This window comes from Stegastes partitus, unplaced genomic scaffold (genome assembly GCF_000690725.1).
Source record: "Stegastes partitus isolate 25-593 unplaced genomic scaffold, Stegastes_partitus-1.0.2 Scaffold1, whole genome shotgun sequence".
Classification (NCBI taxonomy): Eukaryota; Metazoa; Chordata; class Actinopteri; family Pomacentridae; genus Stegastes; species Stegastes partitus.
In genome coordinates, this window is record NW_007577732.1 from 1071246 (window position 1) to 1142061 (window position 70816).

At 42.3% G+C, this 70816-nt stretch overlaps 4 protein-coding genes across 10 annotated transcripts in view; 2 read left to right on the forward strand and 2 right to left on the reverse strand.

The window, feature by feature from the left end:
- Positions 1 to 1346: 1346 nt before the first annotated feature.
- mymx (myomixer) lies at positions 1347 to 34388 on the forward strand. 6 transcript variants are annotated; one of them, XM_008300916.1, is made up of 34 exons: positions 1348 to 2679; positions 3372 to 3461; positions 4708 to 4851; positions 8614 to 8760; positions 9268 to 9459; positions 10391 to 10477; positions 10725 to 10843; positions 10945 to 11059; positions 11155 to 11232; positions 11324 to 11439; positions 12781 to 12943; positions 16536 to 16681; positions 16793 to 16889; positions 17813 to 17962; positions 18205 to 18354; positions 18790 to 19046; positions 20099 to 20234; positions 21552 to 21758; positions 22184 to 22336; positions 23339 to 23556; positions 23860 to 24043; positions 24141 to 24290; positions 25210 to 25545; positions 25815 to 25934; positions 28607 to 30550; positions 31177 to 31311; positions 31412 to 31486; positions 31568 to 31654; positions 31764 to 31855; positions 32000 to 32085; positions 32172 to 32229; positions 32313 to 32527; positions 33257 to 33394; positions 33504 to 34388. In XM_008300916.1, exons 1-34 carry the CDS (start codon positions 2170 to 2172, stop codon positions 33767 to 33769), a joined length of 7161 nt encoding a protein of 2386 aa, XP_008299138.1. In that variant the 5' UTR covers positions 1348 to 2169; the 3' UTR covers positions 33770 to 34388. The 6 variants fall into 6 exon arrangements, with proteins under 6 accessions (XP_008299516.1, XP_008299138.1, XP_008299212.1 ...); XM_008300990.1 differs by having other exon boundaries at positions 16796 to 16889; positions 32313 to 32529; positions 33256 to 33394; XM_008301065.1 differs by having other exon boundaries at positions 10394 to 10477; positions 32313 to 32529; positions 33256 to 33394.
- A 7853-nt stretch (positions 34389 to 42241) lies between these two features.
- On the reverse strand, positions 42242 to 45920 carry ntpcr (nucleoside-triphosphatase, cancer-related). Its single transcript, XM_008301415.1, has 5 exons — positions 45836 to 45920; positions 44675 to 44837; positions 44482 to 44584; positions 43393 to 43602; positions 42242 to 42801 (listed from the first exon to the last, which is right to left on the reverse strand). The coding sequence occupies exons 1-5, from the start codon at positions 45867 to 45869 to the stop codon at positions 42724 to 42726; spliced, it is 588 nt and encodes a 195-aa protein (XP_008299637.1). The 5' UTR covers positions 45870 to 45920; the 3' UTR covers positions 42242 to 42723.
- A 1697-nt stretch (positions 45921 to 47617) lies between these two features.
- map10 (microtubule associated protein 10) lies at positions 47618 to 50219 on the reverse strand. The gene is made up of 2 exons (XM_008306796.1): positions 48983 to 50219; positions 47618 to 48169 (listed from the first exon to the last, which is right to left on the reverse strand). Exons 1-2 carry the CDS (start codon positions 50217 to 50219, stop codon positions 47733 to 47735), a joined length of 1674 nt encoding a protein of 557 aa, XP_008305018.1. The 3' UTR covers positions 47618 to 47732.
- Positions 50220 to 50937: 718 nt separating this feature from the next.
- LOC103371986 (signal-induced proliferation-associated 1-like protein 2) overlaps positions 50938 to 70816 on the forward strand; it is a 91235-nt gene continuing 71356 nt past the window's right edge. For both annotated transcript variants that reach the window (XM_008301531.1, XM_008301612.1), the window contains exon 1: positions 50938 to 51080. The gene's annotated coding sequence lies outside the window, so the exon portion shown is untranslated. The remainder of the gene's footprint in view (positions 51081 to 70816) is intronic.

The following is a 70816-nucleotide window of genomic DNA, read 5'->3' on the forward strand; positions in this document are numbered from 1 at the left end:
AATTGATAGCAGTGCGGTCCTGTAGTCTCATCTGTTTCATGTTTTTGCAAGTGCATACCTTGTGTACCTTCATGTTTTGGTGTAAATGTTACACAGCCATGGTTGTAAAAGTTGGTTTAATGGAGCGAATCTGTTGTGGATTTTTAATTGCTTGCTTTAAGTTGTATTATGAGCTAAGCTGTGAATTGCAAATTCTCAGTAACAACTCTCATATCATAAAAACAACAAGAAAAAAATACAGAATTAAAAAAAAAATAATGAAAAATCACTAATGTTTCCAAATGAGCGCCAGTTTCGGCTGCACACACAATCGACATTTGAGCATATGGCGGCGTTACGGTCACACAGTGTACCCACTGCACACATAAATCGCACACTTTAAGAGCCACTCACCCAGCAATATGAGGAAATGTCATTTTAAAGTTAGCCAAACCCCTTGAACTCCACCCATCCAGCCTTCTACCAAACACCACCCAGCCTGTGCAGAATTTATCTCTGATTTCAAGCTGCAACGCATTAAAACTCTTCCTCAGATGACTTCATCATGAAACCAGAGCTCTTTTAAAAGCATCATTAACCATGACGACTGCAGGGCTGCGTCTGTCATGTGGAGCCCCGCTGAGCGACTGTTGTCCCGCTATTGGCTGTTTTTTCGCCCTCCTCAAACTATACTGGAGACGCTGGAGCGTGTGAACAAATGTTTTTCTTTTAATGTTTCTATTTCTAAACGTTATATAATTTCACTGCACGGGCCAATATTTTGTGAACTCTAAAAGCACTGTGTTGAAAATGAGGCATGTAATAACCTCTGTTTTTTTGCTCTCGGTGCTCATGAGAGCTGCTGGACCAGGTGCTGAGGTCAAGTCAGAGGGCAGCTGAGTGAGGAGTGAGAGTTCCTTTTTTGGGGAAAAGCTTTCACCAGTGGAAGCAGATTCTCTCTTCTCCTCCCTGCAAATATTTTCTCTGCTGTCTGCCCTCTTCAGCAATCCCCTCACCACCACCACCACCACCACCACACTCCTGCCGGGACAGAAGCACACCACTCCTGCCATTCCAATCAGTCAGGCCAACATTTGCTTTGCTGAGCCTTCAAGGAGTGGTAGGGGTCATCATCTGCTTGACTGCTATTTGCACCCCTCTCCCCCCCTCCTCTACACACTTGTCATGCCAGCAGCTCTGAGGTTTAAGGAGCAGATCCACAGAGCTGCTCTGTTCCATTCAGCTGCAACCTGTGTGACAACTGCTCCTCACCGAAGAAGAGGCTCAGAGCCGGAGAGAGCATTCTCACTCTGGGACAGACGGCGAGAACATCTGAAGCTGATCCTCTCCTTTAAGACTTTTCTGTCTTGCAAGTTCTGGACTCCTTGCGGCTGAACCTGCACTGTGCAAAGTGGAGGTAGGAGATGCAGTGTGGGTGTGTGTTTGTGACTCAGCCGAGGATATTACCTCATAGAGGGATAAGCTGTGATTGAAGAGGTCTGACAGAGGTCTCTCCCTGTGACTCCATTACCGCCGGGCCTCTTATCTGGCCAGATTTTCTGTTCGGGTTCAGAGGGGAAGTTTTGACAGCCAGGCTTTACAGCCCCCTCTCCGCTCTGTCGCTCCTGACAGAGAGAAAGAGTGAGTGAGAGAGAGAGAGAGAGAGAGAGAGAGAGAGAGAGAAGTGGTGACTTCATCCCTTCTCATAACCAACCCTCCTCTCTCCCCCCTCCTTTTTTCTGAGCTTTCCTTTTTTTTTTTTTTTTTCAAGACTTCAGCGCAGCTCAGTCAGGCAGCATGCCAGCAGTTTTCATCTTGCTGCGGTCCCTGGTTATCAGGCTCCTCAGTAGCAGACTGGCAGGCTCAGTGGCACAGTTCCTCCGGAGAAGCCTCTCGACAGGCGCTGCCCACCTTGGCACGGCCCTGCGCCACATCTGGGACCGCGTCCGATCCCAGGAGTCCAAGGAAGCTGTCCTGGGCTGCGTGCTGTGCATTCTCAACATGCACAAGAAGGTGGAGAACTGAGCTTTTTTTCTCTCTCCACGAACTGTTCAACCCTCCACTTGCCTGCTGAAACACAGACTGGACAGCTGTTTAGAGAGGAGAGTGTACAAAGGGATGTGACAGACTTTTTTTTTTTTTCCCACTTTGGACTTCAGTAATTGTGTTTTCTGTTTGGGGACACTGGTCATGTCTGAAAGCATTGTGAGGAAGGTGCAGCCCTTCACCATTGGGACAAGGCTGTCAGTTCCCACTGTGCCAAAATGCCAGGAGTTTACACAGACTTATCTGCCCAGCGAGGCTCTGGATAACTGCGTGTTACAGCACAACCTGAACTCGCTCTACCTCAGTCGGTCACAGGTCTGTGCACATGGCCCCTGTCTGGTCCCGCCGATTGTCAAGCAGGTCGCTCCAGTGAAACGTGACCAGGAGCACATGGCAGCAGAGGACCAGCTGAACCAGAATGTCGCCTCGGCTTCTGCTGTGTCCAGATCCATTAAGAAGATCACGATCTCTGGGAGTAAAGACAAATCGGAGGATAAGACGACAGTGGGACCAGCTCAACTTTCAATCACAGGATCTACATCTGAGAACAACAATAACAACAACAACATCACCAGCAGCAGCAGCACGTCGGACCCACTTCTGCCCAGGATTGTGGGAGTGAGCTGTGAGAATAAGCCTAATTCTCAGTTTAAGGTACAAGACATTTACTAATGCAAATAAGCAAACCTAACAAGAAAATCAGAAACATCACACATGATGAAGGTGTGCTTTTTTAAAATTTAGCAGCATACTAAAAACACTTTTTGAAATTAAAAAAATACACAAACTAAATACATTTTTTTACAGATATTTTCAAAGTGATGTGTCACATTACATTTATGTGGTAGCATATTTAATTTTAACTGATTTAACTGTTTAATGCTGGTGTTATATGTACAAGCAAAGAAATTAACCTCAAATTTAGAATAAAAAGTCAACATTTTAACCCTCAACAAACAGAGCAAATGTAGCAACTAGAAGAGACCAGATGTTTTTTCAATCGCTGCCACTTTAATTAAATGGGGTTTTGAGGAATTGCTTCTCATGGAATAATCTTTATGACACATAGTTTGACAAAATCTATCCCAGCAGAATACAGAATCTCAAAGCTGTTAATGAAATTGGTGGTTAACGGTCGAGATATTTGTTTTAATATGTCTAAATGTAAGACTTATTGATATTAGTCATCGGCACGTGGACTTCCAGACCCTGTAAAAATGTTAATTGTGATTTGCAACTTTCCTGCCTTGGTTTTTTTTCTCTCTCTCTCTCTCTAACTTGTTCCACTCATTTATGGCTCATTTTCTTCACTACCGGCTTCTAATTTCATCTTTTATTTTTTTTAGGTTTTACTCAGAAAAGACAGCAGTGATGAATTTCATGCCAGGCTGGAACAAACCAAGATGAAAATGAACGGAGAAGAATCCGTCCAACAGGTAAGATGTTAGAAACTGCTCAATTAAAAATAGCAAGTAGTCAGCTTTAAGGGGAAAAACTGCTTTATTTCAGCAAAACATGAAAGTTTAGTAAAAGGTCTATTATAAGCAGCCTAAAATGTATTTTTTGTTATCGAGAATATTGATAATGATGTAATTTTTTCCAAACTTTACGCAGACTGTAGGAAAACAGTTGTTTTGCTGTGTTTTTATAGCCAGCTGTGTGTTGATTAATCTCTTGGAGTTTAGGAAGTGAAGTCATGGGTCTGTGTTCGCCAAACTTACTATATTATATATTTGGAGCAAAGTTACACAGAGGTGGAAAATGAGTTATAGGAGCAACGTGTCTTTGTTTAAATGCCTCGCAGATGCCCAAAATAGCAAAGTATACAGAACATGTAGAGCAAAAGTATATTATAGGATATTTTTTACCGTCTGTGGGCTGTTGGAGTTGGTCTATTTCTCGTTGAAGTCATCAGTGTGTGTTGTGGATGAAGTTGCTGTGTTAACAGCAGACCTTGCGAAGGCAGGGCTCACTGGAAAACATGAAGTCAGGGAAGATGTTAACAAAAGAAAAGGCTCGCTGCAGTCCTCATGGAGGCCGCTGGTTAGAATAACACACTGACACAGCAATGGCCTCATTTCCCCTCCTAGAACCAAAAAAACCACAGTAATCTTTCACATCATTTCTTATTCTGTAACCACAACAATACTTTGCTTTTACTCCACTCATTTATTATTCATGCAAACAGCCAAGAAATGTATCTAATTACACTTGAGCATGTGGCGTTGCCTTCACCTGCGCAGGTAGGAGAGCGTGTACACCTACCAAAGAGGTGATGTGTTTACATGTGAGGCTGGAAGAATGACAGAGATCCAAGGATCTGTCCGTCCCTGCTTCCTTTTTGTGCCCAGATGTTTCCTGATTGGAGAGCAGCAGGAATGCTCGTCCATTAGTGAAGTTGTGCCAGTCGCGTTTAGTTCGTCTCACGTAGTGCTGACAGTGGGTTTTTGTTAACAGGGACCTTGGGGCCAGTCTGACACGTGTTTGTAATGTCTCTGGATGGTAAACAAAATGCTATAATCAACACAGAGTGGACACTTAAGCATCCCCCTAACTGCTGGGTGATTAGAGCTGGAGAGCTGCACCTCTTTCTCATAGGTTTTTACCAAGCTTCATCTGGTGTTCAGTTTTAGCTAATTAAAAAGGGCCAATGTTGCTGTCAACGCTTGTGCGTTCACACAGGTTTCAGTGCCTGGACTGAAGAAGAAAGAGCCTCAGAGGAAGGAAAGTCATCCACACACCCAGAACGAAGTACTGGCAGCTGTTACATCCCAGAGTGACTGCTTCACTCAGCGCAACTCGCTCTTCAACAAGGAAGTAGTGCAGGTAAAGAGAAGCATGCACACACGACATCACCATCAACGGTATTTCAGGAGGTTTATCACATGATCTGTCTTTCACTCCTTCTCATGAAAGGCTGGTTTGTTACCTCACATCTAATAAAATGTCCAAAGAGATGCTTTTTTCCTCATCCGCTTCTTCAGAATGTGCATATTTTTCAGATGAAATTGTTTTAGAATTAAACCTCAGTAAGCAGCTTATCAGAATCTCTCATCTCCTCTGATGTGAATGAAAAGAAGCTGTGGAGTGGGCTCATCGCAAAAGCAGCAAGCTGTGAGATGAAATCAGAAAGGAAGCTGCCTGTCGCATGACCCTCGAGAAGAGAACAAAATATGTACTGGTTCTTATTTTGTCCCAGGAACTGTATGAGCTGTGTTCGGCTGAGGGAAGAGAGGGAGGGGAAACCGCCACAAGCAATTATTTAGGGATGAGATCATTGTTTGGCTCCATCTCTTCACGCCTATGGCCCAGAGAGAGTCAGCCAAGCAGCACAACTGGTTGTGTTATCTCATCGCTGCGTCCACCCCGGCGCACAAGGACATTTTTCAGCAAGTTCGGCTGAGGGACATTTTGTCCAGCAGTTTTCCAGCTTTTTTCCTCAGACCTCTGTTGAGCAATCGTCCAAGTGATAGGCGTTTACTTCCAGAAATAAGAATTTAATTTTGGACGTGTCGGCTGAAGGAAACATATGATGTATGCATGTGTTGAAAACAGCTCTGTAGCACGTTGTTAACAAGCTTAGCAGCCCCTTTTGCTCTGAAGTGGAGTTTCTGTCACTCTGAAAGGAAACAACCTTTTGTATTTTAACTTTTTGAGCTTTAAATAGTCAGAGGTTCTGGTACCAGGGGACTTGCTCGTTTTACAGCGATTCGGTTGACTGCTATCACTGAAGAAAAAGCATTATTACAGTATTACATTGCTGTGAAAGTGGAAGCGAGCTTTCCAAGGGGAGACTTTTAAAGGCCCCTAATGGTTAAAGCTGGGAGAGCAAAGCAGGTCACCACATGGAGACGCATGACTTTGTCGAGAGCCATCTGTCTCCAAGGCTGCTCTGCGAAATGTCTCGCCTTTCACCGTTTCATTTTCATGATAGAGAAAGTAGAGAAACTTCTAACTCCCACTGCATTTTCGGAGCCAAGTTACATTACTAGAGAGGCATGTTGATCGACATTTCATAAAGTGCAAAGATGAACACACTCTGTCCTCGTTTTCACCTAAAATGAATTATTTGAAACTTGTGCGCTGTAGATCATTTGAAGCTAATTCAGCTTGGAAACTTTAGCTCCCCCGCTGCCCTAAGATGGGGAGATAACTGAACTTTGGTTGATTAACTAGTTTAAAGTCATGTTGTGAGTTGTAAAAGCGTAAAACTAATTGAGTTAAATAACTGAACTTGAGAGAACAACTTCATTCAACTTAAGATATTAAGCTGCATCAAGTAGTCACATAGACAATGGTTACACAGACACACCTGCTTTTTCTTACATTTTTCTAAATTTAAAGAAATGTGTTATTCTTTTTTTAAAATTGAGAAAATTCTGCCTCAGATTTTGAACCAGAATCAGTATCAAAAAGATCTGTGAAGCTGCTTTTGGTTACAGTGAAATAAATTACAGGTCTGCAGGACTGATGTAATGTGTAATGCTAACTTTTATTATGGTAAGAATATTTTTTGTTATAATGAAAAAAAGACGTAACCATTGCTTCTTTTAGCTTATAATAAAGACACACACAATATCTGTTTTGTCAAACTACAAAAAGAAGATTCTCTGGGGAGTTTTAATTCTCTAACAAATCAATAAATCAATAGAAACCATTCTATTCTATTCTATTCTATTCTATTCTATTCTATTCTATTCTATTCTATTCTATTCTATTCTATCCTGGGAAGTCTGCTTATATCCTAGTTTTGTTTATCCTAAACTGAATTTAATGAATTATGTAAACTGTCAACTGCTCAGTTCATTCAAAACATCATCTTAAGGGGCGCTGTGACCTGGTTGAGCTGGTGTCCCATGTACAGGGCTTAAAGTCCCTGATACAGTGGTAGTGAGTTCGAGTCCAGCTCATGACCCTTTGCTGCAGGTCCTTTTCCCATTCTTCTCTGCTGCTTTCCTATCTCACTCTTCACTGCACTATCAAATAAAGGCAAAAAAGGCAAATAAAATTATATAAAAAAAAAACAAAACATGATGTTAAATCACAATGCTTTAACTTATAAGAATTCATGATTTTAAGTTCTAAAGTGGTCTGAAAGTCAATAAGTGAATTAAAAAAGACAGCTGATTTGACAAACTTCCTTGATGATGTTTTATAGTCTAGAAATGAAAAGCAGTGTGAAAAACAGCACTTTCTCTCTACAGATTACAATCTCCAGATTTGTCCGGTGTTGAATGCAATGATGTTTTCCTGTGCAGCCACAAAAAAAAAAAATTAGAAGTAGTGACACAGTTTGAGCTCCATGCGTTTAGCAGTCTGTTCTTTGTGGCCACACTAAGGCCCAACTGTACATTTCGATAAACAGACCATTGTTGCAGAGAGTGGACAGGAAGAAACAAGGGAATCATGGGCTTCCTCTATGAGGTCATTATAATGCCATGGGAGCCAGTGTGAAGAGATCGGGGCAGGCCTGTTTTGTCAAGTTCTTTTCCTTCTGTTCAACCCAGAAATACCTCCGCTGCCCTGAGGGCCTTGTAAAGTTAATGACCTGCTTCTCTGGGGAGAAGTGACATCATATTTTAATCTACAGCAAAAAAAAAAAAAAAAGTTGTTTGGTGGATGTGTCATGTGTGGTCTTGATGTTTTATTGATTCAAACGCAGGGTTGCTATAGAGTCTGTTATTCGATGTCAGTCATACTACATTCCTGAGGAAATAGTGCCTTGAATGTTACAATGACTTGTTTGTGTGTTTAACTGTTATTTGACATTCTGCACCGTACACAAAAGCAACTCTGTGAGAAATAAAGCTGATCGTATCGGTTGTTTAAATCATTCGGGATCAGTCTGACAAGCGAGCTGATTTATTAATCCATTCATTTCTTGTGGCGTAGGAGGGTCACTGACTTCCATGCTGTGTTCTCTGCCGAAAACAAACATGTACTTTCCAACACTTTCTGATTTTGGCCACCTGGTTTGGCCTTCTCACTCAGTGCAAAAGTTTTGCCAGAAAAGGCAGCTCCACAAGACAAAGCCTTATGCAATGGAGCGCAGGCACTTGCCAAGAGAAACTTCTGCTCTGCATAACATGACATCGGAGAACAAAGAGCTGTTCTTGATGTGCCTGAAGCTTCGTATTACTCCGAGGCAGGGAGGAAAAAATGTTCTGTTTGCTAGATGTGACGAACGCTTGGAGTGTACAGTCACACAGCGGATATAGCACAAACTACGGGGTGTAGATGAGCTTCAGATGGGGAAGTTCTATATATAAATTTAGCTGAAACACTGGGAAATGTCTGACACTAGTTTGAGCATGTTTATTATTGATTAACACAAGTACATTTAGCTGGTCACAACATGTTTTTTACATGTAGAGTGTATCATAACTTTACTTTTTGGGGAAGCAAATCAGTTTTTTGTCAGACTGTTATTTTATTAATGCTCTTTTCACTGTGTTGTGGTAAAACAACACCCTCCTCAGCCATCCTTAGCCATGTTGTATTACATCAGGACTAAAATTTCAACTCACTAACTATGCACATTGTAAAGCATATCTTAAACTACTTTTTCTGTGTCTGTTTGTGACGCAGGCAGAAGCATGGATCAAAGGCAAGTTGCAGGACCTGAAGGATGGATGTAATATTCAGTGCTGCCCCCTGCAGGACTGGGAGGAAGCCTCGCAGACACTTCAGAGAGACCTCAAAGACTTTGAGAACACCCTAATTCAACTCAACCAGGTAGCAAAGTGATTCGACACAGGCGGGACTCTAACTTAAACACTTCAGAGTAACCAGAGCAAGCACACCAGAGGTCCAAAACGAAATGTTTATTTTACCTTTTTAACACATAATGGAGATCTGAATGCAACCATTAATCACTGTCTGTTGTGCTAAAAGAGCCTGTCAGATCACATAACACATAACATAATGGCCTTGTAGGCACTTCCAGGCAAGAGAAAAGCAGAACCCTTGGTGTTCCAGACGGCCCTGTCAAGCCAGTTTATACTTTCTCCCTCCGGAGAAATGTCTGGAAATTGAACATTGGTCATAATTAACCTACCTCGATACTTGGGCGGCCCAGGAAGAGCAGAGGCAGAACTGGGAGATTTTTCAAGGATACATCCGAGTCATGGCAGTTTGAGGTGTCAGATGGGTTCATCCTCTGCTCCATGTTAGTCTTGTTACTGCATCTGTACAAAAAAAAAAAAAAATGAAAAGGCTTTGTGTTTCTTTATGTTTCTAAAGATGGGTGAGCAGTTGATCTGCAAGCTGAACCCCACATCTGATCTGGTGAAGAAGCAGCTCAGCCAACTCAGGGACCAGTGGCTGACCCTGAAACAGATGGCTGCAAATCAGACAAGAGCCCTCGGCGGAGCCAAGAACCTGCAGGAATTCAACAAAAAAGTGGACAAGCTGGAAGCATGGATTAAAGAAAAGGTAAAAAAAAGGGATCCTGGTCTTCTTCTGTTTTAATGCTAAGTGGACAAAAGAGGTTTAATTGCAGAGAGAGGAGCCAATTTTACTTAGCTACTGATTAGAACCTTTGCAATTTTTGCTCTTCTTCACAAATGTAGGGGTTTTATTGATGATGTTGGCATGTTCTAGTGGTTTTTTACTTTTCAAATTTATCCCTAATGGGAAATATGTGACTTTGTTTTTATGATTTCTTTTATAAAGTTGCTCCTTCATTTAAATTTCAGAATTCCCTCTGTACTTTCTTGCCTGCAACCCCTTTCTTATCTCTTCAAATATCTTCCTCTCCTCTTCCCATTCATCTAAACAGAAAAGTCTGAGCTAATGAATCTCTCTGAATGTAACGATAATACCAAAAACAGTCGGCCCAGAGGCAAATCTGAGTCCGCGGACAGCTCTAATCAACAGTTGTCAAGATAATTGGCACAAAAAAAAAAACGGCACTTGCTAATACAGGAAATTAGCTCAGTATCCTGAAGACATCTCTTGTTTGTGTATATTCACCGGTGTACAACATCTGCCTGTCATTATCAAAAAAGCAATCATCTAGTGCATTTTCAGCCTGTGTTTATCTCTCTGTTCATGTCCGTGTCTGGCACAAGGGAACTGATGATTGATAATGGACCTGTGGGAATGTAATGGAGGATGTTGCTTATGAAGTCTATAAAACATTCATCCTTACAGGAGATGTATTCTCCATTCAGTTCCACTCATCCTTTCCTCTGTGCATTAGTATTAAGTTCAAAGTTTCTCTCCTTGCGCTGAAGGCTATTTCTGTTTAGCATCTTCCTTGGTAGCAGGAGTAATGCAGTTTAATCCTGGTGCCTCTAAAAAGAAATAATGGTCGGGTTCCTAACAAATGGGGGCTATAAACACTGACTTTTATGTGTGCCAGCAGGAAGAGGAGCAGTCTCTGGTGAATGTCCTGGGGGAAAATGTTGACAAAATGCAGTTGACCAGGAAGATATTAGATCTGAAACAGGTGAGCACTGGGAACAAGCACTAATAACAGGACTAAAAAAAAAGAAAAGAAAAGAAAAAGCATTATACATGCTAAACAGCATTCTTGAGTTAAAAATATATACATTCCCATATGTTAATGGTTTGATTTACAATTTGGTTGAGGTTTCCCAGTCGTTTATCTATGGCTGACTGTAATTTGTCTCCCAGGGTGTACGGTAAAGACAGTTGAGGTCATAGTTGGATTGTGTTGTGCTGTTTCCCTGCAGGATGAGCAGCTACACAGGAACCTTCATGAGGAGATCAACAACTTGGCACTAAAACTGGAGAAACAAGGGAAGACAGATGGCAAAAACATCTCCAGCAGGAGGAAACAAATCAATAAAATGTACATTCCCCCCCCTCCTTTAAGTTGATCTGGTATGCAGCATAAAACATCTTCAAACTACGCTGATTGAAGATTGAGCTCCTTTTTGCTGTCATCTGTAGGTGGCTGAAGGTCCAATCTCATCTGAAAAACTACCATGAGAACCTTCATCTGGCTCTAGAGGTGTCCTCGTTCTACCAGCAGGCTGATAACACATTGTTCGCCATTAACAACATGGTAAAATTGCCTCAAAGTCTATTATAGATTTCTTTTTTTAACCATCCCAGTGTTACCTCAGAGATTCTACTCACGTCATATATTCTTTCTTTCAGAGGAAAAGCATGGCTGCGTCCAAAGAGCTGGAAAACTTTGGAGACAGAGAAATTCGTGACATTGCCAGTCAGATCATGGTAAGAACAGTCGTAAGCGCTGCCTTGTCAGATCCTGAAAGTGTGTTGCAAGAAGCCTTCTCTGCCTAACCTGCAGGCCTGTGTGTGGTAGATGTTAGATGTAAGCGTGTCCCAGCTGTCTAACCTCCATCCTGCCCTGGCTGCCAGCGTCACACAAAAGCAGAGCGAGGTGAAGGACTGCTGGACGCTTCTTCAGAAGGTTTTCAGGTATGTCGGCGGGCCAAGGATACCACTGACAACTATGGTGGCCTTGCATGCATGCGCCATTTCACCTAGTAATTGCTCCTTCACTTCAGGTTTTTTTCACTGAGCTGAAACTGTAGTTTTCTGTTATTTCTCTACCAGTGCCCTCCATGAAAATTATGCACTGGCAAAAACTGAGAAGGAGTTTTCCAAATGAAAATGAGCTGTGTGCGAATACTTTTCTCCCCCTCTTGATTAGCCTTGTTTAATTTGGGTTGGACTCTGTGAAAAATTGTAAGCAGAGTGAAGGACTGGTAAGACTAGATGTCTGGAGTCCAGTAACGTTCACCGCCCGCTTCTTGGTTTATAATCTGCACTTTTCTTGCTTTGGAGTTTGGATTGCAGTTGTAGGTGAATAATGTTTTGGCGACGTGTCAAGTTGACGCCATGGATTGGACTCTTCTCACTGTTAAAATCCTGACATCATCTGAAACAGCCTGCCGAAGCTGAGATACAACACGTTTACAAGAATATTTTGTAATTTTTATTGAATTTGTAAAACTAATTTATTGTTTCTATAATAGCCTACAGTATGTATCCAGGCCTTTACATCATTAGAACATCACAGGCCATATCTACTTAATGAGTACAACCACATTTCATTGCTGTGGTAAAATGGAAACCCAACTATAAGAAACTGCGTTACTGATTGTGCGCTGTGGTCCATACAACACAAACTAGCATTTGTTAAAGACCTAGAAAAGCAAAATGTGGCATTTTGTGGAATAATGTTCAAAATAGAAACTGTGATCTTTCGGGAAGCAACAGGAAATTTCAAGGCAGTCTGCCCGTTAGTTTGTTTGTTTCTTCTATAAAAGTGGGAGCTTTGAGGCGATGGTGGTCTAAAAGAAAAAGTCTTTAAACGATAACTATGTTACTTTGTTTTAACAATTCATCTATATATGAAGCTTAATATTATACTTTGAATGCTTAGCTCAGGGACTGTGAATATTCATGCCACGTGTCATATCAGTCTGACCAATGTATAATATTACAATTCTTATATTCAAAAAAAAAAGCGACTGAGTTGTTCATAATAATAAATTTGGTCAGGAGTAAGTCAAGTTCACAGTTCTGACATCCATCTCCAACATCTCAGCCTTCCAAGAATTTCTCAGGCTGTGAGCCTTTCATGTCAGCAGCCTATCTTTAGATCCAAACATTACATCATTCCCTCTTATCAGCTGCGTTTCATGACTATTTAAACCAAATAACACAAACACTGGTATAAAACTCCAGAGCCATAATTGGAGCGAAGCCCCGCTGTCAGCACCACAGTAACCTCCGACTCTGCTTGCCCCGCAGGAGCGACAGGACCACACTCTCTCTCACTGGCTCCGCTTTCACCAGGGAAGATGCTGACCTCCTGACACCGGCCCGAGAGCCTCAGTGCATCATGGGAATGGAGACACATGGGATCATGGGAAAGGAGGTGAAGGAGGAGCAGAATCGCCTGAAAGGCTATGTGGTAAGTAGCTTCGGTATTTCATTCTAATACTGGAGAAACCACACTGCGGCTCTCGAGTAGGAGAGAACAGCTCCATCAGTGTTGGCAAAAGATGAGACCAGCCCCTTTCAGTCCTACGAAAGCTTGTGGCTGCACAAAGTGACGCACTTTGTCCTTTGGTTTGGAAAATGCCTGATTTACAACTTAATTTACTTATTTTTCCAAAATAGAGTCTGACAGATGTGCTGTTGAGCAGCGGTTTCTAGTCTTGGCACAGAGCATGCTGCTGGTTTTCTGTCCTACCAGCTAGTTAGTTGCGCTTAATTACAACTTCTGGTGTCCCAGTTATGAGGAATCCCTTGATAAGACGGTTGGATCGTCTCTAAAACTCAGACACCAGTGCTGCTGAGAGAGCATGTTACTTTGCTGTCTTCTCTATCGCCTAACAAGAACTCCAGTCTGCAAATGTTACAAATATTACGCTGTCACAGGAGTCACAGGAAGAGCTTTGAGAGGTGTTATTTGTCCTGGCCAAAGAATTACATAAGCTTCCATTAAAAATGTCAAGTTGTGACTCCACAACATGGCTGAGCAGTGGGCCAATGCAAATAAGTCTTTGCCTCCAACCCAAAATTTCACTTTGGGGTAGAAAAATATCTTGAATTTCAAACATTCTAACAAAAGTGCAGTCACTGAATTGATGCAGTATTAATAGATGGTCTGTGGTTCAGTGCATGGTGAGTGAATAATCTAACAGAGCATGTGGATTCCTCACACAAGACATTCCTCTTCTTGAAGGCTACTTTATTGAACACGTGGGTTCTCCTATAGTAACCCCATAACTGCCCATTAAAGTACAAGGAAATGCTCTTTTAGAAGAACGGAGTATCCAGAAAGAGAGTGGTATGCTAAAAACCAGTAATTATGTGTATACTTAGTCTTTAACTTAGCACATTAAATCTCTTTATAATCCGTAAGTGTATGCAACGGCTATTTCAGCCCAGAAGTATCCCATAATGCAATGTCTTCTTGCTGACCTTGAGCACTTCTAAAGCCGCTGTTGAGCTTCTGGCCTCATTTTGCCTGGTGAGAAAGTGCCCCAACGCTTGAGGAGAGAAACTTCACTCTTTCCATTTTCCCTGCGCTTCTGGTTCGCTTTGTGTCCCTCACTCGTGTTTTTCAGCTCTTGCTGGCCCCGCGGCCTTGCCACCTGTGACAGGAGCCAATCAGACTGGCAGGCCTGACTCCGTTGTTGCAGAAACAGGCGCTGAACTTGCTGGATCGGCCTTCCCGAGCCTTTTCGCTGCAGTCAGTAGTCTTTATTGCGCTGCTAGCTGGGAGTTGCCTGGGTGCACCGTCTGTGGGAGCCCTACTTGTTGCTATTTATGGAAGGGTGAATAAGACACTGCAAACAAAACCCTGGAGCCCAAAAGGCCAAACTCAGTGCCAAGCACAAACACCAGTTGAACAGTAAAAGTAATTTGTCACATACTTTCGCAGCACTTTAACTCCAGCTCCCAAGTGTGCTGAATTGATTTCATTAGTTTGAAGGGAACAAGATGCAGCTGCAAAGGAGCCGATAGTGACTCTGAGATATTTGCATATGTGCTGGTAGAAGGCACTTTCAACATATCTGCAGATGTATTCATGCGCACATACATGCTTTTTTTCTATTGTATTTTCTCCTTCTGGTGCAATTTGAGTCAGTTGATTAAAGGTAACTGTAAAAGCTTTAGCGCCTGTACGCGTACATACATTATAATCTATACACCCGTGCCTTGTGTGTGTTAGCAGTAGTATGGCCTCTTGTTTCTGGAGGTAAACATGGCTATCGTCTGTTTCTCTAGCTAATTGTAGCCAGATGCCGGGGCTGCAGACCAGATGGGCTTGGTGCTAAGTGATAGTTCTTGGCTGACATCACCTCATAGCATGCTGCAGAAAGACACACAGGGGGAAGAGATCAGCAGAAAACAGATAAGAATGAACAGTGCCCAGATAGGGAAAAGTATGCTGAAACCGGAGATGATTAGATGAGACCTTCAAAACACGGAATACCTTTGAATATGACATAGCAAATCATTAAACAGCTATTTTTCGCTGCAGCTGACATTATTCTTGTTCGTATTGCGCAGTTGGAACACAGGAGTTGTTTACAGTGGCAGCCACTGTGAAGGATGACGGACAGAAGCAAATATCTGGGGAGGAGACGTCAGCGATGGTTATCAGCCCCGTCAAATGAATCACACCGGTTTGTTAGTTCTGCAGCTTTAGCACATAAATGGGCCGATAATGTGCCTCTATGAAACTCAGACTGGCCTATAAAATGACTGGCATGTTAGTAAATGATGTTGGACCCCTTCGATTTACTGCATCTCACGCATAATTTTGGAGGCGACACTTTTCTCCAACTCTCTGACTCACTTTTTCTATAAGCCCAGTCTGAAAATAACATAGTCAAATTAAAGCTACTCCATAAAACGCTCTTATTAATAGGTGTTTTGCACTTTTGGCTGGAGTATATTTTAAGATTTTTTTTTAACGTAAAAGCATTGACAGATACTTCCTTGTTGATTATTACACATACCTTTCTTCAGCACTATTAATGAGGAATCCGAGGACAAAGTTCTGTATATTTTCCAGTAATTTAATCATTTCATGTGCCAAATAGTTTGGTAAAGCAAACCAAGTCCAGCCTGACTTTAATCTGGAAATACCACTACATTCTTTCCAAAAATGTAGAGAAAACTACCAAAAATAACCTACATACACATGACAATTAATAGTAATGGTTTTGTACATGCATTCTTGCATTAGTTGTGTTGGATCCTGCTGCAGTGTATTGCTCTGGAAAGCCTTTAACAGTAAATTATAAAAGGTAAAAAGAGCAGCTATCAGGACAGCCCACTGCGTTTTCTGGAATAGTCCAGATTCATGTCACTCTCACTGGAAAGAGTCCTCTGGCCAACCTTTAAAGTAGTCAGATGGCTGTAAAAAAGTGGCTTAGAGGCTGCTGACGTCCGTAATATATTTCTGCACATAGACAAGGTCTATAGCCGTGGCATTGACCTTGCTAAAAACTCCACTGCATAGTCCGAAATCACCGGCTGAGGCTGAGAACACACTGCTGCTTTAATAAGAGTTGGGCATAGGGAATTTGAAAAGGGTTATATTTCTGCCTACAATAGCTCTTTTTCATCATCAGAACGGTAAAGCACATGTTTAAACTTTTGCTGCCATCTTTGCTATTTCTAATACAAACTTTGACGCTGTCAAACAGAAATGGCTCTTTAGCATCATCTGGGTTGTTTCAATGAATGTGGCCGACCTTTGTAAGCGTGCTTTGTGTCATTTACAGGAGAAACTTTTACTCTGGGCAGCCGTCCATATTGCCCGGCCTCCAGCCACATTGTAACGTTCACATTCATAGCAAGCTAGAGCAACAGCTCATTGTCAAGTGACTGCTCCCTGAGTAAAATCCTCCTCGCTGGTTTATGCATCCAATCAGGCCTTTATTCGGTGGACGGCTGACAGAAAAAACAAAGCATTACTCACATGCTATGTTGTGGATCTTTAGGACTTTCCTACAGAGAGTTTTTTGCTCTTTTGTCCACAGAGCGCGGCTGACTGTGGGAGTGGTAGGAGAACACAGAGCAGCCAAAGCCCAGAGCAGCAATCAGTGACCCGCACCTCTCCAGCAATGGGAGCCGGCCCAGCCTGCGCAGATGATGCCATCGTCAGACATCAATTGAAGGGGGAAAGGTGACATTTCAGGCTGGCCTCCCCCCCACACACACACATCTGTGACTTACATAATGAAAGGTCTTTATGTAAGTCATAATTGGAGTCACATGTCTGTGTTTTTCTTTGCAGCAGGAAGCCCAGAGCTGAGCCCAAGCTTGCCGCCGCCCCGCAAGGCCACCCACAGCTTCACATGCAGCTTCAAAAGTTCACTGTGTCTGCTGACAAGGTGACCTGACCTTTGCCAGACACACCCACATTCCCCTGACACCGCAAATCAATTTTGCCTACACAACCTATGGTTCATAAGCCATGTGACCTCAACCTCAGGATTTATTGCTACAAATTGCCAAGTCAGCACTGCATCTGTTATTAAACATGAGACTATGAGACTAATTTGTTGTGCATTTAAGTGTGACTGTGTTGGTGCAGTTCCTCTCATTTCCAGTACAAATGCAATGATGCAATGACCAATAATGACTTATTTATGGTGACCATTACGGATAAAATAACCAAAAAATGTGATGAGCAGGATAAATATAGATGTTTTGATCAAGATGAAGTTTATTTATGTATCTAACGCACCAATATTTGGAGAGCTGCAAACATCCCTAGAACAAAGAAAACACTATATTGTAAGCTAGTTTGTAGTAATTGTTGAATTTTGATTTTTTAATATGTAGAATAATTAATACCAGATTTCATTGTAAGAAGATTCTATTGGTCGGTCCTTTTTCAGTTTGTTGATATGGGCACAATAACGGAAGTTTCATGTCAGAGTTCAAACCTATCTTTAGACCATGTCAAAAAGTTGCTACTAAGCAAATAAAAATGTTCTGCAATCAGTCCAAACATTCATTTTCTACTCTGCAGCCACACTCCACATCAGATGTAAGCCTAATCATCATTAATAACGTAGTTTTCTTACTCAAAGACCAACAATATATTGGCCATCGACATATTGCGCTTCACTAGTTTCCAGGAATTGCCGCTGCGTAAAGGTCAGAATGAGAAATATCATCTGGGTCCAGCTCACTGTGTTTTCTGTGGCTTTGGCCGCCAAATCTGCGGTGTGTTCCGAAATCAGATACTTCACTTTTAAACTGTTCATTGGTTTAACTCAATCTGTTTCCCACTTCCTCTCCATCTCAGACTTTGTCCTGGCTCAAGGACAACGTGTCCATGGCCACACAGGTATGTTCAATAGCCAGTTTTGAGGGGCTGGAGGCAGCCAGGAGGTGTCAACACACTCTCGAACAAGAAATCCTCACCAACAGAGCCAGGATAGAGGTGGTCAAAAGGGTAAGTCGAGGCACACCGTCACATTTGTAGTTCCTCTGCGAGCATTGGACAAGTGCCTTGAATGAAAACACATTCTGCATGCATTTTGGCAGGTCTGGTTTGTGTATTAATCAAATAATGAGCTGACGTCTCATCGGAGAAGGCTTCAATTGCCCAAAGCTCAGATTAGGGCTACATTTCGCAACATAAATTCCAGTTCTTAGTCATCACATGCTCTCATCAGTTTAACGCCCCGTCCTCAGGAGGGCCACGGGTTGGTCCGTGCACAGCACCCAGGCAGCACCAGGATCGAGGAGTTCCTCGGCCAGCTGGAGGTCCTGTGGGAAGAATTGAGAAGGAGGCACCAGAGGAATGCTGTGTTCCTGCAGGCCTCAGAGGAGCTGGGTTTCAGGGTAAGATATCATAAAATATCTCTCAGCAGGCTCTCTTCTTAAGTCATACTGTTCTAAGAGAAATTTATGGTTATGACAGATTATTCTGGATGAATTCTACCACTGTTAGAAGCTTTATGTTGGGACAGAGCCTGGGTTATATGCTTGAACTGGTTAGAAACTCATTTACTTTCATCTTTACCAGTCTGACTGGCAAAGTCTTCAAGGTATACTCAAGGCAATTTATGAAGGGTAATATAAGGAAATAGTGCTTCCATATAATTCAATTATGAGTTGGAAAGGGAATGCAAATCCAGATTGTTAGAAACCAAAACATGTAGGTCAAAGCACAGTTGACCTAATAGGTATACTTTGTGGACTAAACCACATAAAAACCTATGCATCATGAGATATATTGTCGCCCTTCCATAACCTCTCCGCTTCTGTTCCGTATAGGCTGTGAAAGTGCTCCAGGCTCTTGGCAGCCTGGAAGCCTGGCTGGAGTCCGTGGAGCTTTCCATGAAGGAATCTGCATTAGCCGGTGACCCTGAGACAATGAGCGTGGCTGAGAGGGAGAGCTGTCTGCTGGAAAGAGAGGTGGCAGCCCGCAGCCTGGAGCTCAGTGCTCTGAGGCAGGAGGTGGAGCGCCTTCATGGCCACAGTCACCCCCACACACGAGGGCTTCCAGCGCGCATGGAGGAGGTGGAGAGAAAGTATGTTTATTCAGAGGATAGGTCAAGGGTAGCCCCCTGAGGCTTGTCATTATGGAAGAGTCATGTTATAAATCTGAACAAATCTGTGGTCAGGAAATACAGCAAGTCACTGTTTCCAAGAGGTCACAGGTTTGGGGTTGCCATGTTTGTAATCCAACATGGAAGGGTTTATTCATAAAAATTGACAGTTCTTATTTAAGACAAATAATTACACCCCATAAACCACAAACATGTATATATCCACGGATCTCACAGGTCGCCTTTTTACCCAAGTTGGCACGAATCCTCTCCATGCGCTCATTAAGTGCACAGCTCAAGTTTGTTCATTTGTGATTCATGCAGCACTTAGTGAGGTCTACCCCACAGCTTTTGACATGCATTTCACCCACAGCTCATCAGCGTGTGTCACAGTCACCCGTTCCATGTTTGCAAAATGACGCGCCTCTCTTGGGTTGGCCCCTGAAAGACAGGTTGTTGCCACAGACTCAGTAAAACCTCATGATGTTGGACGGTTTACGGGACATACCTCTGTCTATAAACAAAAGTTCAGACTCTGTAAAGAACACCGAGCTGACCAACGAAAATAAAGACACGGAAAGGTCTCCGTTTAAGTGTTTCCAGGGTGGGGGTGTTAGATGGGGCAGAGATGGCCACTTGTGCAGTCTGAGGTACCACCGATGCAGGTAGAAGCTCTCGCTGAGCAGCTGCAACACACTTGGTATGATGTCATTATTTAACACTACATAGAAGCAGCTTAAGGCTCATTTATTCTGGAAAAAACACCCTTTCAAATTGATCCCTTTACCATCTCATATGTAAACTCTGCACACACGAGGCACCTTGGTGCCCTGAAGTGCAGGATATGTTTATGTGACACATGATATATGATAACATAAACAGCACTCCAGCATGGTAACAGTCACCCAGCAAGCTGCCCACGGTCTCCTTAATGTGGCTGCGCTGAAGGATGCAGGGTTGTATGTGCGGAGGTGGATGTCGGCTAAAGTGGAGTTTCTGGTTAAAACATTCCTGCTGGTGTTTGTGTTTCCCAGGTACCATCGTGTCCAAAGTGCCCTGACCCAGCAGAGCTCAGAGCTGCAAGACACTCGCATGCTGACAGAGTTCCTGGAGCGTGTGGAGCTGGAGGAGAGCCAGGAGCTCAGCGGGAGTCGATACGGCCTTGGACAGGTGAGAAACAGCTTATGAGGGTAAAGGATCCACAAAGTTATAGTTTTAAAAAATGTTGTCATTTAGGTGTGTCTCACTCATGATGCTCACAGAATTCGAAATGATTTAAAGTCTCCTCTTTGGTCATCAACCAAAGCCCAAAAAAGTCCTCTCTGTTTATCAAAGTTACGTATTTAGATATTTTTTTCAATAAAATAATTCCTTGCTGCCTTCAAATATCACGTTCCTCTAAAATGTGGAACTCTATGAAGTCCCCTCCTCTCTCTCCACCCACCCTTCCCCACCCAACTCACAAGTTTGCCTATGGCTCTGTCTAAGCACTTTAAAACTACCGTAATTTTCGGACTATTGAGTGCACTTGAATATAAGCCTCACCCACGAACTTTAGAAAGAAAAAAAATGCGTGCATATATAGGCCACACTTGTCTATAAGTCCACGTTGTAACATGAGATATTTACACAGAAAGATTTTTTTTAACTTTTAATTAAGTACGTACCAGTAACACACAAAATGGTGTAAACTGGTAAAGACTAGTCAAAATTGGAGTAATTCAACCACACGCATTGGAACTGGAAAATTGAAGGCCACAACATGCAAACTGACTGAATTGGGTCCTCAGATATGTTTGATATGTTTAAAACCCCAAACATCTGAATCCATTTTTTGAGACAGCCATCGGTATTGTTCAGCTACAAGGTGGAAATACTTAGCCATAGCTTTGAACGCCTATTTTGCTTATTATGTGCCTTCCAGCATATGAAAACACCTGCTGGTCTTTACTTCAAGTAAAAATCCATCTATCAAAGAGAGGAGAAGAGAAGAGTGGATGTGATATTGTTAAAAAAAAACAAAAACATAAAAACAGGTACACCAGCATGTCTTTTCAGGTGATGTCTTGGGTTGTACACATGAAAAGTATCAGAAATAGTTGAGTGAAAAAGGATATCATAGTCTAACAGGCATAACAGTATAAATACATAAAAAGTTTAGGTTCATATGGGAAAGGTGTGAATTGAAGGGATTTCTGATGCTACCTTCCCATCCAACATGCAGCTTGAACAAACCATAAATTCATTTAAAATAATCCACAGATCATTTTCAACGGCACAACATTCTACTGAAAGCATCATCCTTATCAAAACTGTCGACAAAGTATGTCTCTGTGGATTAATTACAGTCATAAAGCATCTGACGTCTTAGATAAGGAAAATAAAACCCAAACCGTCAGCGTGTCCAGCGAACCAGCACTTTTCATCGTTTAGATTACACCTGTCACCTGCCTTATCATTCCACTGAACTAAGATCCGCTCTTTCAGCCTCTCCACAGTGAAATTTCCTCAGCTTCTACTTTGCTGGGACTCCAAAGCAGCAGCGGCGGCGGCGGTGGTGGTGAGCCCCTCATAGAAACTATGGGGGACCCTGTGGAGGAGCTGCGAGAAGCGGTGGAGATGCTGAATGACACCGTGAGGGAAAGAGGTCGATCGCAGAGCCACGATCAGGCCGTCCAGGAGCTGCTGAGCAAGGTAAGGTGATGGCAAGTGTCAGTACATGGGAGGTCTGTTTCTGGGTCAATAGATCCAGTGGTTGCTGCTAAGCTATAATGATCTTACACAATGCTGAACGTTTTTTAAGTTTTTAGCAGAGCCACATCTGGTTTACTTTTTTTTACTGTGGCTGTGTACTTTAATGGGCCCCAAACAAGCCTCCGCCGTCACCACCACCACTCCCCCTTCACATGTTTGTGTTAATTCGATTTATTCTTAGTGAAAAAGGCAGCAAAGAAATATCAAAATAGCACATACACAGATGGCCGGAGGGGGAAATCCATGACACCATTTAAAACACCAATTTGCAATGTGGCTCTCATTGGAAAACAAATAACACGCAGTGAAATATAATGACATAATGATATCCTCTGAGTGCTCATGATGACTTTGCGCCTTGACAGCACGCCAGCCTGGCGGTGCGCGTGGAGGAGCGCCTGTGCTGCAGTAAGGATCTAGGCCTGGACATCCTGGAGAAGGAGACAGACATGGCCATCCAGTGCGAGCCAGACCACTGTGGCCTCGAGGCTCTGCAGGAGAAGCAGGACCACCTGGAGGTGAGAGGAAGATGCCGGCACACGTTGTGACCGTGGCGTAAACATCTGAAATGATTCATTGCCGTTAATTCAATCCAATATTCCATTCCGCTGACTCTGGATTGCAGACTTTTTGCTCAGTGTCATGAAAAAGGGGAAGCCCACACTCCCACCCTTTGTCCGTCTCACCTCCAACACATTGTTCCACCGCCTGTTTCCTGTTGTGCCAGGGTTTTTTTACACAACAGAAAGAAAAAAAAAAAAAGGGAGGCGGGGGCAGGTCCTCCCCGCTTTGTGCTTTGTTTAATTTATTATATAAACTGCACTGTGCAATCACACACATAGAGCGTGCAAAAGTTTATTATTCACACAGGATATTTATTTATGCTTGTGTGAGTCACTGTTCTGTTAGCTCTCAAAGTGTGTGTGTGTGCGTGCGTGCGTGCGTGTGTGTGTGTGTGTGTGTGTGTGTGTGTGTGTGTGTGTGTGTGTGTTTATGAGTAAATCTGGTAGGGTGTGTATGAGTGTCCAGGGGTCACAGGGTTGGACTATGTTGGAGTTGGGGATGGTAAAGTTCTGTGTGAGTCATTTTTGGGCCGTGTTATGTTTATCATACACACACACACACACACACACACACACACACACACAGCTGTCTGGACTTGATACCACTGAAGAGCAGAAATGACCTAATCTCCCAAACTGAAATAACTGTGCCGTCAGCAGACAGGCATCCACAACTCCGTGTTCGTGAGCCGTACTGTAGCTGAGAAACATTACAGAGTATCGCTCCCAGAGAACCACTATTAATTACTGCCTCGTCAAAAGCAGAAAAAAAACTGGTCAAGATTGCGAGCTTGCTATAGCATGGCAGCCCATATGTACACCATATGGGCCTCTAACTGCATAATATGCATAAAGCTATGGAAATGAGGTCATAGTCAGAGATACAATTGGTACAGGCTGTTTGAGTGATCCCAGGTTCGATGGGAGATGATAGATTTTCACTGTGATTCTCCACAGATTGACTATGAAATCATCAGGGAGGAGGTAAAGGAGATGGAAGACCAGGCTTCCCGGATGAAGGAGCTGTGCCCAGAGAGAGTGCACGTACTCGAGGCAAAGATCCAGGCCACGCTGCAGGCCTGGAACGAGCTGGGAAAGAGCGTGACGGAGAACAAATCGCGTCTGCGAGAGTTTGTGCAGCTCCAGGACTTCTTCAGGAGCTACCTCGCCATGATGTAAGCAGGGAGTGAGGAGTATCGTGACCCCTTTCATAATCCACTTTGTGGGAACATCTGCCCATTACAATATCTTAGAAGAACACGATGTCCTTCTTTGTCAAGCACAGGTCCCTGAGGAAATGTATAATTTAAGATGTGCTCAGAAGGTCAGAGCAAGGTTCCTCAGCTGAGTGCGACAGAGCGATGAATGTTGAGGGGGAGTCTGCTCATTCTCATGTTTTAGTGAATGTATGTTTTTTCTCACAACCCTGTTCCTTGTCTCCTCCACTACCTCTTACCACAACCCGCTCCCCTGAACAGCTCATGGACCGAGGACACCAGGTCTTGCATTTTCTCCGATACCGCCTTGCACCTTGGGAGAGATGGGCAGAAGCCACTGGCTGCAGAGCTGGACATGCAGATTGAGCGAAAGTTTAATGAATTTGATGAGCTGGCAGCCACAGGGAAGAACCTTTTAGACAAAGAGCATCACCTCACGCAGATGGTGAGCACGGATACACGCTTGCAACTTACTGCCGTCCACGAAAATATGGTTGGTTTGGTTATATCCACTTTTGCAAACCCTGAGTAATTTCTTGTAGGTAAGAGAGCGCATGGAGGAGCTGAGGAACATGCTTGGGTGGATCTTGGTGCACTGGAGGGCTCAGAAACAACAGTGGCTTCACAAGAAGAGCAGACAGGAGTGTTCACAAGATAACATTTATTCTGAGGCGACAATGTGCCCTCCAGAGGTAAGAGGCATTTACAGTTTGTTCAGTGTCATATTTCACACATACGTGGGTTTTTCCATGTCATAGCATCAGAGGCCTTCAGCTTAACCCCAAAACCCTTTTGTCATAAACTTTGGTATCTATTTTACATAGATATATCAAGATAATTTTCACTAAAAAAAATGCCTGTCGACTGACTTTGAGTGGCATTCGTAAACATACAAAAATATCACTACTTAATCTCTGCATGATTATTTTTTTGGTTTATGTGTACTTAAGGATGGGGCTTTTCATGACTCATCAGCCAGAAATTATTTGGTCTGCTTGCAGTTTCTGAATCAGTGGCATGACGAGAAATAGCAGTGACAATTTCAAGCTTTTAACTTAAATATTTCCTAAAATATTGTCATTCAAATACAGCCTCAGATTTCAATGTGTAAAAAAAACATGCGGAAAGTGGGTCGACAGGCAATTTCGGGCAAATCAGACACGGTCGAGCAGAAATTGTTTTAAAACTTTGATGAAGTGAGATGGAATGTCCCAATGTGACCGTACCGTCATCTGGGGCTTCATGTTAGTTTTAAGAACAAACTTTTTTTTAATATATATTTTTAATAATTAAAACAGGTTATAATGTAGCCTGAAGTAGCACTGAAGGTTTTGGTGGTGTGCGGCCAGTAACAGCCGACACTAATCAGGCTGTTTGCAAAAAAATAACAACGAATATCAGAAAATCTCAATAATTTGAGGCTGACAAATTGACTGTCTGTGGATGAAGAGTTAGCAAAACTATGTTGGTACCATGACTCATATATGCATGCTGGAAACTAGCATTTGAAAACAAGCATAGAGGTATATAATGGTAAACATCCCCAGAAGAGATTGAGTACTTCTTCACCAATGCGAATACTTGTTCATTTCTTCTTACCATCCCACACAGACTTCAACTCCTGAGCCAGAGGTCTTCCAATCTCAACAGTGTCAAGTTGTCAGTCCTTGTGAAGACACAAAGAAGGCAGCCAGAGACAGTCAGCACTCATCTCACGAAGAGAAGCAGTCAGAGGATGGCTACGAGGTCATGAACAGTATCGGACCTCAGGGCGACTTTCCCAAAACCAACATCATGGTGCTCAAAGAGGGCAGCAGTCCACCTACGGGAGGCACAGTCAACCTCATCCTTAGTTTTGGTAACACAGGGGACAGCCAGGTTCAGGTGTTCGACCTGCCTGCTAGGACGGATGAGGTAGTGGAGGAGACCTCTGAGCCTGTCCACAGGGTGAGAAACACACCCACACTTCACCAAACACCATTATGGAGGGCCGCGATTACTGACTATGTGCATTTCTTCCCCACTGAAACAAGTGATTTTTGTTACAGTTCCTGAAGGTCACTGCAGTAACATTAATTCTCTGTAAGGACACTGCATGGGATCTCCCTCCTTGACTGTCCTGCTGTTCATTCCTCTCTCTCTCTCTCGCTCTCTCTCTCTCTCTCTCTCTCTCCTTTGGCCTTCACGTCTTCCTTTTTCCCCATTTTCTCCCTCAGCCCACTGTGCCTCAATCTTCTGCCTGTAAAAACTTTTGGAGGCGCTGCCAGGGGCTTTTGGAAAATACTTTGGGTAGTTTAAAGCGAAAGAGAAAGATTTATCGGCAGAGTGCGAATGAGGTAAACTGCGCAGTGTGAACTGGCATTGCATGCTGTGTCTCAAAGTGTGCTGGGACTGCATGCTGTGTGTAGATGTGTTCTGGGGGCAGCATGTTCTACTAACCCGTTACAAGGTACAACCAGTCCGCGGCCTCCCCGTGTTTTTGCCTTCTCTGTAAGTCAGGCGTAAGAGTAAAGGGAAACAAGGCAGGCCGAGGGGCCATCACAAAGTATTTGTCCTGACACCATCTCCAAAGTCACTGTGGCTGGAAAATGTAGAGTTAACATGAGAGAAGTGAGAAAAGACAACAAACCATCTGACTGTTAAAACTCACAATTTCTCACTTAACTGCAGTCATAAATACAAATCTAAAAGCAAATAAATTCTGTTTTAAATAAAAGTCCATTCTGTCATGACATTTAATGGGATGTGAAAAGAAAGGTGCTACTTTTACAATCCATTTGTAAAAACAGAAATGTACCGACTGAAATGCAGTGATACATCTGATCTCCTGTAAGGGAACATAAACCATTGTCTTTATGGAAGTTTTATAAGCTTGTTACAAGTTGCTAGAATTTACACATTTAATTTATTATTATGAACTTTTAGACCAACCCAAGTTTAAGTTACAGTTAAATTTTAATGAGATTTATTGTTTTAATTAATTTAATGCAAATGAAAGTTCATTTAATTTTACAAATCACATTTAATTTTTTTTTTTTTTAATCCTAAAATCAATTGTTAATTACCTTTGCAATATTGACCACCTTATTTAAAGGAGTCATAAAACTTGTCATAGATTACAGATGTAAAAATAAAAGAAATTACCTGATTAAGCTTAACCCTCTGAACCCCAAGCATTTACATTTTTGGGTGTTTGTTTGTTTGTTTGTTTTTTGTTCATTGTGTTACTGCAATATAAGTCCTCCACCTCTATGGAAACAACACAACCATGGCTGAAAGTACAAAGGACTTAAAAATGCCTTCTGTGCTGTAGGACACAGGCATAGGAGAAAAAAAGAAGAAAGTAAGAAAAAAAAAATGAATTTTTTAGATGATTTATTTTACTTTTTTTTTTTTTTAAATCTTGAATTAGCATGTGCCGACACTACCCAGGACCAAAAACAGGCACCCAAAAAAAAAAAAAAAAAAAAAAAATAAAGTAAGAAAAAAAAAATGAATTTTTTAGATGATTTATTTTACTTTTTTTTTTTTTTAAATCTTGAATTAGCATGTACATGGAATTCTAGGTGTCCACTAATAATAACACTACTGGGGGGGGGGAAGTGGTGATTTAATAGATATCTTAAGAATTAGATTGTTTCCGTACTTGTCTCTGATCGTTCCTGTGCAAACACTGCCTGTAGTTCAGCTTAGTTCAAACAAATGTACCTGAATTTCGGTTGTGTGATGGTCACAGCTGAGACAGTAATACCTTTACAGCTGCATTAAAGAGCACAGATTTGTTTGTTTTTTACAGAACCTGGTTATTGCAGATTTTTTATTTTTGCTGAATTTTTACATTTACCATATAAAATAAAGAGATTTTGATGAAATATCACAATTTTAAGCTTGGAGTTGTTTAAGTTTTGCAGCACGTCATAGATGAGGAGTTTAATGACCAGTGTATTTTTCTAGTTTTTACAGTTTCTGAGTCTGAGAAATGGTGTAATTTGGATGACTTATGGAGTTCTAGGTGTTAAGTCACTGAAAACGAATGTGTGTATTTTGGACTTGCAGGAGTGAATGCGAATCTGTCTTCACAATAATCTGTCAGTGGTCATTTTCCTTTTCAGCTTGTCTAATGTAAACTGAAAATCAGACAATGAATCAGTGTGTTCACAGGCCTACTTTTGTCTGCAATTAAAACTTTTCTATTGGAACTAAATGAGGCAGGATTTAAAACTGGAAAGCCCTGATGACAGAGACAGAATGAGAGTGATGAGTAAGAAAAGCACTCACAGTCTTCTTCCTGCTGTGGATGTTGACAGAAGCTCTCTCTTCTCCTTCTGTCATCTCATTGCAAAGCCTGATGTAAACCTGCTCGTGTCTGGCTCTCCATAGCCGTGCCACGATTGTGTGAAATAAGTGACCTCACCCCCTCACTTCCTTTGAAAATTGTGCTCCAAAATGGCTCCCAGCAGGAGTATGTCCCAAATGCCAGCGGAGGTGCAGTCATTAGGCGGAGAACTGGTGCTGAACTTTCAGGAAAGGCCTCCAGACTGCACACCATGATTTATAGTCTGGGGGCTTCCACAGAAACAAGAGATTAGTCACAGAGTTGAAAGGTCAGGACATTACAGCTGCGCATGACGGCATGTGCAGCCACATATGATTTAGATTAAGTCCTGCAAGTGTGCAGTTGCAATCATGTCCGTGTTCTTTTTGTCCTTTCATCAAATTTTTTTGTCTTTCGTGTTTTTTTTTGTTGTTTTTTTTACACATTTGTGTCGTTGTATGGGGCTCATACATTCCTGAATCCATTGTTTTCTTAAGTGTGTAAGATGATTGTCTAAGTCGGTTTTGCTCTCATGTCATCATCCATCTGTAACACATAAAACAGCTCAGAGAGAGCTGCAAGGCTTCAGCCTGCAGCACGCATGAGTGTCTCTGGGGTTAACCATTTCTAACACACCTTCAGTGAAATGAGAGCTCACACACATGCCTAATATGCTTTTCTCCTTTTTTATAGGTAAGTACCTACTTGCATGTCAAGGATAACAACCTGGCTGTGGCCCCTGTGTATGAGAGTATCACCCTGCCCCGCCAAAAGAGCCGCTCTGCAGCCTCGGCCTCCCCTACCTTCTTGCCATCCCCCTCCTTGCCATCTCCCCCGGCGGCTGCGCCACAGTCGACCAACGTAACCTTCCACCCTTTGACGGGGAGCAGCAGCACCTCCATCTTCAGCAGCCTCAAGAGGATGGGCAAGAAGAGAAAGCGGAAGAGGGATGCTCGCAGGCACACTATTCAGAAAATCATGGGAGTGGAGGAGCAAACGGATGGCATGCCCCATTATGCCTGCGAGACAGTTCCATACGACACGCACACATGGCCGCTGAAAGAAGGTCGAAGGAAGAAGAGTTCACCAAAGACTGGGGATGGAGTGGAAGCTATGGCCTATATGAAGAACCCCCTGCTGAGGGACATTGATACAGAGTGTTCAGGAGAATATAGCATCATTCCATATGCTGTATCAGCAGGACCAACCACTTTGCCCTCAGCAGGTCAGGTGAGAAGCCACTGCAGATTCCTTTCATTGGGTTCTGTGCTGAGCTTTGATCTACCTAAAGACATGACCCTCATCCCCAGCATTCAGGACATCATCACTATTGCCCCTCCGGAGTCCAAAAAAGGAGGCGGGACAGATCCAGACCCCCAGAGACACACAGTCCTGAGCTCTTTCAGACAGACTCGACCCACCGTCACACGCAGTCCGGCTGAAATTGGCTTTTCTGAAACACAACCTTCAACAGTTGCAGTAAAAGATCTGCCTGATGTGGACAAGAGTTTTCAGCCTCCATGTCCTTCGTCTCTGGAAGAAGATGAGGATCAGACTGTGCCATGTAATGACTTGTCCAAAACCCAGTTCATCCTGCGTGAGGATGCAGAGCAGGAGTGGGACAAAATGCTATCGGAAGTTAAAACAGCTGAAAAGGAGGGAACCAGCCAGCCTTCACAGCTTCCTATTTATGTGAACCAAGCCCCCACTTCCACTACCGCTGCACATAAACACGAGTGTCTTAGTGTCCATACACTCATTCGAGACCTGAATGGGCACATGTACCATAAATGCACAAGAGCCCAGTGTACACATGAAGAGAGTCCTGGACTTCAATCAAGCCAGGCATCTCACATGACAGTGAATCTGAAGTCAACCGTGAGTGTGAGTGTTCGTCAGGACTCTGTGGACTCTGGCATCTCCACCTCCAGCAGCATCAAGCTTTGCTCTGATGCTCCATGTCCAGAGAACCAGCGGCCCAAGGGAGTGGTGGGGAGACTCATATCTCTTGAAGTGGGAGGTATCGATTGTAGTAAAACAAGAGAGAACGATGTAACATCCTCAGGTCCGTCTCCAGACTCTGCAGTGATCGAAGCAGAACCTGTTCACCTCGACCACCAGCAGTTTGAAGAGGAAGAGGAAGAACTGGAAGACATCTGGAACCAGACCTCTAACTACAGGCAGAGCATCTGCTCAGACATCATGTACCAGCCCAACCAGGAAGACTCCATAAACTCAGACCAATCCAGAGAGCCCCTTTGCCACTCACCCTCAGCTACGACGCCACCTGTGCTCTACAGGAACCTGGTCACTGCCTCAGCTCCCAACCTCCTTGTGGCTGAGTTCAAACTGCCGTCACACATTCAGAGCCTGCTGGGGTACGACAAGGGGCAGAGTCCCAAAGGTCACCTTCCTCCACTGGCGATAGGCGACAGGAGGTCCTGGGCGGCTTTTCCCAACAGGGAACCAGCCGGGAAGACTTCGGCAACAGTGAACGAGACCGCGTCTGATCCAGTGAAGCTGCCTGATGTAGGAGACAATCAGAGATACATTTATCAGTACAGAGAGGATGAGGAGGAGGAGGAAGAGGAGGCAAAGGTGGGGGAGGAGGTGGACGAGCTCGCAGGTGGCTTGAAGGTGAGGTCAACGTTTGATGTACTGTGATGTCGCCACCTTTGAAACTGTACTCTAATTATAAAAAATATTTTTCCCCCCTTGCATAAACCTATATAAAAAGTCATACAGATGGTTTGTAAAACATTTTTAAACCACCTTCTTCTACTAATAGAATAGAAAGGAGGACAACTTTATTGCTCTCTGAGGTAGAAAATTGTCTTGGCTCATCTGCTAGTTCATTCACACACCATTTAACAAAAAAAGCAGTCAAAGAAATAGTCCCCATGGCAACTGTTAAAAGATTTCTGGTGGCTAAGACACGTATTTCAAAGCCAACATAAATAAAACCAAACTATATGCTTGTCTAGAAGAGGTAGGTGAGAAAATATATTTAACATAAACTTACTGAAGTGACCTTTCAACAAACCTGCCTCATTACCTGAAGATTCATTAATGCAGCATCAATAAGTCATTAATAGGTGTGCCAGTAGTGCTTTGTACATAATGAATATGTATATGGCAAAAATGGAGCCGTAAACCTCTAATGGCATTAGGCTGCTTTCATCACTGTCGTATATCAAAGACAAAACATCTATATGACTATTTTTGTCATCAGTATTACTGTAGAATCTTCTCTTCCTGAACAGGACCACTCGATGAGTCTGCTGTCTGTTCATATGGATTTGGATGGAGCCTGTCAGCAAAGAGCAGCCTCACAAAGCCTGGAAGACATGGAGAGGCCAGAGAAGCTGGTGGCCACAGGAGGGCGCTGCTTCACCCTGGTGAGACTTACTGTAATCAGTGTAGCTACTGGCTTATGGCAAATATGGGCTCTCCTATTAATTGTTTTTTTTTTTTTTCCGTGCATTTTGTCATTATCAGAGTGGAAAGCCTGAGCTGCAGTCGATGGAGGGAACACTCGAGAGGAAGCACAAGCTGCAGCTGGGAGGAAAGAAAGTAAGAAATGTTTGAGCCAGCATGTTCAGCAAATGTAAAGCCCCGCAGTCAGCAGCACACAGTCTTATCTTATTTTCACAGGCAGCCTCCAGAGGCTGGAACTCCTACCATGCTGTCCTATATAGACACACCTTGTGCTTCTACCAGGATAGAAAGGATACACTGAGGGTAAGCAGAAAAAGTTATAACAAAAAACAAAAAAAAGAGCCTAAGAGAAGAGAAGGGATTAATAATTGAAGTAGATGGTCAGTGATAATCAGACTGTGCTGTGCTGCAGAGTTCTGCATGTGGCCTGCCGCTGAACCTGACGGGAGCTGAGTGTTCACCTGCCCCGGACTACACCAAAAAACCCAACTGCTTTCGATTACGGTAAACCCTGCAATAACTGCTAAATTATAATTACAATGTTTTATAGATTAAAAAGCCCCGAAGGCAACAATAAATGTACACACAGCTGTATGTTTGACCCATTTAGCATCTGTAAGTTCAACAGTTGTATTTTCTTATCTTCAGGCTCCGTGATGGGTCTGAATATCTGCTCAATGCTTCCTCACGCTTTATGATGAAGAAATGGATGATGAAAATACAAGCAAACACAGGTAAATATTATTAATTCGAAGCCCATTTATGCTAGTAGTGCACTGATGTTCCACTGATGTGATTCATTTGTATGTTTTCTTTAAAGATCAGAGTGTTTCTTCAGTACCAGGTGTCCCGGTTGATCGAGACCTCTCCATTTTCTTGTAAGATTTTCATTCACTAAAATTCTTTCAATCGTATCATAATCCTGTGCAATAATCCCTTTGAAACTCCTTTGTCCCTTCAGAAAGCCCTCTCTCTGCTTCGGATGTCCTGATCCAGCCAGTTGCCGCTGCTCCCCTCGACACGATGTCACCCGCACATTCCCTAGGAACAAACCGCCACCGGGTAGCGCCCAAACCAAAGAGATCGTCGTCCTCACCAGAGACTTCGGTCACTTGCCACAGACTCATTTAAAAAGACTGGATGAGCAGTCAGCCATCTCATCCTCTGGCTGCTGTGGTGAGGCCTTCTGCTGTGCACACAAAAGCTATATTTACCTGGGAAGAGTTGACCAAATGTCCTCCGCGTTCACACATAGCGGAAGCAGGACAAACACCACTCTTCACTGCGGAGTGCTGAGTTTTCCCACGGTGCTGCTGCTGCTGGTTAGAGGATGCACTCAGTGTTTGTCAGTGATTTAAAGCTGGGGAAGGCTGTATTTTTTAGGCGTCACTGGGCAAACAATTTACAACTTTGCAGCATACTGTAATTCGAGTGATCTGAGAGGAAAGCCGATATCGCACTTCTTCTTGGCTGTGTTTCCAGGCTTTAGAAAGTTTCGTTCATGACGGGAGGCTTTGTCAATTACAGGGTTTAGGACAAAGCATGGAGAGCTGTAGGAGGAGGGCTGCAGTTCTTCTTGCCATTTTTTTTTTTTTAGATTTCTGATTACTGCAGCTTTAACTGCATTTTAATTATTTCTTCAACAATGATTTTCCCAATCAATTTGTTTTGTTTTTAAGGTTTCGTTCAGCTTTTTAGCACTTCAGACTGCTTTGATAAAAGGTCTAGCCATCTCAGAATGGATGCTGCAGGTACAGTAGGTACCACTAGGGGGAGCTAAGGCATCAACTTACAGCATATTAAACAGCTAGCGTGTCACATGGCAGCACAGACACCAGGGTTGCCACTGTAAACTTTATGTTGCTCAGCTCTTCTGCTTTTAATATTTCCTTTGACCCTCCCTAGATGATGATGATGATGATGAAGGCCGTTTACAGCAGACAGTGACTCACAGACTCTCTGGAGGATTCAGAGACAACTCCCCTGTATCCAGCGGTCAGGACTGGCTCAGCAGCAAGCGCCGCTCCCACTCCTTCACATCAGGTTACTCTGCAGTTATTAACTTAAATCCTATAATTTGTATTGTGTCAGTGAATCTGCAGCAGCTGTTTTTTGTCTCCTAATCTTCTCTATTGTACTTTTTTTCTCTCAGCAACTTACCAGAAGATCAAGCCCATGTTGCACGCCCCTGGAGGAAAAGGCCCGGACCAAGGCTCCAACTACTGTGTGACTCTGGTGGTGGGAGACAAGTCAGCAGATGGCCTTTCGGTCAGCAGAAGCTCTGAGCCACCGCTGCTGGCCTCGGCTGGATGGCAGCAAGACACGTACCAAGACTCTGCTCTGAAAAGCTACGCCAGCCTGCCGCGGCCACGCAACAAGTCCGTCTTCAAAAAGTTCTTTGGGAAAAAGGACTTCTGAGTTTATAAATGAGAATTTTTCACTAATAAAGGGTTTTACAGATAGTTTGAAATGTGCAGTGCACATACTAAGCAAAAAAGGAAAAGAAAAAAACACTACTACTGACCGTATTTATGATTGAAAGACTACCACAGTTTTATTTTTGATGTGTTTTATATAAATCACGTGCTGAAAGTTCCTTATAAAATTCCTTTTTACGAGTGTTTATATTACTTCTTTCTTCTTGTTTAAACTAAAGGGCAATGCTGTATGAGTGTGCACTGTGTAGTTGCAGATTTGATTGTCTTATTTCAGTCAGAATTCGTTTTCTCCATGTGATTAACAGTTTTCGTAAACCCTCCCACTCGGCGGAGAATCAGTTTAGACTCCCAGTGACTCTCATCTTGACTTGATTATGACTAAGTATTAACAATATCCTGAGCTCATGACGCTTGCAGTACATCATTACAGCTCTCTGGCTTCACATGTACAGTGTGATGCGCACCGACACATTTTACGCAACCACAAATAAGCAGTTTGATACTGCTTGAGCTTGTTTTGATATAAATACTTTTCTAAAGAATTGTAGCAGAGACAATACATAATAAAACCTTTAAAAAAATTTTTGCTTTGACTGTGATTAAAGATCTTTATGTTTTTTTAAGACAGCAGTGGTGAACATGTCTGTTTTTCAAGCTTTGTTCGTCATCTCTGGGGGCTTTGAAGAGCAAAAGGATTAGATGAACAGAGAGATTAAAGGCCACGCTAGGCTAAGAACATCTTCACATCATTAGTCTTATTTTTGCACTATAAAACCTGACACCGTTCAGGGACGTAATTCAAACAAACGCATAATCAACATTGCATTTATGATGCTGAGGAACCAGGCACTCTCACCAGACATGGCTGCATAATCAGTCTTGTGCATTAAGCATTTGCAAAATGCTACTGTTTAGCATTACAAAATATTCAGTGACTCACTCCATGATGTCTGAGACAGATTAGTTACGGCACAGAGGGAAAGGGCACAATTTTTTGGAAGATTTACACAAAACACTGACAAAGCTAAACTCTCTAAATAAAAAAATAATAATCTTAAAATGTAATTGCTTCCATATGCGAAACACATGGGAGCTGCACAAGTGTAAGCAACTAGAAGGGTTCGAAGTGTAAGAGCCAAAAGCAAGATTAGTTGAGGTGTAAATGCTAAAAGCATATGAAATTTTAATTTTGAGTTCAAACCCCGTAGAAAGAATTGCCCCTGTGTATGTAAACACGGAAAGTAGCCGAACTGTTTGTTCAAGTGTGAGACATCAACACAGATGAATTGTCGCTTTAGGAGCAATGGAAGCTGTTGAAATGTTAGCTGAGCTGTAAGTAATTGAAATTTCATTTGAAGCTGAAGTGCCACATACAGTTGTGCAGTGTCAGTTGGTACATAAGCACTGACAGCAGCTGAAGTGTTGGGATAATGGGTGAGATAACATGCACTATGCACCAGTCTCAAACAACAACCTTCACATAATGCTATATACAGCATGCAGTAGAAGTATGTGCACCCCTGGACACTGCCACTTAAATGTCAAATGACTTAAAACTGTACCAAGTAACTATATATTTCTAAGTTGAAAAGTAGAGTAGATAATCTCAAGAACAATTAACCCTATTCAGGACTTTCATGTTGCCATACGCAGAGGGTCTTTCAGGGTCCATTGGACCCCAAGAAAAAATATGTGCAAAATATATGTTGGCATTCATCATAGACTTTTACACCATGTTAAATACATTTTCTGATAAGTTGACGTATTTTTGGTTCCAAATGCATAACAAATGTCCCTCTTTTTATATTTTAAAGAAATCTTCAAAAAAAAACAATACCTGTCTCCTACACCAAATGCCCTGAGCTCCAAAAGACCCCAAACGTCCTGAATAGGGTTAAACAACAAACAATTTAGGCAGACTATAGTAAAACTACAAGCCCCAGAGTAAAAAAAAACAATAACTCATAAATAAACACAAAACTTACCATAAATCATTGTAATTCACAAACATGTTCTATAATGAGCAGTGAACGCTGGAACTTTTGGAAATATGTCTTTGTGCATGTCTGCATTATGGCTCCACCTGGAAAAGAATTGCCTGAAGAACTGAGAAATCTCATTAACGTCATTAATCTCATTGACGTACAGGAAAATTAGTGACCAACAAAAAATGAGTAGAAACACAGTTGCAGCAGTTATCAGGAAGCACAGAATGAGCCACTGATTAGAGCCGCAGTGTTCTAAAACGGTGCCACAGAAAGTGTACGAGTTTCACAATCTAGCTCTGAAAAACAGACAGCTAAGTGCATCTACGAACTGTGGTCAAGAAAAAAATAAAATAAAATTACTTGCTGCAAGATTAAAGTTAGGACATGAATAGAAGTCCAATGAGTGTTGGGAGCACATCCCTTGGTCAGATGAGACAAAGATAAATTTATTCAGCTCTGATGGTTTTCCAGAATGTTCGACATGACCCTGGCTGGGACTAGCACAGTGAATTCAAGCACCTGACAGTGAAGCACGTAGGCAGGAGTGTGATAATGTGGGGCTGCATGAGTGAAAAAGCTTTTGGGAAGGTAACGTTCATAGATGGCACCATGAAGGCCTGTAGACATACCAAGAATCTGGCTAACAAGATAATTCCAGTCTCCAAAGACTGGCAGAAGAGGAGTATTCCAGCATGATAACAATCCAAAGCCAAAATCACACAAGAAAAGAATAAAAAAGTGAAAACTCTGACCTGACGAGTACTGTACGTTGCCAGGCTTGAATCAGATAGACCACCTTTGGGGTGTTTTAAAGAGAAAAGCAGAGAAACACAACCACTCCAGGAAAAAGCAGCTGGAAAAATTTGCCTCTGCAGAATTGTAGAACATTTCTCCACACAGGCACTAGATCCGGGAGGCCATTGAAATCAGGAAGCGAGGCTCACACACAATCAATAGAGATGATGGAGCGTTCCTTCTATCCCACACCTGGGACGCTCTGCTCCAGAGACCACCGCGCGGCGATAGGTGTGGCCAAACTGACACACCCACTGGATCTGTCAGATTGGCCACAGCTGATAAAGACAAGTCACACACGTCAGATGACACTTCTGAAGAAGGCGACAGATGGAATGCCGAAACATGTCAAGGTACAGCTAACAACTTCATACCATTGTCCTATTACAAAGAAATTCTTAAGTCTATTTCTCCAGAGATTTGTGCAACAGCGGTATCCTCCATCCTGAGGAGGATTGAGTCTGTCATAGAAAAAAAAGGTGGACATATGAAAGAAGTAAAAGAATCTCAGTGATAGTGCTGCATTGAGTTTCTACTGTGGTAATTCTAATGCAGTAAAAGTTTCAGTGTTTAATTTAACATTACATTTAGGTTCATTCTCTTCTGTTGTATACTTTCCCTGCTGACCTGCAATAGGACAAAATTCAAAAAGTGCATTTTTCACCCAATGACTAACATGAACACACTTTTGTAGAGTAACACTATCACAGACATAAAATAGAGCTTTGAACCTTTCCTACATGCACCACCGCCAAAAGTCACAGTGTGGTCTTGGCATACATACACACACACACACACGCTCACGGCAGCTACAGTAGCGTATGGAATGGAAAAAGCTCCAAAACTTTTGCATTTGTGGTGCAAATTTGTCAAAAGCATCCAGCAGAGGCATTAATCATGGCAGGTCGGCAATCTGTGAATCATTATCGAGACTCTCTAGAGCTGAACGCTGCATGACTCAACCTCTCACAGTACTGTAAAATACACCATACATTTGTTCAGTTTATACACAAAATCCCCATATAAGTCATGTGTATGTGCCACTGCAATGATGTAGATGTTATTAGTGTACTCTGTGCGAGACAAGTTAATGATCCACGGTGACATACAGGAAGTGACTGGTAAATTCACATGGTTGCTGCATGCACATATGGCACCTATTTGCTTGATATGCATGAACTACAAACATTTGGGTTTTCCCTTCATAATAAAGACATTTTTTGTGGGTTTTTTTTTTTCTCCCCCGCTCTGTGAAGTTTGAAATGACAGCCACATCCTTTGCAGCCCAAAGGGAACGTAGCACCAGTCAATCGATTGATCACCGTGCACCCCAATCCTCGTGTCCTCTCCGTGGCCTCTGACCTCCATATCATCCTCTGACAGCTCCTACTGCTCCCTTCACAGCTCTGGGGTTTTAACCCTCCCCTGTGGAGACAGAGATGCACTCACTCCGCTTGCGTGTCACCACACTCTGGAGGCTTTGAGATCATATAGCGCAGCAATGGATACTCGGACCGCAGAGCAAACCCACGCACTCCTCCACACTTTGTTTGTCGCATTTCCTCCGTGCAACCACTAAAAACTGACCGCATGATATATCCTCCCAAAGGTGAGGTAAAGTGTTGCACGGATGCTGTGTTTTGGAGCTAAGTGACTCACCGGGGCTGCCACAGTCATTCAGAGAGATCCGGAGATCACAAAGAAAACATCAGTACTGTAAAAGGAGAGAGATGTCCTCAGGCCCTGACGCCTCTCCTACTGTTGATGGACTGTGGTACTTGAGCCACTGGAAAGATGCATGACTCTTCACGTGTTTCCACAGGGAATTAGTTGGGGGTTTCTCTTGAAAAACATGATTAAGCCATTAGGTTTGAATAAATATGCAGCTACGGTGGTAGTCTTGTAAAAAAAAATACCTACCACTCATTTTATAAACAGTAAAGGAGGAAATTTGTGCATTTTTTCCTCTTTTATTTTCTCGTACGTTTGTCTTTGAGCTTTCACCCTGCAGGCTCAAAAAGTAACCTTGCAGACGGGTGTGCTCGGGGCTTGGACACAGGCTTTGAAACCCAACACTGCCTGCCTCGAGCAGCCGCGGGGAGCCCATGAAAGTGATGTAATGGGAAGAGTAGTTTAGGAGCTATCAGTGGTGGGCAGCAGGGCGGAATAGGGGTTAGAAACCCAGATCAAATGGCTTAATTTCCACAGCCTTCGGGTTCCATTTGACATTAACTGCCCACCTGTCAAGATCAGCAGACCTTTGTTATGCTTATTAGCACGGTGACGTGTGGGCTGGTTCAGGATTTTTTCTCTGCTATGTGGTGTTGGGACTTGGATTTATTCAACTTTACTGAAGCATTTAAAGCATCAGGTACACAGGCACAGTTGGTTTCAATCTTGTCTGACTTCTACAATGCAGGGAGGTGGCGGTGCATAACAGAAGAGTAAAACAAGCCAAATAGCAAAAACTTGTACTTTACTGGGGGTTGAATTTTACACAAGCTGAATAAATCTTTCTTCAAAATAATCTGTGTAAAGCATGAAGGCAAGAAACCTCCATGTAACTATACTAACTCTCTAGCCGCGGCTGATGTTGGCATAAGTAGCCACCAATAATTTTTTTCTTAAAACGGGCAATAAAGAAATAAGCTGGATGAAGTCTACTCCAACTGGGGAGACTGTCTAGTACTGCACAGTACAGAGATTTCTGGAGCCTGTTTGGCCGTTGCTATGTGATCATTTGCCTTGTTAATGAACATGCTGCCAGAGGCTTTTCTAAAACAAGGTGAATTAAAGCCCAATTATAGCTTTCTGGGGAATGTATCTGAAATCGCAGTGGCTAGTTGTCATACTCTGGGGGCCATGCAAAGCCTGGTGGCAAAAAAAATGTGAAAACTCATATACCCAGTCCACACTGAGAAATGACCTTGATTTTAGTACTTACCATGTGAAAGCGCTGGTACTGAGAAATCTGACATCACAGATGCTAAGAAGCTTTAGCTCCTCATTTTACAATAAATCATACAGTCATCTTGGGAAATAAACAGCGAATTTGAAGTCAAGCGCTCGGAAAACTAAAGCACGCTGTTGTGTATCTCCCACAAGGTCTCGGAACAATATGTCAGATTGTTATCAGCTGTGTTTGGCCTTTTGGCCAAGTGCCTTTTGGACAATATATCACATGTCCCCTCTCTGCTGCTGTCAACGTGCCTCCTGGGCTGGTACCACAAAGTGCAATAACTGGAGAGAAATTTCTTCATCTAAGCACCAGCACCCCACCACCCACAACCCCAACCTCTCCCTCCAACCAGCCAACTCCCTTTTGTCCTGGATTGTTGGTAAGCTCCTTGCATTTCTGTGTCCTCCATGTGTGGAGGGATAAAGGAAACAGGGCACCACACAGACATCTGCCCTGCAGACAGGGTGTGAATGTATCTCTGCGATATGGATATTAATTCACTTCATATCCATTCAGTCTGTTCTATATGGCCTTTCATCCAACACTCATAGTGCTTTCGACACATCAATGCATTCAAGTCCCCTGACAATATATCCAATTGTTACAGTTACACAATGGTTGCATATGAACAAACCCGTGGTGTATACAATGCAAAACAGCAAGCTTGATAACCACGTGTGAATGACATTGTTGTGAGATACAGTAATGACATATAGTTGTTCTGTGAGCAAAACAAAAAGTGCCTCTTCTGTGCAAAAATGAATAAACAATCTGCTTCATGGCTTTGAGTTCTTTGCGGCTGTATCATATATTGGTGTTATGACGATATGGAACATTTCACACTCATTCTGACACTAGAAATCTGCAGTATATCTATTTTTTGGCAATCTAGCCCCACAGTCCTGCCAGATGAATTCTTGAATCCCTCCATCTGTAATATTTCAAGTATTTATCTGTTTCAGAGCTTATTCATTACTTTAAACTATTTCACCTGATTATTCATCACATTTAAATGTATCCCGACATGTTTTTATTTATTTATCCACTAATTCAAGCTATATCACCATTACCAATTATTTTTGCCCCTATTTCAACAATTTAAGCACTTTCAGACATATCACTGAGTATTTTAGCAAATGATTTTAGCCCCTCATCCACAAACTTCAATGCTTCTGCCATCATGCTCTCCTCACATGCGTTCAGATGTTACAGCTGAGCTTAGCTGAGCCGCTCTGCAGTATTTCCATGTAAACCTTGGCAACAGCAGAAGCACCTCTTGCTGGGAATTACTGTTGTGAATGATACAGCCATAACATGACAATATGGGCAATATGATGGCTAATTGCATCATATTTACATCATATGGCTGTGTACAGAGGCATCGAATGCACCCTTTATTTGGTAGAATTGGCAAGGTCTTTGTCCCTGTTACATAACCCATCTGTTACTCGACTGCAGGGTGCTGAGGATCACCTTCCAAACGGGAGAGCCAGCTCCCTCAGCAGTGCTGCTTGGCTTGCTTCACCACGAGCCACACCATCAAGTCTAATTGCTCGTTAAGTCTGCTCCTACAACAACAGCGTCATATTTCCGTGTTAGTTCAAAAAATACGGCCACTGCAATATTGACTTTGAGGCCAGTTTGGTGGCTGCCGGTGCTGGTTGATCCAGCGGTACGTCAGCCGAGGCCACAGAACAGATGCTGGCGCAGCAGCGAGTCTGACGCAGATCACAGCTGGCAGCTCTTTTTGCAGCCAGCCTGACAGGTTACATCAGTTATACAAGCAGTATTAAAAACAAGCCAAAAAAGCTTTCTGTGTATTTTCACTTTGAAATGACCTGAAGATGCTTTGGTACTGAAACAAATATCTTTGCCAGAGGGTTTCTATTAAAAAACCTTGATATAACCGCCAGACTTTGAAGCTCACGCAGAGTCAGTGAGATTCCACTAGCAGCAGCTCTACAATACATTTCATCTGAACTATCAATAAGCTCATGAACCTTGAATGTACTTGAACTACTTTAATCTCTCATAACTCCCTTCACCTCCTCTTAATAAATGTATGTTTTTTTTCTTTCTTACAGCCACTTTGTCTCAAATAAATACACAGTGAGCAGCAAAAAAAATTATGACAGCTGTTTATTGACAGTCATGGAGAGCTTAACTTTTCAAGGGGGCCAACATGTCTTTATCTACAGTTTTAAAACCCTCCAGAACCGTCTGTGGAGCGGTACCATCAGAGTAATTCCTTCATAAGAGCACTCTATTATATCAAACCTCCTATATACACTGATTTTATTTATCCTGTACTGTAATTTCACTGCATGGATATAAATTCCATTATCTCCACAGATGCAGCGTAAATTCCCTAAAACAAAAGGCTGTCATATTTATTTGTTGCTGCTGAATGTTGGAACAACATTTTGGCTTATCATCAGTATGAAAACGTTTGTGAATACACGGATAATCTCCATCTCTAAATATTAGAAATGGATAGCAGAGAAAACCAATCTCATTTTTGAAAGACAATAACCGATTATTTTTCTTTCTTTTTTTGTCCTAATGCCAGTGGATGAATAAACCATGAGAGGATTGGACATCTTTGCACCGTTAAATATTGATTGATTTCCAATGGGCATACCTTCAGGTTGATAAGACAAACACAAGGGAGGCTCACATAGCAAAAAACTAAATAAATCAACAGGGGAACTGCTTTGTTCGGCCGTTTATTTAAAAAACAGGACTGCTTGTCCTCATGAACAAATTGATATTATATACTTGTACATGAGGAATGCCTGCTGGCACCTCTATATTATACATTTAAACACAAAGAGCTTTTTTTTAAGGACCAAACCATCTCAGAGAGTAAGGAGTATTTACACACTATGAACAATTCCCTTGCTGTGTTCCATCTCACAATCAATTATTCAGCATGCGATCCATTTTGAGGCTGTATGAGAAAGAAAAAAAATGACTTGTGTACATAAATACATGCATGTGACACACCAATTCTTCCAGCAGCTCGGGATGCCCCTCAGCTTAGGTCGTAACCCTGTTGTAAAGCGTGTGTAGATCCACTTACTAGCGTGGCTGTGCAAACTGTGTATGCGCTGACACATATAAAACTTGGCGTCAGCAAAAACACACATAAACTGCGGGGGTTTTCCCCTGCACTGGCTCTGAATTACTATACTAGGTTGTATGCTTTAAACACTCTTGGAGTGTTGCTAAAATGTCTTGTAGAATGGCATTTCTGTTCTCCTTAGACACCTAAATGGGAAAAGAAATAAGAAAAAAACAATCAAATACTTGTTGGTAGTCTGAGCATAATGTGTATTTATACAGTGAATACAACTATAAATACTATGAGATCTGTGACAAATGCCTTCTCACGCACAACCTAAGCCTCTCAGGATACAGTGTCCACTATGAGATTATCAAACCACATGTTAACACCTAATCTCTGACCTACTGTCTGTAAGTGAATTTACCAATCATGTTTTCTAAAAAACTGTTTTTACTGTCTCATAACCTTCTTCTATACATTAACTACCCCCAGCACAGCGACTAGTTTGCATGACAATATCCATAACTGAGTCTTCCGTGATAAATTATTTTGACATTTGAGACCACCCTTTGTTGTTACATCAGTCACGCATGATTTAGAGTTAATCCTGCTATAGGAAAGGGATAATGCAGGGCATGCCCCCTCTGCGTTAGTGAGCAGACTGACTGCCCTCCTAAGACCAAGTGGATACAGTGTAAACAACAGTGTCCTTCAGCTATTGTGTGACTTAAGAGCTCCTAAACTGACCTAAATATCGTTTTTTTTCCAGAGAGTGCACTTGTATTTGTACTCACAGTGAAGACCTTGACGTCTCTCCTGCTCCGCACCTCCTCGACCAGACCCAGAGGTTTACCCTTAGGGATTGGGATGGTACCCAGGATTGTGCAGGAGGAGCTATCTAAAGTCTGTCTCACTGCCCTGATGAATGACTGGCTGAAGAGCTCCATTTTCCCAATCTCGTCAATGACAAACACCTTCCTGGTGCTCCCATCTGTGGACCCGATCTGGAGACAAAATACATTAACAATAAGCAAGTGCAACATCAGTGCAGGCTTGATGCTGGTTATACTTTAGAAATAAAAGCCAATATACATAAAAGCCACTGGGGCTGCAGCTCAAGATTACTGGTATCAGGTAATTTGTTGGTGATAACTGAATACATCAAAACTAAGAAAATGTCCAATGTATTACCTTATAATAGCAGATCGTTTCCCAATCAGCAGCCCAAAAACCAAAGATATTTAAGTCAAAGTGAAATAAAACAGAAAAAAGCAGCAAATCCTCACATTTGAGAAGGTAAAACCAAAGATGTTTTGGATCATTTTTTACTCAAAAAATAACTAACTGTTAAAATGGTCAATTAGTTGGTTCTGTCAATTATCTAACTGACATTTGACAAATAATTTCAGCACTAAAATCTACTTTGGATATTTAGTTTGCACAGAAAAGGACCTTTTCCAGGCACATGAGGAAAAAGCTCATCACGTTATTCCATGTATGTGAAACTCTCTGACTGATAGCATGACTACGACGATGTTTGCATGTTAAATGCGACGGGTGATCTGCGGTGATTAAAGAGACGTTTTAAGTGAGATGAAAGTGGAATATGAGCTGCCAAGGCAGAGACACCTTCCTTCACAGCGCATGTGTAGGCGTCACTCCAGGCTCACTTTACATGCCGGATTAATCACGGTCAGTGACAGCCAGACGGCACCATGCACACTAAAAATGTCACTATGGAATTTATGTGTTTGCAAGCTTCCAATTATTCCATCAATTCTGAGAAAATCAAAGGTTTGATGATTTGTAAGAAAAGGGAGTGTTTTTCCTTACTGTGATCTATCGATGAGGGAGAGTTTAAGAGGTATGTGCTGCCGTCTTACATTTCTGAAGAGGGGGAGCGCCAGATTTTCAAATGAAGGCAGGTCAACCACATACTGTCCGACTGTGTATTCCCGTCTGCCATGAGACGCGCCGGCATTGTCTCTGCAAGTCAAAACGAAGCGAGGGTGAGTCAAAACACAGTGATAAAAGAAAGCAGGTAGTCTTATTTGAAATGGATGACGACTCCGCTACCTGATTCTGGACAGATGGCCCCTCTCTCCTGTCACTGTAACAACATCAAAGCCGACTCTCCGGCCCCCCTCCCTGACCTCCTCTGTGTAAAACCCTTCAACTCCCACTCCTGATGACACTAAAGCCTCACAGGCTTTTTGGACCAGGGTGGTTTTCCCCACACCTGTAAAAAAAACAAAAACAAAAGACACTGTCAAACAATGCAGTATCACAAACCAGGGTACGTTGCATTACGGTAAAAACACATTTGAACTAGGGCTGGATAATTAAATGAATCATTTGAATCAATGTAATCAGTTCATCACAAAAATTGCAATTTAGCATATATATTATGCAGCATGTGTGACCCAGGGTTTAAACTGCTGTGTCAACAGTTTTACAAATTGATCCGTTGTCCTTTGTGCTGTCTGTCCTTCTAGCGGAAATTCATGTGGTACCGCTCCAACACATATTAAGTCTATTACGCAGTGTATCTTGAACTGAAGAATTATATTGTGAATTAAACTGCAATATCTGCCATAAAAAAGCAATTAGCTATTTCCCTATATCATTCAGCCCTGGTTAAAGCATGTTTAATCCATGCAATCAAGGCAAAGCAGCCTTTATTCGTTCATAAATGCTCTTCGTCTTCTACACTACACAAACCTATACTTCTGTGAAAAGGAATTGCTGAGGAGTATTGACTAAAAGCTTTTTAAAGGTGTTTAAAGGCTTATCTTTTGAATCGCATAAACAGCTTGAATAATAATCATTTTAAGTGTTTAGAGTTTGAAAAGGGCTTTGACAAAAAAAAAAAGCACAAGCAGGATACACAGACGAAATATAACAACAATAATCAAGACACGAGGTTGGAGTTAAGGTCAGATTAAGATGACGTTTAAACAAGAAGACAAAAATGAAACGTAATATGTCAGTATAAATGAATAGCAACGAAATAAATAAAGCAACAGGGCCTTATAATGCAACAAAGTGACTTTGTCAGCAGTAAATGTTATCACCTACATTCAATATTACAGAACAAGAACAGCTAAAACAAGCTAACTTTCATTAGAAACGTGTTTAGTGCCTCTTCACTGGGGCTTACGACAGCTAAGTGACTGCTTTGGATTTACAGCGACCTTCACTCCAACAGTACTGTGAACACTCGGTGTGAACGGTTACCTGGAGGTCCTGTCAGAAAAACGTGTTTGAACATCGTTGTTTTCTCCCTTCAACCGTCCAACGTGCTGCTGCGTCTCTTCCGTACACAGCGATTTGACGCATGCGCGGTAAGTACACTGTAACTTTATTTTAAAAAAGACAAAAAGCTAGTTTCTAAATGACTTTGTTTACGAGCATATACAACGTTGATAGAAACGGTAAAACACTAGGTAAACAGGTTTACTTGAAATATTTTCGGTAACATAATATGCATTAAATTCACAGGTTTGATTTCATTATTCTTTTTGGCATAATGGAAACAAAGAAATTAGCATCAGTAAGACTTTTGGGTTTTTTTGTTTGTTTGTTTGTTTTATTATTTCATAATTTCTAAATGTATTCTTGTATTTGATTATTTCATTATATATTTTATTTTAATTCATTTTATTATATATTTGCTTAAAAAAAATTACTTATATTTTATAAGCAAAAGGAACATCAAGCATATCATTGGTAAAAACATTGTGTTTCATAGACCCTGTCAGTGTTTTATTTTGCTTTACTTGACTAATATTTCTTGTGCATAGCGCAAGTTGAAGCAGCTTTTTAAAGCTGTAGCGGTGTGTATTTCTGCTGAAATTAAACATGATTAAAACTTTTTCAATCAATTTTCAAAACAAAATAAAAGTGGATAGCTATCCATGGATGAGCTATACCTGCTTTATCATATAGAAGTATGAAGTAAATATAAAAACCAAGACAACGCAAGATGACAACATGTAAGATCAATTCTAAAATGAAATTAAAATTTAAAAAATAAGTATTAGGACCACTCAGAGCACCCTAAAGCAACTGAAAGCATGCATGAGTTGAAATTTTTCCTAAGATGTCAATGGAGGAGGAACATTTGATTGAAAAAGGAACGCTGTTCCAAGCTTTGGAGCTGCCACTGTAAAGGCTTCACCTCTCTTATCTGCTAGCCTTAATTGTAGAAGAGGTAACAGCAGCTGCTCAGAGGATCTAAGAGGCCTTGAGGTAGAGAATTATCAGAGAAGTTCAGAAATGTACCCAGGTGCCAATACAAATGAGGAGAAATGTGCTTTGGCCTTGAATGAACTGTTTCAGTTGCTCCATATACAAGCTTTTTCTCAGGAGATTATTGTGGATTAAAGGATCCTTTTCTCTAAACTAAAGCTTCTTGTTTGTCTTTCACTTTTACAGATGGAGGTCTATGCTTTGTATTCCGTGCATTTTTGTTTATGTATAAAAACAAAAGTCTCACTTTGCTTATGTATAATAATGACCCTCAGTGGTTAATATAGGGTTTAACATTGTAATCTGAAAAAGGATTAAAGCTGTGAAATAAATGTAGTGGAATAAATAGTACAGCATTTTCCTCTTAAACACTGTGGAGTTTAAGTGTCGGGTAGAACAAAACTGAAACACTGCCTAGCACTACGGTGCAGTTGTTCAACTGTATTATGCAAAACACACCACACCCACTTTCAGATGAATGGAATAGCTGCCTGTGTTTTTCATATCAGACAATATCAAAGGAAAATGCAAAGTAGGAGGTGGGATTTAAAGAAAATACCCTGAAATTAGAAGCTGCTGTTGGAGTTTTGGAGATTTTAAGCTTGACACAAATCTACCCTGAAATGAAAGCTTATATGTTGAATGATTTGCATAAATGGCAAAGAGAGATTTTCCATCCTCTTATATGTTACTAATAGACTCGTGGTACAACACTTGTGATTATCTAGTTGCCTATGAATACCCGACAGAAAATGGTCACCATATTTGTACAAAAACTTGCCTTTATTAAAAAGATCGGCAGACATCACAAGTGTACAATACAACAATCATCTGTTTGATTTGATTAAAGGAAACATTACTAGAATGTATGTTTTTCTTTTCTTTACATAGTATACCCAGGGAGTTTGCTAGCCACTAACTGAGAGATATGCTGATACTCCTTCCTGAAATCCAAAGATCCAAGTTCATCCTCCAGTTCCCCCACCTCCTGGGGTTCAAACGAGCATCTGGATTCCACAGAAAATCCTCGAACTGTGTCGCTGTTCTTGGTTGACTCGGCCCTCTGACCTCTTGATGATATGAAGCTCTCACCACCAGAGCTCCATTCCACTCTGCTACTCGCTGCTGTCAGTTTTCTGGAGCATGAAGTCTGTAAAGAAGCCGACCCGCCTCTGTCACCTTCGGAGGAGGATAAGCTGAGGGTGTGCGTCCGAGGTCGAATGATGTGCGTACCCCTCATAGCACGCTGTGGAGAGCTCGAGGCTTTGACGGGCACGGGGAGGACGGCTGCTCTCCTCTGGACACCTTCAGATCCTGAGTCTGAGTAGAACAAGACAGGAGACTTTGGAGTCTTGGTTCTAAAGGGTTCAGGGCTGCTCATAGGGTCAGGAGAATAGGCATCACTGGGTTCAAGACTGTTAAAGTCATCAGCGTAGTCGGCCTCCTCGTTTTCTTTCCTGCTCAGGTTTGAAAATGAAGAGTTTGGGCTGCTGCATCTGCTGCTTCCTGCAGATTGAATTTTCTCTCTGCCCCTGTCAGACTCAGACTGTGACTGATCTGCTTCGCTGTGATGCTCGTTCTTGTCTTTGCTTTGGGGAACACTGTCACTATCCATGCCGGGGATGTGAATAAATTTCAAGTCTCTTTCAGAGAGGGAAGATTTTTCTAAAATTCTCTCAGTGCCTCTGTCTTGCCTAACATGAACTTTCACATGGTGGTTTTTCTGCTTTAGTGTGATTGTTCCTCGCAGTGCAGAGTCCACTGTGACGCTCTCTATCACTGTCTCTGTGTTTTCACTGAGGTTGGAGCTCTGCTTTAACACTGATTTTCTTTTGCTGGACTTTAAGGTTTTATTACTTGGCTTTGTCTTTCCTTTGACCATACTTGACTGTGTTTCATTCTGTATTAACTCCTGGCACTCTCTATGTTTTACTTTGAGGGGAGAAATTCGCTTCAGTCTTAGATCAAATGTTTTAGTTGTTCCATATACAAGCTTTTTCCTGGGAGATTTACTGGAGCTTTTATTCTTGATTAAAGCTTCTTCTTGTTTGTTCACTTTTACAGATGCAGGCCTAGCTATAGGTGTAGAACAATTTCTGGGGGGATGTAAATGTTTTAAATGCGGACTCGTACCTTGTCTAGCTTTCTGCAGTGACTTGGTCTGAGCATTTTGTGGGGTGTTTCCATGTCCAGCTGAAGGTTCTGTGGAAGCAGGCTTGTAAATCCAAGCTAGACTGGGATGAACTGTCAAGGACTGCTGAGGAATCTGCCCATTCAACTGTGACAGCTCAACAAGAAGAGCATTTAGTAGCGGCAACTGTCGCACAGCTTCCCCAAGGACATTTGGGGTCACCCCACTTGTTTCTTGGTTGCTTGACACTTTTGCATTGTGTCTCGCTTTGAGGTGCATCACTGAACCTCGAGCTTCCTTTTCATCCTCCTCATCCTCAGAGCATGAATCTTGTAATGTAAAAGCTTCTGAATCTATGTTCAGTAATTTGTAATCCACTTCTTCTGCTTTGCTTTTTTCCTCTGCAGAATTACTGTAGTAAAGATGTGGGGGACAGAATACGGTTAAATCCTCTTCAAAATGGTTTTCATTTTGGCTTGTTGGTCTGCGTTCAGCATCTTCGTCCTGCTTATTCTCATTTAACAAGATTTTCGCATTAGCTAGTCCGTTGTTTTGAATGTCTCCGCTTAGCTCAGGCCTGTCCTGTATTAATGAACACATATGACCACACTCAAGAGGCAATGATTCTGTGGATTTGTTTTTCTCCTTTACACGTTCTTGTAGTCCTCCACTTGTGCTTTTCAGGCCCGTCCTCTCAGTGATATGTGGCAGTAAGCTTGCTCCCAGGCATAACAGTTTATAACTCAGAGATATCGATCCAATTTTGTCCCCCGTGAGGTTGCATATACCAACGATCCCCCTTTCTCTGTGAGAGGAGGGAGTAGAAACACCACGCTCAGTCACATCCTGTCTGATCCTGTCCATCACTTTGGCCAGTGATATTAGACAGGAGCCAACTAATCTGGGGGTCTCCTCTTTTACATCCAACACCATCGCATACAGAGGTGTGTTACATAGCTGGACGTGCAGTGACATCAGGTTCATTTTGAAGAAGCAAGACTTGCCTCTGTGAAAAGCGTATTCTCCCCGCTTATCTCCTCCATTCTGCTCGGGCTGGTAGTTAATACTAGCACTGCTCTGCCGAGGCTGATAAATTAGCAGCGTTGGGAAATCAAGCAGTCTCACTCCAAGAGCCAGCTCGTCGGAGACTTTACAGTGTTTCTCGATTCGGATATTTTCCACCAGCAGCTCAAATGAAAACAGAGTCTCTGAATTATCGGTGATTTGCTGTCCTGGCATCTTGAAAGCTGTTTGACCACAATAGAAGCAACTAATAAGCTGTTAGCTAATCCGCAAGCTCGACCTTTTTAGCTTCTGTCGGCTCCATGGAAACATAAAGTTGTCGCGAGTATTTTACGTCATAAAATGCCGCCGGGTACCTGGGAAATGTAGTTTGAGCTTTTAATACACTAAGCATTGATTTAAACTAGAATTAATTAGTCTCTTGATAATTTTCTTATTTTTTTATTATCAACCAAATGGTGTATTTAATATATTATTCAATAAAAGTAATGGTGGGAGTTTGTTGACAGGTTTAAGCGAAAGAAAGGAGAAAAAACAACAACCGCAGAATGACTATGAAGAATGAATAAGTGGTGATATTAGCATAAGTCGAATACAAATTTAATAAATCATTTTTCAAGTAGTTTAAAAGAACAACTTTTCTGCAGTTCACCAGGTGGTGCCACTGTAGGGCTTACTGGGCTTATGTAGACTAAAATAGTCCAGTGGTGAAAGCCAGCAGACTTAGTTAACAAGCTCATTATTCGCCTCTAGTCTGTGTGACGGACATTAAGTCTGCTGGTTTTCCTCTTTCAATATCAGCCGACAAACCTGTGTATGGGTGACTAACAATTAGTCAGAGCAGACCGGAGCGGTGTCAGAGTATGTCCCGGGGTGGGCGGAGTCTGTGTCCGCTGCGTGTTGTCATCACGGAGGTAGGTGCTGGATGGATATCGCTGTGGTCCGTACGACTTCAGTCTGGAGGCTGAACGAGGGAGATGTGAGAGCGACTACCGCCGCTTCAGCTGGGGTTTTTTTTGGGAACCCATTAAAGGATAACTAACAGAAGCCGGACGAGACGCTGTTCACACTGGGAAGGTAAAAACAAAAAACTGGGTCTTTTTTTCTGCTTCTCAACCGAGCGACAAAGTAAAAAAAAAAAAAAAAAAAAAAAAGTGCGACTGTAGCTAAAAGTGTTGGAGCCACACGGCGCGAGTGAAGCGAGGGGAACCCACGGATTTATCGGTGCTTTACACTGAACACAAAGGATAAAGTTGTTTCCGCGCTGGTGTAATTTGAGGGAGGAACGTAAAATGGCAGAATGATATGATGTTTCAGCAGCAGACTATCTATAGCCTGTGTCTGTTGCTGCTCACTTCAACTTGTTTGTTTATTGACCACCAGACTATGTTAACCTTAACATAAATTCAGTTGAGTTTTTATGTTATATTTCGTTGTCTAACTGATACCACACGTTTAGTTCTAGGTGACTGTGGTATGCGCATGTTGGAGGAGTGGTGCTAACTGGACTGGGTTTGCACAGAAATATTTTTGAATGAATTTGCTCAGTGGCGTGCTTCCATGAAAACGGTGGGGGGCGATAAAGGCATCATTGTCCAGCTGGTAATAAAGCCCTCACATGCTTACTGTAGGTGAAGCCCACAGCTATACCCCCACAGGACATATTCCATTTTCTGTGTGTTTTTTATGTATGTAAGCTGTTGTCTTCTGTTTACTTGGGGTATTTTTTTTTTACTCCTTTTCTGCAGCAGGAGCTTGTTAGTATGTCCAGACAAAGAGCAGTTCCCCTAACATCATAGTTGTTTGGATTGTCCATAAATAATACCTGGCGCTGCACTTGTACACAACATATACAATCTTGCTTTATTGCTGTGGCTTATTCAACATACACTGTGCTGTATACTCCCCAGAGAGAGCAACTCAAATATTGTTTGTCTTCCAGCACCATATCCTTTGCTGTCTTCCTGCAGGAAGTTTAGCCTCCACTGTAACTAAATTCCCAATAAAGGGAAATAAATAGGCCCAGTCCTTTGCTGGTGGCAAGCTGCAGACACAACTAGGCTCTGTTGAGTTTAAATGCAAGTTTCCATTGGTTAATTTTCAGTTTATTTCCTTTTGGCTGTGCAGATCCCATCTGAACAGATTAAGCATACAGAGTTTTCTGCTCCTGGAGCGTTAAAATCAATAAGGCACCATTATTTTTCACAGGGTTTTATGTCTGGGAAAGATTAGTTTTCTGCAGGGCTGTGCTGAACTAAGTAGGCACAGGAGTGTTTTTAAGATGGCTAAGATATGTTCATGGCCTGCTATATCATTTAACATTTTTCCTTTAAATGCTTGGCTCAATTCCAGCTACCGCAGGTCTGCACATTGGGGAGGAAATCTTTCAACTGACCACTAACCTGAATAAAGACATCCATAGTGATGTGTGAAAATCATGCTCCTATTGTGTACAAAAGCAAAAAAACAAGCCTGTTAATCTGCTCATTTTCCCTGTCATCATGCACATATTTCTGTCAGTCAACCCATTTTCCAGTGGATTCATGCCTTTCCATATTCTGTTTTTGCACCAAATACTTATAGGATCTTTAATTTAAAGTGTTTCATTCAATTCCTAGATTGTTTAATTTTCTGATAGAAAGTCTGTGGTTTTGTTACGCTGCCGATGGGACTGTAGGCTTTTTATTTTTTAAAAAATTTTTATACAAATAGATGAAAGATACATTAAAGGAAAGATTTTCCCTAATGTTAAAAAAAATGAGGCTGTCTACATACCCCATCTAACCCACTGCCAGCAGCACACTCCTAGAGGGAGACCTACACAGGAGCCACGATAATCACAGTGCCAGGATAAGTCTTTCAGTCTTGAACAGAGATCTGTTGTATTCTGCCATTAACAGGCTGCAGAGGGCCCTGAAGAAGAAATATGTTCTCATCTATTTCTAACAGCACCTTCTGCATGACTAACCAGACAATGGGTAATTGAGCTGGATAGATATGTCTTTCAAAATAAAGTTATGTGCACAATGCGTGCTCAGCTGAACAATAAGGCACCTGTCAGGTCTGGAGGAGAAACGGCTTCCTGTGACATGCCCACAGGCCATATCCAGTTGTTATCGTTGCAGAGCTGTTTAGGATATCTTCTGGCCAAGCGGGCTTGGAGACGCCCAACTCCAGTTACAGCCGTTATCTTTGGTTTGTAACACAGAAATTGCCTGGAAAGATATTTTCATAATATACAAATTACTTACCAGTAGTGGCTGATTTCAGACGTCTTGCTAGAACACCCACACCACTGCGCCTGACACTGGCTGGTCTCATGATCTTTCCCCTTGTTTGTCTCTGTTCCCACGGTGCTTTGCTACCAGTGTGCTGACTGGTCATGATTTGGAGAACATTAAAGGTTGGTTTAGACCATGTTTTGTTTTTTTTTAAGGAGTGATGCATTTCTACTTATTGTACTATTGTGCCATAGAATCAAACCATGTAGTGTGCACATTTTTAACAGATCCCACATACCGTGCATGTGACGAGGATCAGGAAACCCGCTCTGGTGTGTGCCAGCTGACCGGCTGGCTGTCTGGCTGGCCAGGAGTCACAATAGGCCTCCCCAACCAAATCCTGTTGCTTCAAAACCAACCAACCAGCAGACAGGGGATCACATGCTGCCAGCTCCTGTTGTGAGAGTCAGTCTTTCTCTCTGTCTTTTTTGTCAGGCTTTGTTTTGATGGCAGTCTGGATTTATGGAAGGATTTAAGCCCACTACTCATTGTCACGGAAAGCATAGATGAAGTCATTAGGATGATGTTTTCTTGTAAATTTATCACTCATTCCACGAGGGGTCTGTTTGTGATGGATGTGGGTGGTTTGTTGAGTGATGCTCAGTGTAGACACAGACTGGAAATAAGCCTCTCTTTTAATTTTGGATGTCAAACTTGTAACATCATGTAAAAGCACTAGAACTGCCTCCTCCATTGCCAATAATACCTCCAATTAATTTTGGAGTAGAAAAGCAACTTGCACTTATTTCTCTGAGAAATGAAATTGAAACTTTAAATGATCTTGATGCTCTCGCTGCTTCGAGATCAGCATGTTGGATCCTCTTAGGGTCATCGATCATTTTTGTGTGTGCTGCACATTATACGACTACTCGTGTGTAATCAGCGTAATGGTATTAAGACGCCATGTTTAACAGCTGGCTCAGGCTCAGGCGCTGGCGTATGTCATGTCGGGGAACCACAGTAAGGCACCAACAGCCCTTCCTAGCACCATATTTCACTCTTATGTGATGCAGAAATTAGACGTTATGGCCTGCGGTGTGTTTCCTGGGGACATGCTCTACATGGATTGATGCCCTTATGTGCCACTTTGTTTGTTTGTGTCTAGTAGATGCATGGTTGGTTAATCTAACCTCTCTGATATGGTTAAGCCTTACAGTAGATACAGTGGATTAGACACAGATGGTCGATGTCGGATGTATGACTAGGAATCACTTCATTCCACTGTTTTTTTAGGGACAAATGGGAGAGTTTTCCATATCTCCGTGGTTTCCTTGTTTAGGATTAGATGACAATGATGTTAATTATTGCCATCTCAATAAAAGCTGCACCAACTCGTCCCTTTTGTCTTTTACCTCTTGCATCTGTTCTGCTCTTCAGTTTGCCACCTTTTTGCTGCTCGCCCAGTGGCTTGCTGTCGTGCCAGGCGCATTTGAGTGAAAAAAAAAAAAACATCACCATGGCTTGAGGGGGAAGCTTGCTGGATGGAGCAGATGGTATAATGACTGAAGTCAAATGCTGAGCGCATCAGTGCTGGTGAGGACCCTGTCAGCCTCTGGTGAAACACAGCAAAGGACTGGGATGTAGGGGTTAAAGGTTTGAGCCCTCCGAAGACCAACTTTGCCATCTCTGTCTGCTCATGCATAGTCCGACCATTAATGGAGCAGATTAGGCTTCAGATAACTTGAGCCGGAGCAATGGATGGTCTATTCTTCTGTATGTAAGCCTTTTTGTTTTAGTAAAGACAATGAATAACCAGTGACATATTGCATTTTTCTATGCATTAGATGCGTGTTGCGGTCATGAACACATCATCATGTGATCAGCTTAGACCAACTGTGACCTTACTGTAATTTATGACCTTTTGAAACCTCACATGGTTTTCTGGACTAAGCTTCATCCTACATACATGACTGAAATATGGAGCTAAATATGATTTGTACTGTAGGGCAGTGGTTTACAGATGTAGCCGTGGCAGTAAATACAGATGTATAGAATCCTCCACATGCTAGAAACAACAGTGAATTTTTGGTTTTCTCAGTTAATAAAGAAGAGCCAACATCATAATCACTTTTGAAAATGAAGGTCTTTTGCCATTTACTCACCTTAATCCCTTGGTTATCCATACAACTGTGATATTTCTTATCCTTTCCTGACAAATTCTTCCCAGTGGACAGCAGTGCAAACACCACTTGTCAGAGCTATGAGCAGGGAACGATCACTCTTTGTTTTACCAAGCCCATAATTTAACAATACGACTCCAAAAAACATCACGTTCATGCATTATGGATCTACACTAGTCAAGCATATAGGAAAATGTGTCTTGCCAAGATGAATTATGTCTGCACCCCTTGTTCCCTCAGGGACTCATTAGTGTCCATATCAGGAATGTTGGGGAAAAGGCCACCGAAAGTTGCTGACCCTCCCAACATGTTTTGTCTACTTGTCTGTCACTGAGCCACAATGGAGAGAATGAGTGCTGGCCAGTCATTAACCCGATGGCCACTGAGTCCAAGGACCAGCAGTGACCCATGGGGTTAACTCAGTCTGTGTTCCCCTCAGCAGGCCCAGACAATTGGGACAACTGACCTCTGTAGTCGCAGCCAGCCTCCAATGGGCGATAAGAAGGGATTTGGTTTAGTGCTGCTGTGCATACCTCCTCCTTACTGTAGCGAAAAAGAAAGGGCCTGTCTGAATAGATAGACAGGACTCTGTGCGGATGATACAGCCAGAGTCTAGACTGAATGCCATCATGGCCTCAGTAGACTTTCTCCTTTTATCTATGTCTATTCATTGAAACCACAATTATGAGATACAAAAAGACGTGTAAAATAAAATGCATAAATACAGTTGACAGTTAAGAGAAAATAATGAATAAACTTGATTCTTGCCAAGGATCGATAGAATCTGTTTTTCCTACGTTATTCATGGCATTATTTTTTTTATAACATCTTTTTTTATGTAATATTAGTCATGCTGTGCCTTGAAGACATAATAAGCTGGTCCCGTAACCTTAGAATGTAGGCCAATATGGCACGAAACCCCTCCATGCAAACATCTGCGCCCTTGACTGTCAAATCAACCCAGAGTAAGCCAGGGAGCAAATAGCCGTCGGACGAGTTGCTTTAAAGCGTAAAAGTACACTGACTTGTTTCTGATAGAGGATGATTGTAATTAACAACTCAAATGGAGCAGAGCCGTGACAGATGTGCCATAAAGTGTTCGGCTTTAGTGTGTGTGTGTGGGTGTGTGTGTGTGTGTGTGTGTGAGAAGCGTTGAGGCATTGCCGCCAGGGCCAGTATCCTTCACTTAACCTCACCAGCGCACTGCAGTGCTTTTACACCGTCGTCGAGCACTAGCTTCTGTTAACATTCAGTATAATCTGCATCAGTAGCAGCATTTCCTCAGTGGACGACACACTGTCGGGCTTAAGAAGTGGCAAATAGCTGAAGGCTTAACAATATAAGAAACACGCAATGTATGTTCACGCCATGAAATTGAATATTACTCCTTTGTGCTTTTTCTTCGGCATTGTTTCGCGCCACTGTTATCCTGTTATACTTCGTTCACAGAGCGGAATGTGCAGGATTTTCTATTTTACAGGAAGGAACTTCCTCCTAAACAGACCTTTTATCAATTGTGAGAAAGTGTCTGTTTTGTTGTTGGTTCCTTTCATGTTGCCAGCTTACTGACATGAGACAAATTAGAAAGTCTAGTCACGGTCTGTAGTCTGTCATTGTGTGTGTGTTTTTTTTTTAAAGTGCTGATGAAACACATTGGGAGGGGGGATGTTATTTTTGTTTGCATTTCCTCAACTCCCATAAATCACACGATAATGAGTTCAGCTATCCTGGGATTTCCCAAACTATATAACAAATTTGGCCATTTGTACTTTTCTTTTCACTGTGAATTTCAAAGTGGTGTGATGCAATGTATAATTTTGATGGTGTAATTTCATTCGACAGCAGCGGACTGCTACCGCAATCTTTTTAAGTATTGGCAAGAAGGAGTTAGAAGCATTTTAGCATTCTTCCAAGAAACTTTTATTCCATTTTCTGGAGCTTCATTTGCTTAAAATAAACATTATACTGCCTTCAATATCCTTGAAATATAAATATTTTGTCTCTGTATCTAGTTCACTTCAGATTGTGCTTTTGAATTATGCACACGATTAAACCAGGACATTATAATGTGGCTTTTTTTTTTTTTTTTTTTTTACTGGAGCACAAAACTGCCCTATGCATGACGTTGCCTCTGGCCTATTCTTGTAAGTTGCTATTAGCAAAGACATAGTAGCCCATGACTATTTCAGACAGGCCTGAGATACTGGAGTTACTGGTGTTTATGGGGAAACCCTTTTACACAAAGTAGAAGGGAAGGCTAAAGCAGAAAGGAGCTGAGCTGTGCATGGCTGGCAGTCAGCCTGGCCTTTCCTTGTACTTGGGGCTACAGCGGCGGTATGATGTGTTTAAGGAGCACCGGCCCAGCCAAGCAGAGCTAATTCAAAGCTAGGGTAGTATATTCCATCTCACTTGTTTTTTTTCCCTTTACTTTGCAACATCAGTTTGACTGGCCTTCCTTTTGATGCGATCTATAAAGGCTGTTGAGGGAGGATAATGATCTGGAGTGACCGTGGCCTGATTTTTTTTTTTTCTATTCTCTTGCTTCTGTAATCACACTGTCTGAGATCAACTGCTCCCCTCCGGTGAAGTGTATTGAAAGCTGCTATGGACGTTTGGAGGTTAGCCACAGGGGGTGGGATGCTGCGGTATCCAGAGCTAGAGGGGCAGTGCTGAGTGATAGCCTTTATGTGGGTTTACTGCCTTAAAAGAAGAGGCAGCGAAAGAATAAGAGATTATGTAACACAATCAGGCAAAAAGTGTCCCAGACACTATTCAGATCCCAACTAGAGATCTCTGCGTATGGAATTCTTACCATGCTCAGCAGCTACACTGTGTGTTCAGTCAGTGCTTACCTTCCTGAGGCCATGTTTACTGGAAGCCTTTGGAGCCTCTCTGAAATGTAAACAGCACTGTAGGGCCACATACAGTTCAGTGCTGAGCTCGCCAAAACACAATGAACACACAACTGCTGGATACACAGCCAGGTGCTGTATATCTGACCACAGGAGCAGCTGTATAATTACACTGTTCTCATCTGTCTCAAGTTAATCTGCGTTTGGGAGGAGCACACAAACATTAACGGTCAGAGGTCAAATTAAGCCTCCAACGTGTTTATGGATATTTTGTTGAATACATTGTAGAATATATACTTACACAAAGCTTAAAGTTAGTGTGTTTGTTTCTTCCACACCACAGCCCACCAATGCTAGATTTTAGAAATAAAAACATCCTGATATTGATGTATTGACCAATATTCCTTATATACACATGTATGTTAGATGTATATTTAGGGGGAAAATTATGAGGTTTTTGTTGTTACATTTTCCAGCAATATTTTTTACAAACTATTTAGCAGCAATAAACTTGACTCCACACCACAGTCTGCTCAACTGTGATACATACTCTGCTACTTGTGCTGCAGACAGTGCTGAATGTTGCAAAGAATGGAGTTGGAGTCGCCCTGCTCAACAGCAATGTGGTGACACCATTTCTGAATGATCCCAAGCATCTTTTCTCCATTATGTTCTGTAAAAAGAAGTTTTCATACAGGCGCATATTGGACATCATATATGCAGATGGATAATATCGACCTGCCAATATATTGGTCGGGCTCTAGTTCACACTGCTGCTCATTAGGTCTCACACATAGATCTGTTCTCTCAGGTGGTGACATTTGACATTTTCAAGGAGAGTGCAAAGAGAGAAATGAGTGTTGGTTAATTGTTTCCTTTCACTTTGTTTAATTTTCACTGAAAGGCTGTGAGCCTGGGGTCCCTGAGGAGACGACTTGCATTTCCCTCTGCTCAAACAGAGCCAGTTCCCTGGTTAGCCTGTGCTGCTTTGTTTGTTGATTTCATGAAGTACTGCTACACTATTGATTGGTCACAACAGCATTTTTGTTGTCAACAACATGCCCATGGCTAGGTAGTGTTGAGTATGATGGCTTTGCGATCATTTTTCCTGTTATAGATGCTAAAAAAAAAGCTTAGCTTTGTGACTCTGCTTGATGGGATTTTGCCCCAGGAGTCTCATACTGGGTTGTACATGCTATTGATTTAATATTGAATAGTATTACTCTCTGTGGTTTCTCAGGAACGATAGTAATGCTGAGAATTCAAATATTTCAAGGTCAGACACGAACATTACCCAACAAAGTGCTCAAGGATGTTTTTTATATCTTATTAACCAGGCAGGTTGACTAAAATTTTGTTTCTTGCAACAGCCTGTAGGGGTCATTGGTCTTATCAAACCCTGCTGGATGTAATGTTAGCAATCTGGCAAAATGAAAGCAAAACTCTCCTCTTTTCCACTGGGTTGGTGCAAGTTATACCGCTGCCAGCGCCTGGTGCTTACTCCAGAGGCTGCCATCTTGGTGACATTCTTCAGAGCCTGCTGCAGTTAAGAGATAAGGAAGTGAGGAATAAGGAAATCTGTGCTTATTTGGGATGCAGTTGTAAAATCTGGCCAGGTCTGTGATTAAGGACAGACACCTTCCTGTGCACATTTTTCATCTTGTGCCTGATCTCTGCTTGTGTGAGGTAGAAGTACATTAAAAAATCTCACTTCAGCTCTTTTTCTGTCATTGAGAATTGCATCAATATTAATGTCAAAAGACTTCCAAGTGCATTCACCAGCGGAGCAAAAGCTACAATGTGCAGTAGAGCTGTACTCCTTGTGGCTGTTGGGATGTTTGCTTTTTTTCACCCAGCCCCCTATTCTCAATGCACTCCCTGCCCCGCTTTTATAAGAGCCCCTCATCAGATCGTTGGTCTTGATCAGTTCTTAAGGTCAAAGGTCACCCGATCAAGGCGGGCCTCACATCAGGTCGGATCAGTGCACTTGGCTCCTGGTGGAAGGAATGAATTCATCCGCGCTCATCTCCCCAGACATTGTTCTTCATTTAGGATTCAGGAAGGGGGATGGGAAGATGGCGGTGCAACGAGGTGGGGAAAAGAATAAGGACAAGATGTGGAAGATAAAAAAAAGCATTCATAACGCTTCCTTCCATCAACACTTTTTTTATAGGTCATGTACAGTATGTGTGCATATAAAATGCAAATAAATATCAGGGGTTGATGACCTGTTGACTGGAGGAATGGGATGTGTGTGTGAATGGTTTGGAGTGTGTTTTTTTTTTTTAGTTTATGGCAGCTGACTCCTCTCTAAATGAGTGAGATCAAGGATGTGCTGATGAGAGGCAGCAGAGAGAGAGGCGAATTTTAGAGCACAGTATTTCCCCTGATGCTCTGGTATGTCATTAAGCCGTGCATAGAGACAAAAGCACAACAGCTTGATTGTAACACGTTACACTGTGTGCATTTGTGTGTGTTTATGCAAAGGTGTGCGTGTGTGGGTGGCTCTCAATGGGAGGTTAGTGTTTGACACCCATTTAACTGCCACACCTCCCTAAAACACACCCACCGCATGCCATGCCAGCTGCAGCTGTTGTGCCTCAATGCTAGAGACGTAGAAAATTCGTCTTGCTCTGCAATTAGAGCTGTAGATTGCTGAATAGCACACATTGCAATGTCCTAAAATTGCACTTGGTCCCCTTTCTACTCCCGAGAACACTGAGTAAATAGAAACTGATGAGAGTGAATCGTGAATAAACTGGCCCCGTCTGCCTCTGAGTTGACAGATTGTGTTTTGTGCAAGCTGCTCCTTGTGATGTGCTGTTACCCCGGTTAAAGAAACTAAAGGGTGGAAAAAGGCCTCATTGATGGGGTGGGTTTCTCATGCCTGACTGAGAATGTTCGCTTTCCATCGAGTCAAGTGGTGCATTGTGATCTCAACCAAAGAAATGCAAATATATAGAACAGATGTACTGCTTCTCTTTTGCCCATTTGTCGGCAGGAGTAATCCCTCACCCCGATGGAGATTGTGTTGGGTGCGCTCTGAGTGCAAGACTAAAGTGTTAACAAGGGAAAAGCCATGTCACCCTGGCACATGTGATGGCTACCCGCCTTTCAGGGCCCTTTCTCAATAAGGCTAGATGCTCAGGATAGATAAATGGAGGCTTTTGTGGCCTTTGCCAGAGGGAGAACCACACAATGAAGGACACACACAGAGCAAGGCCTTTTCCAGAGAAAACAGCTAAAAGCAGCATTTCTTCAGTCCCTCCTCCTTTCTCTCTTTCACTCACTCCTTCACTTTCACATGTCTCTCACTCTTAGTCACTCACTCTCCAAATCTTTTCCTCCTCCGTGAGAACTGAACCTTGCTCCCATAATGTTTCCATAAACGGGCTGAGGGAATGGAAATAACTCGGGCCATTTCCCATTGCCTCCCTCTATCCACTCTCCCCCCGCTAGTAGTCTCTTTACAGGGCTGTGGACAGTACTTAAACACACTTCCCTTAATGATGCACAGTGTTTTACACTGCTGAGAGCTCGAGCAGAGTGCATCACACACGCCGTGGACACAGCCGCCTTAATATAGCTGTGCTACTGCTACTTCGTCAGACATTACCAGGCCCCTCCGCTAACAGGACTGCTTTGAACAGGATGGAGGTCAAATTGGTCTGCTGCCTGGGATTTAAAGTACCACTGCACATCCTTCAATGTAGCTAGGAGACACTGCTTCAGAATTACTAGTTATTGTCCTCCTGTTTCACTGTAACTCATCATTTCTTGTTATTCAGGTTCTCTTTCTTCTTTCATTTTTCTTTTGAGTTATTTTTACCTTTCCGTACGGTCATTATTTCTCAGTCCCTCTCTCTCCGATCTCTGTTTGTCTTTTCTCCTTTCTTCCCTTTTCCCCTTCGTGACTCCTCGTGTACTGTTGTCTTAACTGTCACAGTGTGGCTGTCTGAGGCTTTACATGTACATTTGCATGTCGGTTGCTGCCTACATCTGCAGGCCATCGTGCCAGCGCTGGGCAATCTCTCATGTGGGTTGCTGCGCTGGGAACAGATGTTTTTGATGCCACTTGTAGGGGGAAAGCTTTGAAAGTGACTCCATAAAAGAGATGCCAGCTGCATGACAAACCAAGGCCGCCTAGTTCTCAGGAATTCTATCAGAGCCATTTCTCTCTGAGCTCTGGAAATGTTGCCTGTGGAGAATAAGAAGAGTTTTCACTTAATCAGACTGTTCCCTTTGGAGAACTTCATTAATTACAGAAGGAAGTTGCTCTACTGGAACATATGCTCCAGATGGCCACGGACTTTACTCTGAAAAAAAAAAAAAACTATCTTTCTTGCTGTTATTATTATTATTATTTTTTTTAACGTATCTCACATGTTTCTTTTGTCCAATCTTTCAGGTGTAGTAGGCTCCCATTGTGAACAGCTACAGCTGGGTCAACAGCTTGATATGTAGATTAACTTTATTCTTGTTTAATTGCTTGTTTGTTTGTAATACTTCTTTCCACTTCTTTGGCCAGCTGTGGTGCAGACATCTGGCATCCTCCATGGTCATCTAAAAACACTGGCAACTTTGCCCATACTGCTGTTAACGATATGGTTTCCAGTGTCAACTTTCATTTGCTTCATGAATGCCTGCTCCCTCTCCACACATCCGTAGCGCAGCACCCCTGATCTGGCATCCAGCACCCTCTTTCCCTTGCCAAACTTCCAATGAAAAGCAACTCTCTGGCCAGTGATTATTATTCACGTGCTAATTTTAGCCCCCGCAGTCGTCGAAAACCCTTATTATGTGCCCTATGGATGAAGCACGTCATCTGTGCTCCACACAAACTGTGCTGAGCCGGAACTGTAAGTGTCTGCCAACTTCTGCCAAAGTATAGTTTGGAGGTTGTGTTGGTGTAATGCGGGTACTCTGCCTCGGGAGTTTCTTACAGATCCTAATCATATGTTCACAGGTAATGAAAGACCACGCAGAACTCCAAAATATAAACAAGACTTAGATAAGACATCCTCACCGTGCTAGTGGCAATGTTGAAGTGTTCAAAAATTAATCTGTTAGTTGCTCTACAGTGTGATTACAGCAGCAAAAATTAAGTTCTTTATCTCGTATGAACAGAGATATGATTCCTTAAATCAGTGACTATGCACTGTGGTTTTGAATATGTGCTTCCTGACTGTTTAGGTTTGTGATTCCTTCAAATATTGCAATATTTATTGATGGTTGTGGGTACAAGCCTGGCCAACAGAGCAGTAGTAGCTTTGTTTTATTTTAATCGTTTAGAGGCACAAAAGGCAAAATTGTCCAGTAATCTGGAAAAAAATGTCAAACTAAAAGTACTTTTTTGCAGTGTTTTTATGCCTATCTGTTTTGTTAATCACTCAAATATATCTTATGACTTGTTGGTAGTTTGGGAAACCGCATATGTGTGATATTTTTTTTCACATCTGATCCTCTTTATGTGCCTTTCTCTGAATTCACTGGATCACCACTCCTCTCTGTGCTGCTCTCTGCTCCTCGCTCCTTTTCCCTCCCTCAACTTTCCATCTTTGTTTGGAGGGGAGGTCTACTGTCACTCAAGGCTGTCATATGCAGAAAAAAGTTGCCTAGCAACAACCTAGAGGGATGCGAAGCCACTGTTTACTCTCCACCCCCTCACCTCGTGTGCCCACTACCCCCTTCCCTTTCACTCTCTGTGCCTGTCTCCGAGATGGAGTGACTTGGATGGATAGTGGAGGCAGCGCAGCCTTCAGCTCTCTGGTGAATTCAGACAACGGATACAGAACAAACTGAGAGGAGGAGAGAAGGTGGAGAGAGTGGCAGAAGAGGAGGGGGAGAAGTGACATTCAGAGATGCTGTGTCTGCCTGTTGCCTGCCAGCTGCTATTCCTGCCTTCCTCTCTGCAGGAGGAACAGGCCATTTCCCTTAACAGCTCCAGTCCCACTCTGCATAACTAAGGGAAACTTGTCTTGCCGAAGCATGCCGTTATCAGCAGGACTAAAAATACTAGACAGCAAATGTATCACATGGCTGGCTATTGTCCCACCCTCAGGAAAAAGGGCTCAGTCCAAGCAGATACAGGTGCCTTTCATTCTTTGTGGATTATTAAACGTCCCCTGTTGGAAGCAATCAGGGAAATGTCTTTGTTCCTTACCACAATATGCTGCTTTAACTTGTTTACTGTAATTATGTAGCAAGCCTCAATGATGTCACACTACCATCCTAAGGTAGCTGTATTATCAGGTTGGCTGCAGATTGTTATGAGTCAGCCTCAAGGTTGGTTTGAAAATGAATCAGCTGCGTTACAGAGAAAGTCCAAATTTGCCCTATAACACAAGGCTAGACATCTCAATATGGAGTGTGCATGTATTTTGGACTAATGTACAAGTATTCCATTGAGTTTTTGACAGGTTCCCTCTTTCCCAGATTCTTCTCTCAAGGCTGCTGTTGGTATTTGCTTTCTTGCCAAGGGCTAAATGAAAAATTACAGCTCTCAATTACAGTCGATATAAAAAGTCTACATAACCCGGTTGAAGTGGTAGGTTTATGTGAAAAAATGAAAGAAAGATAAATCACAAGAGTAAAAATGAAAAACTTGCAAAAGTCTACTTGTGTAAGTGTGCACACCCATTTGTAATTGAGGATGTGGCTGTGGTCAGAATCAACCGATCAGATTAAGTCTAGTGTTAAATAGAAGTTGGTATCTATCTGACTGATTCCAAATAAAGTCCAGCTGTTCCTGTGGAATCATCCTGACAACTTCTGGTTGCTTTCTACAGCAAAAAACCATGGCTCGCAGAGAGCGGTCAAAGCACGAATGGAATCTTGTTGCTGAAAAGTAGCAATGCAGAGACGAGTGAAAATTAATATACAAGGCAATAAATAGAAATGGAGTGCAGTGAAGACATCTGTCAACAAGTGGAGAAACTACTGCACAACAATGACAACGAACAGGACAATCCTCTACAGTTGATGAGAAAACAAGGAGAAGTCATTAAGGGAAGCTGCCAAAAGGCCTATGGCAACAATAAAGGAGTTGCAAGACTTTCTGGCAAGTACTTCTCGTTCCTTACATGTGACAACAGTCTCCTGTATTCGTCACATGTCTGGGTTACAGGGTTGGCGAGACAGTCTTTTCTCACAAATTAACAAGATGTGTTATGTTCACAAGAGACCAAGGTTGAACTTTATTGCCATAATTCTGAAAGATGTGCTTGCTGCAAAACAGCAAAAGAACACCTGAGAATGGTAGAAGGCTAGAGGCAGCATCATGCTTTGACTGCTTTTCTTCAGGTGGAACCAAGGCTCTAGTTAAAGTTTAGAGAGGTGTGAATAGCTTCAAATACCTGTCAATTGTGACACAAAAGCTTCAGACGTCTGCTAGGAAGCCAAAGATTAAGAGGAATTTCACCTTTCAGCATGACATTGACCTAAAGCATACTTTCAAATCAACAAAGGAATGGCTTCACCAAAAGAAGATCAATGGATCAATGTCCTGGAATAACACAGCAAGAGTGAGCCTGAAGTAGGCTGAACATAGGAGATACTCTTGCAATTTAACAGATCTGCAACATTTTGTAAAGAATAGTTAGGAAATATTGCCAAATCAAGATATGCCAAACTAGACTCTCATACAAACAGATGTGAGTCCTGTAAGAAAATCATACAGTATTGGTAATAGGTGTTGTTGTTGTTGTTTCTGGTTACTTTTCACCTCCCTTGAATCGGTTGCAATTTCACAAGAAGAGTGGTAAAAGTTCTGACATGATTTAAATTGATTTCATTTTCTTGACATTATGAAAACCTGCCATTTTACCAGGTGTGTGTAGACTTTTTATATCCAGTCTAAGCTCATTAACCCTCTTAACCCAAAACCTTTTGGCAGCTTTAGAAGACATGTCATCGTTTTAAAAATTGCCAATATTAAACCATTTATCAGTCAGAAACTGTATAAATGGAAAAAATTAAATCAGAATCAGAATTAAAATGTTCTGAATGTCCTCCAAATTTTAGCTTAAAATTCTGTTTAATCAAAACTACGTTACTCGTAATGTACAAAATATACAGTTTGTGCGAAACAGATTCTATAAAAAACAGTTGTGCTGCTTAGTTGAATTGAAAAGTCATGATTTCATCTGCAATTCACCTGCAACTAACAATCACAATTAAAAAATTCCGCTTAATTAGGCTGAAATGCAGGAGGTGTTTACATCCAGCAAGAAGAAAGGAAGCTAAATTAAGATGTGAGTAGTAAAATATCGATAACATGTAGAATCACTGTTTTTTCATCAGTATTGGTAACATCTGTGGGCACTTTGAAAAATGTTGATTTAAGTTTTTTTTTTTTCCTTCATTTTTTTGTACAATAAGTCATCAAAGAATTTAGACTTTATTTTAAAAAAATAATTTATAGCATTATAACCGCACAAAGACATTTTTTAAATTTCCTCTTCTTCAAGCCGTGGTTGTGGTATTTCCAGAAAGGTGCAGGACTTTATGTTGCAGGGAAAAATGAACCCACGGTGATTAAAAATGTGACAGGAGCAAAAACAAAACTCAGAAAGTACTTCTGGTACAGAGTTAAAAATAAAGTTGTGTGTTGTTTTTTAAGTCTTTAAAACAGAAGTAATAAGCCATTAACTGGAATTCCTAAAACTACTCATTTAAATATGCAGCATGTAAAGTAAACTGCTCATTTGCACAATCCAAGCCAACTCCAGACTTGAACCTTTCTATAATCTAGATATTCAAAATACAAACCTTTTTTGAATCAACAGAAACTTCGGGAAAAGCCAAACACTCCCATTTTCTATTTGAATTCCTGTGTGAATATAATAAATTGCGTCTTATGTGTCACGAGAAAATCAGTACTTGCCACTAAAAATGCATTCTTTTTGGTTTATCATATTGGGTCAGATGGTCGTTGGCTAAATCCTCCAAAGTCATTCAAAATTCCTTGTGCATTTGAAACATGATCTGTGAAAGATGTTGTTTTAGTGTTTGTGAATGTAGGTCGTTGTGCATGTGTATCCGTTTGTGTAATGACTACCCTTGGTATGTAAATTACCCATCAGACCCGGCCGTCCATGTGCAAACGAGCAGCGCTTGTGGGATTGTGTGTTCCCTCACAGGCCCTGCTGCACATATGTGTAGGCTGATGAATAGTTTGTCTGTTTGCTGGGATGCAGTGACAAGAACTGCTAAGTGTTACCTCCTGGGGCTTCCCACTCTTCAAATAAAACTCTTTCCTTCCCCTCAACTCAAATCAAAGCTGAGAACCTGCCTGCAGAGGCTGGATCAAAGCAGACTGTGGCACAAAGACCTGTACTCGCTGCCATTCATTCGGCTTGATTAAAGTCTGTCATTTCCTGCTATTAACACGTTCCTACCTCCAACCAGAAACAGACAGAGCAAAGCAGTCATCAGGAAGTGCCGAGAATGACACTGTTTTTGTGTTTTCCAATTAAGCTCGCCGAAACTCAATTACACAAGACGAGAAATATATAATCAAAACTTTGTTACCTCACAGAGCTGTTCTTTATTTAGCTTTTATGTGTCCAAGGAAGACCGACTTCCTCCGAAATGACTGCCTTCACATAAACGTATTCACACGTATTCATACCTAGTTATTGCAAAGCACAAGTGCCGTTCTTTTCTTCTTTTTTCTTTTTTTATAATTGACTATTGAGCAGCTCCTCTTAAATGCATCCTGCTCAGAGATGCCTCAGAAGTTGTTGAGAAGAGCTTTATTGTCTCCACACCCACATTTCGCCTGCTCATTCGCTGATTTCAACCATAAAACCTTGCAGTCACAAGTCTCCTTCACTGACTTCGTGTTAGGACCATGACACAGCAAGCTGACCACAGGCAGCTCCTATCAACAAACACCAGCTGATCAAACGCTTGGTGATGGCTGAAGTTGCTTGACATCTTCTATTAAAAGTTGAATTTTTACTGCGCCATTTGCTACTTTTTAATATACTTATCTCCTGGAGGGCAGGCACAGAATCCACAGTGGTCAGCGTGCTGTCACAGTGTGTTTAAGTGCAGCTTTTATCACAAGATGTGAGACAGCACATCAGTCAGTCTTTGTTGGTTCTGCTTCTTTGGTCTGGTGTGTACGTGGACCCTTAAACCTACAGCTGTTTGCAGCAGAGAGTAGCGCCCTGCAGAAGCCTTTTTCATACATTTTTTTGCTCTTGCTCTTAAGACCACCACACCTCTCCCCTCCCTGCCTCCCTCCTGTCTGCTCCTGCAGCCTCTGGTGAAGGTAAAAATATGCAGTGCTTAGCACATGGCATGTGCATAGAGGGATTATCAGTTTTGAAAGAAGGGCAATTCCCCTCCATGGCCGTGTCTTTCTCCCCTTATCTCGGCGTGTTTAAGGTGGTCATGGTTGCTGGCTCTGTTTGTCAGACAGACCTTTGTACCAGGCTGTAGTTCACAGGACAGGGAATGGATAAGTGGATTCCTCCGTCTCCCGCCGCTCCAAATGTCAGCCATAGCAAGGAACTTGGAAGGTCACAGGCTTGACCTGGGGATATTTCCGCGGGAACAATAGCTTTACCCCCCTTGTTTTTTTTTTCTTGTCCTTCCTGTCAGCCAGAGAAGCTTTGAATGTCACGGTCCACCCCCTCCCCCCTGCCACCAACACCAACACTCAGCAGTGCCCCCAGCACCCAGAACAGCCACCTACTTTCCCTTACATATGCTAATGTTGCAGTCTCATTCAGCTGTTGGTGGCTTTGTCACAGGGGGAGGGTTGTGTGCATTAAGGGGCAGCTGTATGCATTTCACTAAATTGACTCCCCAATGGTTGCCAGACTTGCCTTCTCCTTCCTTCTCTTATATATTTCTCCATTTTTCCCCAACTACTTATTGGATGAAGGAGCGGAAGGAAGAGCTGTGGTACTGTTGTTTATTTTCGAGGCCTTCTGCTGTGAAGCGCGGTGGATTTCTCTTTCCTTTGTGTGTTTTTTTTTTGGGTGGCTTGTGCTCAACAAGTGGCTGATGGATTTAATGCACTTGGATAGCATCTCCACAGTGGCCTCATTACCACAGTGGCTCGCAGGATTGTGTGTCCTCTGCTCTTAGGATTTATGGCTGTGATGAAAAAGAACTCTCTTAATCAGGTAAGGATGACAGCAGTTGATATCTTTTATTATATATGTATACTGAATAATGCACATAAACCTTGTATTTCTGTGCAGAATATGCATTATAAAAAAGGATGAAAATCTTGTTTTCAGACAGTGTCTGAGTGGTCTTGTCTGTGGTGTGTATCAGAGGAAGGATTTGTAAGTGTGTTACTGGCAAAGGCAGCAAAAAGAGTTGGAGGTGAATAAACGAATGATTCATCTGTATTTCTGTGCTTACTCTTGTCCTCCCTACAGTTATCTTCCCCTTGCATCCTCTGGTTGTCTAAACCTTATTTTGTGTCAGCTGTGGCGCTTGCAGCTGCTGCCCAGAAGTTCAAATTGTCTCACTTATGCCAGGTTTCTGTCAGCAACACCACGATGAGTGTGAAAAACAAACTTTGAAAGGAAACCGAGAGCTGCTGAAGTTAGTATGAAGAGAGAGAGATGGCCCATGGCACTGACACGTGCTGAGGTCGCTCTGCCGGTCAGAATGTATAAATGCTGCTTCCCGGCTGATATGTGTGAATGTGTTTGCGTCAGTGTGTTGATTCTCAATCTTAACAGTGTCACACAGCTTACCTGCTTCCCTCTTTTGCTGCACTGTTTCTTGGTGGTAATGTGACAATGTGGACTCTGTCTGACCTCCGCAGAGGAGCAGAAGCACAGATCTCCTCAGACTTTTCAATGTGAACTCCTCACAACTCTCTTAACAGCTTCCCTTTTGCAAGATGAGAGCACTCTTCTCACCATTTTTCTCCCGCTCTCCCCGAGAGAGTGCACTCTGCCGACAGGCTGTCATTGGTATGGACGGAACTGGGAAAGCAGCAGGCTGCTGGGAAGTGGCAGAGGGGGGATGTGTGCTGATGGAAATAGGTGGTGGTTTATACTGGAGGCCTGCTGGGCCACATCAACCCTGCACGTCCCTTTCTGTCTCCCCATAGCAGCAAGGGCCGGTGTGGCTAGGCCCAGTTTGGGGGACAGATGGTTCCTTTTGGAGAAGGGCCACAGCACAGTGCTCTCTGTTCGTGGGGCTCCACTGGAGCAGCCAAGAACAAACACGGTCTCCTTCTGTTGGGAACATTCAGGAGCTTCAGTCTGTGAGACCTGAATAGACTCGGGGAGTGACATCTGAAACTATGCATGTGTGTCTTGGGTGTGATACTAATACCAGTTGTTACATAATGCTAACTGACATTCAACTAAGCACCTTGTGATAGCACTGCTAGTCACATACCAAATAATGCGCTATTTCCTGTGTCATATCAGTCAATATTTATTAATGTTGTGTCAGAGTTTGGTTTCTATCCTTGGCAAAGTTTAAAACATCACTCAGATCCTTTAACTTGGTGCTTTGTGCACACTTATGTTTATCGCGGCTCTTGTTCTTTGTTCCCACGTGAATAAACAGGGAGA

Coding starts and splice junctions, on each gene's coding strand:
- map10 (XM_008306796.1), bottom strand. CDS start 50,219: ATGCCAGGACAGCAAATCACCGATAATTCAGAGACTCTGTTTTCATTT. Junction 48,170..48,982: donor ACTGCAGAAAGCTAGACAAG/GTACGAGTCCGC, acceptor TGTTCTACTCAG/ACTCAGGATCTGAAGGTGTC.
- ntpcr (XM_008301415.1), bottom strand. CDS start 45,869: ATGTTCAAACACGTTTTTCTGACAGGACCTCCAG. Junction 44,838..45,835: donor TTTTCTGACAGGACCTCCAG/GTAACCGTTCAC, acceptor TTTTTTTTACAG/GTGTGGGGAAAACCACCCTG. Junction 44,585..44,674: donor GGCCATCTGTCCAGAATCAG/GTAGCGGAGTCG, acceptor TTTGACTTGCAG/AGACAATGCCGGCGCGTCTC.
- mymx (XM_008300916.1), top strand. CDS start 2,170: ATGTCTGAAAGCATTGTGAGGAAGGTGCAGCCCTTCACCATTGGGACA. Junction 8,761..9,267: donor CCCTAATTCAACTCAACCAG/GTAGCAAAGTGA, acceptor ATGTTTCTAAAG/ATGGGTGAGCAGTTGATCTG. Junction 17,963..18,204: donor GGATAGAGGTGGTCAAAAGG/GTAAGTCGAGGC, acceptor CCCCGTCCTCAG/GAGGGCCACGGGTTGGTCCG.